This window comes from Rana temporaria, chromosome 1 (genome assembly GCF_905171775.1).
Source record: "Rana temporaria chromosome 1, aRanTem1.1, whole genome shotgun sequence".
Taxonomy (NCBI): Eukaryota; Metazoa; Chordata; class Amphibia; order Anura; family Ranidae; genus Rana; species Rana temporaria.
This window is the reverse complement of record NC_053489.1, coordinates 255,773,076-255,845,164: the sequence shown is the minus strand read 5'-3', so window position 1 is coordinate 255,845,164 and position 72,089 is coordinate 255,773,076. Positions and strand designations below refer to the sequence as shown.

The window sequence follows — 72,089 nt, the reverse complement described above, 5'->3', positions numbered from 1 at the left end:
ACGCAAACGACGTAAAATTTTCAAAATTATACGCGGGAACGACGGCCATACTTAACATTGAGTACGCCACCAGATAGCAGCTTTAACTATACGCCGGAAAAAGCCGAACGAAAACGACGTAAAAGAATGCGACGGCCGCTCAGAAAAAGCTAATTTGCATACTCAACGCGGATTACGACGTGAACGCCACCCGGCGGCCGCGGGAAAATTGCATCTTAGATCCGACGGCGAACTAAGGCGTACGCCTGTCGGATCTAACACAGATGCCGTCGTATCTTGTTTGGTGGATACCAAAACAAAGATACGACGCGCAAAATTTTAAATTACGCGGTGTATCAACAGATACGCCGGCGTAATTTCTTTGAGGATCTGCCCCGCACTGTTCACTATTCTGAGAGCCGAGGATGCTAACTGTTAGAAATTACTAGGCCCTGTACAGCCTACCTGACAAAACCCCCCCCACTATAAAAATATCAAATTATATTTTAGCTAAAATGCCACGGCCATGATGCTATGCTTCACAGCCCAGGCAGGAATTATACCCTCGTCGATCACGACCCATTCAGTTGAATAGCGCTGCTCTTAAAGTGCCCACCAACACACAAGGTTGCGGTACACTACTGCGTGCTTTAAGAAGGCAGTGAGGAAGCAAGATGCTTCCTCACTGCCTGTCAAATGTTCTCTGAAGAGCGCAAAGAGAGTCCCTCATTTTCAAAAACGACGTTGCCTACACACCATCGTTTTTTCAAAATGCTCTAGCAAAGCGCTGTTACGTTCAGCACTCTTTTCCATTGAAGCTAGCTTCATAACTTGCTTCTGAGCATGCGCGGGTTTAAAAACGTTGTTTTAAACGTCGTTTTGCCCACACACTATCATTTTAATTGACACAAAAAACGACGTTTTGAAAAACGACACAAAAAATTGAAGCATGCTTTTTTTTGTCGTTTTTCACAAGACATAAAACAACGTTTTCCCCCACACACGGTCATTTTAATTGACATTTTTCAAAATGACGTTTTTTTCATCACATAAAGTGATGGTGTGTACGTGGCATAAGAGAAATATGGTGACAGGGGATGGATCTTTAGCTGATTGACAGCCTCTGCTCCTGTGTGAAGGGGGGCCAATTAGCTGTCAGATCTCTCCTCACTGTGCTCTGCAGAGTGTAACTTCAGCTCTCTGCCTCCTTTTTTTCTGGACTCTCTAACAAGCTTTAAAATTCAGCACTTTGAATGGATGTAGAGAAGAAAGGGCTGCAGATAGACAGATACAACGTATGTAGGAGGATTTGTTTCATCTCTGTACAGCAAAACCTTGGTTTGAGAGTAACTTGGTTTGAGAGCATTTTGCAAGACAAGCAAAATGTTTTAATACATTTTGACTTGATATACAAGTAGCGTCATATCACAACTGAGTATAAAAGAGAAGAGAGGCACCTCTAAGTGTACCAATATGGTTACATTTAATGAAGGTACAACATTTAGCAACATATTGCTACACTTAGAGGCGCCTCTCTTCTCTTTTATACTCTGTAGCTCCTGCTGGATTTTGCTTCTAATACCCTTGTGGAGGCTTCCATTTGTGGATGGACATTTTATGGTTACACAACCGATCACACTGCTATAATCTTTTTATATGGACTATAAACTGAAGGACCCCAGAATAAATGGTTTTGGAACGAATCATTTGAGTTTCCATTGTTTCTTATGGGGAAATTTGCTTTGATACACAAGTGCTTTGGATTACAAGCATGTTTCTGGAAGAAATTATGCTTGCAATCCAAGGTTTTACTGTATATCACCTGAGGCCAGTCACTTCACTGGGTAAATGTAAAGGTTTACAACCACTTTAAGGGGGTGGTAACACCAGGGCTCAGCCACTAGTTTTTACACTCCCCAACCACAAATGTAAATGAGCCCTAACAAAAAAATCTATACTGTTGACGCTTGGAAGTTTGGCTAAAAGAAAAGTTTGAAACAGCCATACTAAAATGGCTACAATGATAGAGGACAGTATGAAGCTCAGTTGTGGTGGCCATTTTGAGTAGGGTGACCAGACATCTCCGGTTTCAGGGACAGTGTCCCAGGACCAAGTCTGTCCCCAGTCTTGTCCCCGGATTGGATTTGAACAGGGGCTGGGGCAATTTTAAAGACAGTCAGTGCAGAATTAAAAAAAAATCTAAATTACACCCCCCTGCTCCGCCGCTAGCTTAGGGGGTGTATTTTTTTCCATTATCTGTCCCCCTTTCTGATGATCATTAGTGTTGAGCAGAATATGCCATATTCGATTTCGCGATATATCTCGAATATATATTCGAATATTCGAGATATATTCGCTAAATTCGAATATTCGTGATATTTTATCGAAATTAATTGAATGCGATTTTTCGCTATTGCGAATGCGAAAATAATTGCGATTTTTTTAATAACTGCGGTAGGAGCGCTCTGATTGGCTTAGAATATTCGTGATATTTTATCGAAATATCGCAACATGCGAATGCGATATTTATTGCGCAATTTCGAGATATGCTGGAGGAGCGCTCTGATTGGCTCAGAATATTCGTGATATTTTATCGAAATATCGCAACATGCGAATGCGATATTTATTGCGCAATTTCGAGATATGCTGGAGGAGCGCTCTGATTGGCTCAGAATATTCGTGATATTTTATCGAAATATCGCAACATGCGAATGCGATATTTATTGCGCAATTTCGAGATATGCTGGAGGAGCGCTCTGATTGGCTCAGAATATTCCTGATATTTTATCGAAATATCGCAACATGCGAATGCGATATTTATTGCGCAATTTCGAGATATGCTGGAGGAGCGCTCTGATTGGCTCAGAATATTCCTGATATTTTATCGAAATATCGCAACATGCGAATGCGAAATTTATTGCAGATATTTCGAAAACTGCTGTAGCAGCACTCTGAAATCGAATATGTATGATATTTTAACCAAAATACATATTGCGATTGCGATTTTTCGATCGCGCATGCGCAATTGCGCGAACAACACGCGACCATTTCCTGGAGCCTTGCCAGTTTCCCAATATTACAGCAACATGGTGGGAAGCAATTTCTCAAAGTCTGAGGAAAAGTTGCTGATTTGTGTAAGTATTTTGACCACTGTTATTTCATCATCTTCAACTGCATTTAAGTCTAGTTTAAAAGTTAGTATATATGATCAGATATTAGTATTTAACCAAAAATGTGTCTCCTGCTTTTACAAAACTACAAGTCCCAGCATGCCTGGACAGCTGCAGACACCCTGGTTGGCAAATGTGTATTTAGGCACTTTTCCTTGTTATTTAGCATAATGAATTTAAAAATTTTTTGGACATAGGACGTATGCGAACGTCCTGACTTCAGTGTCCTCAAGGCCCAAGGACGTTCGAATACATATTGCCCTTTAGATGTTGCAGAACTACAACTTCCAGCATGCCTGGGAATGCTGGCACTTCTAGTATTGTAAGTTCTGCAGGCCCACATTTTTCAGGCCTTTATGCACGGGTCTCTAAACTGTGGCACCCTAGATGCAGCAAAAGTAAAATTCTTAGCATGCACTGACAGACCGTGGCTGATGGGAGTAGTAGTTTTGCAACAGCTGGAGGTGGACTGGTCTTGAAACCCAGAGTTAGGTAACAAACCCGTAGTGTTTTGCAACCATTCTGCCTCCAGCTGGTTATTTTCTGTTGAAAAGCCTGTGGCGTGCAAAACACAACCCAAAAACTCCACCCGGTGCAAGGAAAAATTTGCACACACCTAAAGAGTGACATCACAAAAAACTGCGACGGTTGCATACGTCAGTGGTCCTCCGAAAAGGTCCCGTCTCTGACCCCCCGGGGCGTTAGGCTCCTAGGCTCCTGACAGGGAAAAGAGTTACTGTGGTCCATACAGCCGAAGCCATATGGACCCATCTCGGTCCAAGCAGCGCAATCAACACGCGAACAACACGCGACCATTTCCTGGAGCCTTGCCAGTTTCCAACTTATGATCGCAGCGCAATCACACAGCAACATGGTTGGAAGCAATTTCACTAAGTCTGAGGAAAAGTTGCTGATTTGTGTAAGTATTTTGACCACTGTTATTTCATCATCTTCAACTGCATTTAAGTCTAGTTTAAAAGTTAGTATATATGATCAGATATTAGTATTTAACCAAAAATGTGTCTCCTGCTTTTACAAAACTACAAGTCCCAGCCCAGCCCAGCATTTAAGTCTAGTTTAAAAGTTAGTATATATGATCATATATTAGTATTTCACAAAAAATGTGTCTCCTGCTTTTACAAAACTACAAGTCCCAGCATGCCTGGACAGCTGCAGACACCCTGGTTGGCAAATGTGTATTTAGGCACTTTTCCTTGTTATTTAGCATAATGAATTTAAAATTTTTTTGGACATAGGACGTATGCGAACGTCCTGACTTCAGTGTCCTCAAGGCCCAAGGACGTTCGAATACATATTGCCCTTTAGATGTTGCAGAACTACAACTTCCAGCATGCCTGGGAATGCTGGCACTTCTAGTATTGTAAGTTCTGCAGGCCCCCATTTTTCAGGCCTTTATGCACGGGTCTCTAAACTGTGGCACCCTAAATGCAGCAAAAGTAAAATTCTTAGCATGCACTGACAGACCGTGGCTGATGGGAGTAGTAGTTTTGCAACAGCTGGAGGTGGACTGGTCTTGAAACCCAGAGTTAAGTAACAAACACGTAGTGTTTTGCAACCATTCTGCCTCCAGCTGTTTTTTTCCTGTTGAAAAGCCTGTGGCGTGCAAAACACAACCCAAAAACTCCACCCGGATGCAGTGAAAAATGTGCACACACCTAAAGAGTGACATCACAAAAAACTGCGACTGGTACATACGTCAGTGGTCCTCCGAAAAAGGTCCCGTCTCTGACCCCCCGGGGCGTTAGGCTCCTGACAGGGAAAAGAGTTAGCAACGCATATCTCCCCTATACGTGTATCCTGTGTTGTTAATAATATATTCATAATTATGCAAATGATAATGGCTGCTATATTTATGCAAAAAAGGTGGCGACCGAAATGGCAGGATATAAAATCTTTCATGTTACCCCTGTCATTGATTAATAAGGCGAGAATGCTTCCAATTGTTGAATAGCATACATTTACGTCATATATCCATAAGGCTGTCAACAGAAGTATTACAATATACTTTGTTCTTCATCTTGCAGAAGTTCCTGGAAACAGGATACGATGACCTGCGGCGGCAGCCACAGAAAAGGGCTGTGGTCAGCGCCCTAATCGCTGACTTTGGCGGCCATCATGACCACAAGGCCATTGTTAAGAAGTGGTCTGATCTAAAGAGGCGCCAAATGGGTAATGTCAGACGTCTTCGGGCTAAATATCATCCAGGTAAGTTATTGTTGACAGTTATGTTTTTTTTTAAAAAAGTGTATTTTGTGCGTGAACTCGAAAGAGAGAGGAGCCGGCCTGCAGGAGTTGGGAGGCCTCCCCCAGAGGCAATCTGCCACCTTTCTCCATGCCCCGGTTGGCAATGGCGGGTGTGAGGGGGTCCTCCCAACCCAACCTCGCATAGCACACCCACCAGTGGCGGGGCTGAGACCACCAAACTCAATTCACAGGTAGCCGAGAGCGGGATCCGAACCCCTAGCTGCAGAGGTGAATCAGTTGTCAGTGCAGTGGCAATCGCGTGGAGCCACCGCAGCTCCTTTGGTGACAGTTATGTAAGGTCATATGTAATTCATGTAAGGTCAGATGTTGTTAACCAAGATGCCATGTTGTGCTAACATATATCACCACCGGCCAAGGTATTCATAGTACTGTTGAAAAAAGACATGGGGCAGCAGACAGGAACACAGAAGTTATGTGGGAACATAATTTTCCCATTGCTTTGCATGGGACTTTAAAGAAAAACCCCGACCATGGCAAGTGGGGGTGGGTAAGGTTTAAACCACCTATCCTATGTTTGTGGCTGACATATAAGTAACCTGTGTGCCAAGTTTCATATAAATATCTTTAGCCGTTTGTACGTGATGCTGGAACATACATACATACATACATACATACATACATACATTTATGCACACACACACGTTGAGTTTTATATATATAGATTACCACTAAATTCCTGTGTTAGGAGTGGGGTTGTTATAGTAATCCCGTGTGCTCCATCAGGCCCTTTTTTTAACATGAGATGGTCTGAACAAAACAAAGTAGACAAAAACAGCTCATTTTAACATGGTTGCATCCCAGCTCACGCTCAGTCCCCTGTAGTGCCCACAAGACCCTTTAATATAACATTGTCCCATTGGTTAACTGTCTATATAAATCAATTTGTATTCATATACAATACAGCAGAGTACACAGAATTTGCATACGTCATTAGAAAACATTTTTATAATATATGAACATTGTGTTATTATAGAAGCTCCAATGCCAGTTATCCGCGCCAAGCGCAGAAGGCGCCAGGCCGATGAGGAGGAGGAGGAGGATGCGGCAGAGGAGGATGCGGCAGAGGAGGAGATGGATGAAGAGGAGCAGCCAGGGCCCTCCCACTCCCCAACCCCAGCTCCTGCTGAGGAGCAAGCTGAGGAGATTCCCCCCCCCACCACCCCAACTTCTCAAGCGGAAGAGCAGGAGGAAGAGAGCGGTCCTGTGAGCCTCGCTCAGGAAGGTAAATATGTGCACAATGATTAATAACATTTCAACAACAAAATGTAGATATAAAAATGGACAACATATAAAGCGCACCTGTCAGATTGTAGAACCATAATATGGTATTGATGCTAGAAGTATACAGGTAGTGCATAATTATTAGGCAAGTTGTATTTTTTGAGGATTCATTTTATTATTGAACAACAACCATGTTCTCAATGAACCCCAAAAACTCATTAATATCAAAGCTGAATTTTTTTGGAAGTAGTTTTTAGTTTGTTTTTAGTGTTAGTTATTTTCGGGGGATATCTGTGTGTGCAGGTGACTACTATTACTGTGCAGAATTATTAGGCAACTTAACCAAAAAATAAATAGATACCCTTTTCAATGATTTATTTTTAACAGTGAAACCAATATAACATCTCAACATTCACAAATACACATTTCTGACATTTAAAAACAAAACAAAAACAAATCAGTCACCAATATAGCCACCTTTATTTGCAAGGACACTCGAAAGCCTGACATCCATGGATTCTGTCAGTGTTTTGATCTGTTCACCATCAACATTGCGTGCAGCAGCAACCACAGCCTCCCAGACACTGTTCAGAGAGGTGTACTGTTTTCCCTCCTTGTAAATCCCACATTTGATGATGGACCACAGGTTCTCAATGGGGTTCAGATCAGGTGAACAAGGAGGCCATGTCATTACTTTTTTTTATTTAATACCCTTTCTTGCCAGCCACGCTGTGGAGTACTTTGACACGTGTGATGGAGCATTGTCCTGCATGAAAATCATGTTTTTCTTGAAGGATGGTGACTTTTTCCTGTACCACTGCTTGAAGAAGGTCTCTTCCATAATCTGGCAGTAGGACTGGGAGTTCAGCTTGACTCCATCCTCAATCCGAAAAGGCCCCACAAGCTCATCTTTGATGATACCACCCCAAACCAGTACTCCACCACCACCTTGCTGGCGTCTGAGTCGGACTGGAGCTCCCTGCACTTTACCAATCCAGCCACGGGCTCTTCCATCTGGCCCATCAAGACTCACTCTCATTTCAGCAGTCCATAAAACCTTAGAAAAATCTTTCTTGAGATATTTATTGGCACAGTCTTGACGTTGCAGCTTGTGTGTCTTGTTCAGTGGTCATCGTCTTTCAGCCTTTCTTACCTTGGCCATGTCTCTGGGTATTGCACACCTTGTGCTTTTGGGCACCCCAGTGATGTTGCAGCTCTGAAATATGGCCAATCTTGTGGCAAGTGGCATCTTGGCAGCTGCACGCTTAACTTTTCACAGTTCATGGGCAGTTATTTTGCACCTTTGTTTTTCCACACGCTTCTTTTGTTTGATGATCACGCTTCAGAAGCTTTGCAACTTTAAGAGTGCTGCATCCCTCTGCTAGATATCTCTCTATTTTGGACTTTTCAGAGTCTGTCAAATCCTTCTTTTGGCCCATTTTGACAAAGAAAAGGAAATTGACTAATAATTATGCACACCTGATATAGAGTGTTGATGTCATTAGACCACACACCTTCTCATTACAGAGTTGTACATTACCTAATATGCCTAATCTGTAGTAGGCTTTCGAGCCTATACAACTTGGAGTAAGACAACATGCATAAAGAGGATGATGTGGTCCAAATACTCATTTGCCTAATAATTCTGCACTCCCGGGATGTGTTAGACACATAACAAGTGTATACACATGATAATGATTGATTAATAAGCAAAAAAAAAATTTTATTTATTTGGTAACGTTATTTTAAATCCAATTTTTTTTTTTATTATATCCTAACAGTATCAGGAAAGATGAGGAGGCAGACCGCGCTGATAAAGACAACCCACCAGAGGATCCAGGCAAATCAGCGCCAGATCCGCTATCTTATTCAGCAAAATGTGCTGCTGGAGCAGCAGCAATTAAAAAATATTGAGAAGCTGGAGCGCCTTCAGAAGCTCAATCAGAGTTATATCTGAAATTATGTTTTTATTAATAAATATTATTTTTTGGAAATGTTTCATTTCTTTTTGAGATAGATTTGTAGGTTTTTCAACACATCTAACTTAACATCAAACAAATCAACATCAACACATTTAACTTCATAATAAGCAAAAACATTTTATACTATTATTTTATTTAACAGTAACCTAGGACAAACTAAAGCACACGACACAGACACGACGAACACAAAATAAACAGTTGAAAAATGAACATAACAAAAGCAACAATATATATATATATACAAAGAGAGAGAGAGGGAGAGCAAGAAAGAGAGAGAATGCAGGTGAGCTCTTGCAGACAGCCCAATGGTTGCAGTATAAATGCCGCAAAACAGTGTTTAACATAAGGTTCATTGTTATAGTTACACTTGCTGTTTAGATCCGGTCTGGTAGCTTGTAGCGGAGGCTGTTGGTGGATCCGCTGTGCCAGAGAGGTCATGAAGCTTTACTCAGCATGGAGGCAGCAGCAGGAGTATTAAAATATAATATAACTAGACAATGCATTTCCTGAGGAAAATGCGAGTGGGAATGCTGAATAGCTTAATTGGTGAGCCCCTTGCCAAAGACATTCACCATAACCACTACACTATCTTTAGGACACACAGCTTCTTTCTCTATCTGCAAAGTATAGCGTATGCTGACTTCCTGGTCGCCCCTCCCCCCTCAATAGGTTTCCCCTCCTCCCCAGGTCAGTGAGGAGGAATATTGCACTGAGGTCAGGAAAGTGATTTATAGAAAGAAATAACATTACAAACGCTTTTAATTCACAGATCTAATACATGATTTAAGCCTCCAAACAAAGCTTAATAAATCCTCAAACGTACATGCAATTGATACAACGACTACACCGTTTGAAATACACGGCCCTTGTAAACGCATCGATATGAAATTTATGTAGATAAACTTAAAAATGTGACCATGTCTGCGATTTAGAAAAGAGCGTCTTTGTGAGTTCTGCAGCAACATTTTTTAGATAATTTAACATGAGAGTCTATGAGACATAATTTCTGGCTGTTGCTCCAATAACTAAAACTAAAATACGTATCGCAGACTTGATCACATTGCCATAAACCAGACAAGCATAGCTACGTTTTGATCTAAAAATTGTGTATGAAAAGTAGATCTTGTGGGCGTGAGACCAATTTGTTTCCCCTTTTTGTAAAGATATTTTTAATTACAAAGATCTAGAATGTTAAGGTCACATGACAGACTCTAAATCCCCTCCATAGGATTACATTATAACCTATCGCATTTTTGTGAAAAATTCGCAAAACGTAAATTGCGTTTTCACCAAAAAATTGTAAACGCTAACTATCTGAAAAGTCATAGCCGGATAGCTAAATATTTTGTGACCGCTTTACAGTTTTTTCAGTGTCTGTAAGTGAAAGTATGAAGTAGCTGAAACTTTTGGCAGGGCATGTGAATTCAAAGGGGAAAAGGATGTTCTCATTGACTTCAATGTTAAAAAAAGGGTCTTAAAAGCTAAAAATTTATAAAAGTGTAAAAAGTAGGAAAAAACTTGAACAAGTCCCATCATTTGCTGAAAGAGACGAACATTTTTACAGTTGAATGGTCTCAATAGCTGAAAGTATGCCGAAGTTACGCTGAACCAAAAAACGTAAGGAATAATAAGATTACTAAATTTACGGATATCAATACTGGAAATGTTTATTAAAGCATTCACACTAATTAAGATTAATACATTTACGGGTATCCATACTAGGAATGCTTATTAAAGCATTCCCACTAAGTATCACACAGGCACGATTTACAAGCAGTAGTGGTAATAGTAATACATAGCATAAAAACACTTGGGGAATACTTTACAGCATTAGTAGTGGTCATAATAGTCAATAGTGTACCAAAAAATTGGGACACAGGTGTCTTGACTGAGCTGTAATAGTAGTAGTAGACATTGACAATACAGTGTCAAATCACTCGGGCAAGAGGTGCCATGATGAACAGCAGTCTTAATAAGAGTATATAGGGTGTGAAATAACTGCTGACATAGGTGTCTTGACTGGGCAGCAGAAGCAGCAGTAGTAGTATTAACAGTAGTAGTTGATACAGAGTCATATCACATGGGCAGGAGGTGCCATGATGTACAGCAGTCTTAATAAGAGTATATAGGGTGTGAAATAACTGCTGACATAGGTGTCTTGACTGGGCAGCAGAAGCAGCAGTAGTAGTATTAACAGTAGTAGTTGATACAGAGTCATATCACATGGGCAGGAGGTGCCATGATGTACAGCAGTCTTAATAAGAGTATATAGGGTGTGAAATAACTGCTGACATAGGTGTCTTGACTGGGCAGCAGAAGCAGCAGTAGCAGTATTAACAGTAGTAGTTGATACAGAGTCATATCACATGGGCAGGAGGTGCCATGATGAACAGCAGTAGGAATAGGAGTATATAGAGTGTCAAATAACTGCTGACATAGGTGTCTTGACTGGGCAGCAGCAGCAGAAGCAGCAGTAGTATTAACAGTAGTAGTTGATACAGAGTCATATCACATGGGCAGGAGGTGCCATCATGAACAGCAGTAGGAATAGGAGTATATAGAGTGTCAAATAACTGCTGACATAGGTGTATTGACTGGGCAGCAGCAGCAGAAGCAGCAGTAGTATTAACAGTAGTAGTTGATACAGAGTCATATCACATGGGCAGGAGGTGCCATCATGAACAGCAGTAGGAATAGGAGTATATAGAGTGTCAAATAACTGCTGACATAGGTGTATTGACTGGGCAGCAGCAGCAGAAGCAGCAGTAGTATTAACAGTAGTAGTTGATACAGAGTCATATCACATGGGCAGGAGGTGCCATCATGAACAGCAGTAGGAATAGGAGTATATAGAGTGTCAAATAACTGCTGACATAGGTGTATTGACTGGGCAGCAGCAGCAGAAGCAGCAGTAGTATTAACAGTAGTAGTTGATACAGAGTCATATCACATGGGCAGGAGGTGCCATCATGAACAGCAGTAGGAATAGGAGTATATAGAGTGTCAAATAACTGCTGACATAGGTGTATTGACTGGGCAGCAGCAGAAGCAGCAGTAGTATTAACAGTAGTAGTTGATACAGAGTCATATCACATGGGCAGGAGGTGCCATCATGAACAGCAGTAGGAATAGGAGTATATAGAGTGTCAAATAACTGCTGACATAGGTGTATTGACTGGGCAGCAGCAGCAGAAGCAGCAGTAGTATTAACAGTAGTAGTTGATACAGAGTCATATCACATGGGCAGGAGGTGCCATGATGAACAGCAGTAGGAATAGGAGTATATAGAGTGTCAAATAACTGCTGACATAGGTGTCTTGACTGGGCAGCAGCAGCAGAAGCAGCAGTAGTATTAACAGTAGTAGTTGATACAGAGTCATATCACATGGGCAGGAGGTGCCATCATGAACAGCAGTAGGAATAGGAGTATATAGAGTGTCAAATAACTGCTGACATAGGTGTCTTGACTGGGCAGCAGCAGCAGAAGCAGCAGTAGTATTAACAGTAGTAGTTGATACAGAGTCATATCACATGGGCAGGAGGTGCCATCATGAACAGCAGTAGGAATAGGAGTATATAGAGTGTCAAATAACTGCTGACATAGGTGTCTTGACTGGGCAGCAGCAGCAGCAGAAGCAGCAGCAGTAGTATTAACAGTAGTAGTTGATACAGAGTCATATCACATGGGCAGGAGGTGCCATGATGAACAGCAGTAGGAATAGGAGTATATAGAGTGTCAAATAACTGCTGACATAGGTGTCTTGACTGGGCAGCAGCAGCAGCAGAAGCAGCAGCAGTAGTATTAACAGTAGTAGTTGATACAGAGTCATATCACATGGGCAGGAGGTGCCATGATGAACAGCAGTAGGAATAGGAGTATATAGAGTGTCAAATAACTGCTGACATAGGTGTCTTGACTGGGCAGCAGCAGCAGAAGCAGCAGTAGTATTAACAGTAGTAGTTGATACAGAGTCATATCACATGGGTAGGAGGTGCCATCATGAACAGCAGTAGGAATAGGAGTATATAGAGTGTCAAATAACTGCTGACATAGGTGTCTTGACTGGGCAGCAGCAGCAGAAGCAGCAGTAGTATTAACAGTAGTAGTTGATACAGAGTCATATCACATGGGCAGGAGGTGCCATCATGAACAGCAGTAGGAATAGGAGTATATAGAGTGTCAAATAACTGCTGACATAGGTGTCTTGACTGGGCAGCAGCAGCAGCAGAAGCAGCAGCAGTAGTATTAACAGTAGTAGTTGATACAGAGTCATATCACATGGGCAGGAGGTGCCATGATGAACAGCAGTAGGAATAGGAGTATATAGAGTGTCAAATAACTGCTGACATAGGTGTCTTGACTGGGCAGCAGCAGCAGAAGCAGCAGTAGTATTAACAGTAGTAGTTGATACAGAGTCATATCACATGGGCAGGAGGTGCCATCATGAACAGCAGTAGGAATAGGAGTATATAGAGTGTCAAATAACTGCTGACATAGGTGTCTTGACTGGGCAGCAGCAGCAGAAGCAGCAGTAGTATTAACAGTAGTAGTTGATACAGAGTCATATCACATGGGCAGGAGGTGCCATCATGAACAGCAGTAGGAATAGGAGTATATAGAGTGTCAAATAACTGCTGACATAGGTGTATTGACTGGGCAGCAGCAGCAGAAGCAGCAGTAGTATTAACAGTAGTAGTTGATACAGAGTCATATCACATGGGCAGGAGGTGCCATGATGAACAGCAGTAGGAATAGGAGTATATAGAGTGTCAAATAACTGCTGACATAGGTGTCTTGACTGGGCAGCAGCAGCAGCAGAAGCAGCAGTAGTAGTATTAACAGTAGTAGTTGATACAGAGTCATATCACATGGGCAGGAGTTGCCATGATGTACAGCAGTCTTAATAAGAGTATATAGGGTGTGAAATAACTGCTGACATAATTGTCTTGACTGATCCAAAGGAGTCATGGGAGAAAATCATGTGGTCAGATGAGACTATAATATAATTTTTTGATCATAATTTCACTAACCGTGTTCGGAGGAAGAATAATGATGAGTACCATGCCAAGAACGCCATCCCTAATGTGAAGCATGGGGGTGGTAGCATCATGCTTTGGTGGTGTTTTTCTGCACATGGGACAGGGTGACTGCACTGTATTAAGGAGAGGATGACCGGGGCCATGTATTGCAAGATTTTGGGCAACAACCTCCTTCCCTGAGTTAGAGCTTTGAAGATGGGTCGAGGCTGGGTCTTCCAACATGAGAATGACCCAAAGCACACAGCCAGGATAACCAAGGATTGGCTCTGTAAGGAGCATATCAAGGTTCTGGCGTGGCCTAGCCAGTCTCCAGACCTAAACCCAATAGAGAATCTTTGGAGGGAGCTCAAACTCCGTGTTTCTCAGCGATAGCCCAGAAACATGACTGATGTAGAGAAGATCTGTGTGGAGGAGTGGGCCAAAATCCCTCCTCCAGTGTGTGCAAAGCTGGTGTAAAACTACAAGAAATTTTTGACCGCTGTAATTGCAAAGAAAGCCTACTGTACCAAATATTAACATTGATTTTCTCTGATGTTGAAATAGTTATATTCAGCACTGTAAATACATCAGGTCCGGGGCTTCATCAGGGAATGCATGGCAAGGGACCCTTCAGCGCCCTGAACCGACGACGGGTGCCAGAAAGTCACCGCCGATCCAGGACTCATTCATCTTTATGAATGTGAGTCTGTCCACGGACTCTGTGGACAGACGGGTCCTCTTGTCCGTGACCACCCCACCTGCCGCGCTGAATGTCCGCTCAGATAGTACGCTGGAGGGGGGGCAAGACAATAACTCCAGCGCATACTGAGCGAGCTCGCGGCAGGTGTCCAATCTGGCAACCCAGTACTCCATGGGGTCGTCGGTGCTCATACTGTCAGAAGCACCGACGGACGCCATGTAGTCTGCCACCATGTGGGCCAGCCGCTGGTGGTGACTGCTGCTGCTGCTGCTGGTGGTGGTACTGGGTCGCTCGGTTTGGAAGAACATCCTCATCTCTTCCATTAGGTCCCCTGCTCGGCTGCAGCTGGGTGCAGCCACCTGCTGGGTGAGATGAGGGGGGACAACTGGAGGCCGGGGAGTTGCCTGCTCCAACCGTCTGACAATGGCTGCCTGCAGTTCCTCCATCCGGTGCTGCCTCCGGCTGGCTGGGATGAACTGCTCCAGTTTCCCCTTGCACCTGGGATCCAAAAGGGTGGCCATCCAGAAATCATCCCTCGTCTTGATGGTCTTAACCCGGGGGTCCCTCCTGAGGCATCTGAGCATGTGGGCAGCCATGGGGAAGAGCACAGCCCGCTGTGACTCCTCAATGCTGGCCAGGTGAATGAGGTGCGACTCTTCTTCCCTGAGGCGCTGCTGGTCAAACTCAGACATGCCCAACCCCCGGACTATCGGTGCCCCCAACACCGGCTCTCCCTCCTGACCAGGCCCTGACTCCGGGACGACACCAGCAACCACCTCCTCCTCCTCTTCATCATCATCCTCCTCCTCCTCCTCCTCCTCCTGGTCCTGGCCCTGGTCTCGGTGGAGCATTGCTGACTCCTCCTGCTCCACCAAGGCACTCTCCCCAGCCTCGAGCAGGCGATCTAGTGTCCTCTCCAGCATGAACAGTATTGGCAGCACGCTATTGAGGCCAATTTGCTCACTGCTGACCATCTTGGTCGCCTGCTCGAAGGAGGACAACACTTGGCAGACCTGGTTTATCTGCCCCCACTGCGCACAGGCGATGAAAGGGAGTTGTGGTGAAGCCCTCTGAGTGCCTAGTTCCATCAGGTACTCCCTCACCGCCCTTTGCTGCTCCCACAACCTCTTCAGCATGTGGAGGGTGGAGTTCCACCGCGTCACACTGTCCACAATCAGCCTGTGAAGGGGCAGATTGTACTTCCGCTGCAATTTGGACAGGGACGCGGTAGCGGTTGGGGAGCGCCTGAAGTGGCTGGCAATCCTACGCGCCTTTGCCACAATGTCACTCAACCCTGGATAAGTGCGCAGGAACTTCTGCACCACCAGGTTGAGGACATGTGCCAGACAGGGCACGTGCGTCAGACTGCCAGCATGGAGGGCGGCGAGTAGGTTGCTGCCGTTATCGCAGACAACCATACCTGGCTGGAGCCTTCGGGGTGTCAGCCACTTCTGGACCTGAGCTTGAAGTGCTTTCAGCACTTCTTCTGCAGTGTGTCTCCGGTCCCCTAAACTAACAAGCTGGAGCACGGCCTGACAGCGCACGTGCCCCACACTTGAGTAGCTACGGGGGCGCTTGCTGGGAGGCTCAGCAGCTGCGGAGACAGTGGCTTGAGGGAGACCAGCAGTTCTCCCCTGGACACCCCGGGGCGGCACCACAAGATCGGTTGCCGACGATCCCTCACCGACGCCTCGGAGGGAAACCCAATGGGCCGTGAAGCTGATGTAGCGTCCCTGCCCATGCCTGCTGGTCCAGCCATCCATTGTCAGATGAACCCTGTCGCTGACAGCGTGATCCAGCGACAGGGTTACATTCTGAACAATGTGCTGGTGTAGGGCAGGGACACCAGTCCTGGCAAAGAAATGGCGGCTGGGGACACGCCATTGGGGTTGGGCCTGCTCCAACATCTGCCTGAAGGGGTTGCTGTCAACTATGTTGAAGGGCAGCAGATGTTGGGCAATAACCCTTGCCAGGAGCCCATTGAGGGAACGCACACGTCGGTCTCCAGGGGGGAAGGGAGTGGTGCGGTCAAAGGCGTCTGAAATCGACGCCTGGCGCCGGACGGCAGTGCGGGACACAGACGTGGAGGGTGCTGTGGAAGTAGAGGTCTGGCTGCCGGTACCAGTACCTCTACTAGAGGGAGCGGGGGGGCATGACCTGCTGGAAACAGATGAAGATGTGGCAGGGGCTGCTGTACCCTGCTCACTTGTGGTGGTGGCGCTGCTACCACCACCACGCTTCATCTCCTCATACAACGCCCAGTGGTTTATCCTGAGGTGCTGGTTCAGGGCTGTGGTACCCACCCGAGCCAAACACTTCCCTCTCTTCACCCTCACTTTACAAATCCGGCAGATGGCCACGGTAGGGTTGTCTGCCACCAGGGTAAAGAAATTCCAGACAGGTGACTTCAGCACCGCCCTCCTGTCAGATGGGGTGACGCTTACTTGCACCTGCTGGGATTCGGTGCGCACAGGTGGAGCTGCCTGCTGCTGCTGCTGCTGCTGCTGCTCCTCCTCCTGACACCTCCTGCTGCCATCACCAGTGGAGACCCTGACGATGGTCTCCCTGGTGGTGACCTGGCGCACCGTTTCACCAGGGTGCCTACCTTCCCCGTCGTCACTGACGTAGTGAGCCGACGCGTCAGATGGCAACCATGATGGGTCACCCTCTTCGCCCCCAGAGATGTCAGACCAAGGGCTGAGATGTGTTGGTCTGAGGGAACCACGTGACATGGAGCCTCTAGCCTGGCTCCGCTGTCCCCTCACCCACGCCTGGGTCTGACTAGGTGCTGCTGTTTCCTGCACCAAAACAGCAGCACCAGTTTGAAGGGATGTCTCTGGGATACTGCCAGCAGGTATCCCATCCTCCTCATCCATCCCTTCAAAAAGGTCCTGACCATCAGGACAGAGCTGGAGGTCTGCCTGATGCATGGCCTCCCCCAAGAGATCCCTATCACTGTCGCTGTCGAACAGTAAGATGCTGGACTCTTGGGGGCTGGGGGGGGGTAGTACAGGCAACGGTGTAATGGTGGTACTACTGTGAGTCGGGACCGACGACTCAGTGGCACTGCTGTGCCCCATGTAGTCCACCACTACTTGAGCCTGAGATGGCAATATCGGGCGGCTGCCCGATGGGAAGAACTCCCGGATCAGGCGTACTCCCCTTGCACCCGATCCTCTACCACTAGTAGGGGCACGAGAGGTACCCCGTGCTGGCAGCGATCCAGCACTGGGAGTAACTCCCCTACCCCTACTGCCACGGCCACGGATGCCGCTCATAATTGCTGATATGTGTGTGGGGGGGTTAAACTTTATTGGGGGGGAAAATGTGAACAAAATGTGTTTTTGTGTTTTTTTTACAAGACAGGCACGCAGACAAAGACGTACACAGACAGCTACTAAACTATAAGAAAAGTAGTACACCAGACAAGGACTACAAAATTAAAGAAAAAAAAAAAAAAGCACTAAACAAACACTAACTTTTTTTTTTTTTTTTTTTTTTAAACACAAAACACAGACACTAAACACACACTAAGCTAAGCTAGATGAAATAAATGTACACTAACAGTGTGTACACTTACTACACAAAATTTAACTAAACTCAACACAAAACTTAGCTTTTATAAAAGCTCTTTAGGGAAAACTAAACAAAATTTGAACTGAGATGCCTATCAAATATCACTGAACAGTGAACCTGCAAGATCTGACAGTAACACAAGATGAACAAAACTTAGCTTTTAGAAAAGCTCTTTTATAAAGCTCAGATCAATATGTGTTCTGAAATCTCTTGCAAATATAACTGAACAGGGAGGATTGCAGGATCAAACAGTAACACAAATGAAAAAAACAGCACAAAACAGCACAAAACGTAGCTTTGAAAAAAGCTCTTGGGTCTATTGCTTTGAAAAAAGCAGTTGATATACTGGAAAAGATCCACTGGAATCACTAAATAGCAATGCTGGTGATGATCTAAATCAATCAAGAACAAAGACACAGGAAACCAGGAAACCAGGAACACAGAAACAGCCTCCACACTCTATAGCAAGCTTCTGAATCTGCAATGAAATGGTGCTGGGAGTGAGCTTATATAATGTCCATGCAGGCAGGTTCCTATTGGTTGCTAACCTGTGACGAGTGTGGAAGGAGAACTCTGATTGGCTCTGATGCAAAAGGGCGGAGCAAATAATCGCGCAATATTCCTATTGCCGAATATTCGCATTGCGAATATTCGGCAATATAAAATGATCGCTTCAGCTACTCGGCCCAATGGCTCTAATCATACCAGCAATGCTTTCAGACGTCTATGGAGATCACTAGGATGTGATCTGTTTTAAAAATGAAACTGTAAAAATCGCTCTGATGCGGAAGATCGGGGCGAGGAAAATAATCGCGCGATATTGCGTTTGCCGAATAATCGCAATGCGATCTTTCTGGAAAATTCAATGAACGCTTCAGCTACTCGGCCCAGGGTCTCTAATGATACCAGCAATGCTTTTAGACGTCGATGGAGATATCTAGGATGTGATCTGATTCAAAAAAAAAATTGTAAAAAATCGAATATTCGGAATTGCGAATATTCACCGCGAATTTCGAAATATAGCGCGATTTCTCGAATATGCTATATTCGAGTCGAATATTCGCAATGCGAATATTCGTGAGCAACACTAATGATCATGTGCTGGTCGGAGCGGAGGGAATATTTCTTCAGTTTTGGGTGCATACCCATTCAGCTCAATTTGCATGTTCTTCTGCCTTGGCTCAAGTCCCGGCCAGTCTGCCCGCGAGAGCTATTTTTTGTATTTAAGCAAGCAATATGGGGGTGCATCTTTATGCCCCTGTTGAAGGCTTATGTGGCCGAAACGCGTCGGGTTTTGCTATTGTGCACCCCATATTGCTTCTATGTGATCACTTTTATCCTTGTCATAATTTTATATGTATGACTTTTAAAAATAAACCTTTTTTTGGTTTAATTGACCTGCGCTATTGGAGCCCCTTTTTTTCATTCCATGGTCCAACTGGAGGTCCAGCTACATGCATTCCTGTACTCCTGGATACACAGCCTGAGGGTCACACTCACAAATCTGTGGTGGCCACGCAACACGCTATTCGAGCAACGTTGGTTTCAGGTGTCCACGCCAGTTGGAGTTCTAGCTACAACAACGGTTCCATTCCGGTTTCAGTGGTCCCGGTCCCCAAAGACCACAACGTCTGATTGACTCTTTGCTGTACAGTAGTAGAGTCCAACCTATCTGGTAAGCGTGTTTATACTTACCTTACACCTGAGGTGATTGTAATTTCCAAAGATTTCTGCAGACAACTTGATTACCTTCCATTCCAATCATTGGACATCAGTCCACTCCATGCACTGCATCAACCTTGCCATTGAAGTTCACTCAATTCTTTGGCTAGAGACTGTTTATTCAATGCTGTGATTTTAGACCCTGCAAACTTTTAATCACATTGTAACTTTGTCCTCTAGGTTACCCAATTTCTACCTTATTTTGGGTACCTCCTCTTTTATGTGCACATATACCACTAAGTTGTTGCCTCACATGGTAACATCTACTGTATTTTTTTAACTCATTAGCACTACATTTTTTATTTACTATTTTCATTGGCTTTGTTTGTTTGTATGTAGCTGCTTATTTTCACTTATTTAGAGTTAGCGAAGATTTTTTCAGTTTTCCAGGCTGTGTTACAAAAAAAAATGTCCCCGGATTTCATTTTAAAAATCTAGTCATCTTAATTTTGAGGAGTCACTGAAGCGGACTTCTAGAAGAGGAGATGTGAGGCTTCCTGCCATGTACAGGGAGATCAAAGGGGGGAAATCTGATCAATGCATGCATGTGGATGAAATTTAGTCAGACTATATCTGCAAAGGGATGGGATCGAGTATTGGACTTCCCCCCTGCTCAGATAGTCAACTGAGTGCTGTAGGACATTCGTTTAGAGCAGTGGTCATTAACCCTGTCCTCAGGGCCCACTAACAGGCCAGGTTTGCAAGATGGCCTGTTAGTGGGCCCTGAGGACAGGGTTGATGACCACTGGTTTAGAGTCCTTGTTAATTGTTCAATTTACAAGCTCCAGGAGGTACCTTGGAAGACATAACTATGTTTAAATGAACGTGTAACAATTCCCCTCTTCATTTCAGATATATTACCCTACAGGCATGACATGGACATCTTCCAAGGACAGGGATATACTCTTTCATGACTGCTACATTGTCACAGCCTGTAAGATGCTGCAGGCATCATTCCATCTAGTTTGCAGAAGACCAAACGCTTTGCTTGCATGCGTGTCTTGAGTCGTTGTAAAAATATATGAATAAAACATAATGGTGGAACAAAATGACTTAAGCCCTGTACACACGATCGGTTTGTCCGATGAAAACAGACCGATGGACTGTTTTCATCGGACAAACCGATCGTGTGTGGGCCCCATCGGTTTGTTTTCCATCGGTGAAAAAAAATAGAACATGTTTTAAATTTTTCCTATGGATAAAAAACCGATAAAAAAAACGATCGTCTGTGTGGAACTCCATCGGAGAAAAATCCACACATGCTCAGAATCAAGTCGACGCATGTTCGGAAGCATTGAACTTAATTTTTCTCAGCTCGTCGTAGTGTTTTATGGTACCGCATTTCGGCACGGTCGGAATTTAGTCTGAATGGCCCGGATTCTCGTACCTCGGCGCATAGTTATGCCGGCGTAGCGTATCGAATATACGCTACGCCGACGTAGCGCAGAGTGGCGAGCACAGTATTCACAAAGCACTTGCTCCCAACGTTGTGCCAGCGTAACGTAACTTCTTCGGCGTAAGCCGGCCTAATTCAAAGTAGGTGGAAGTGGGCGTGATCCATTTAAATGAAGCGTGGCCCCATGCAAATGATGGGCCGAACGAACAGCGCATGCGCCGTCCCGTGGACGCATCCCAGTGCGCATACTCAGAATCACATCAGAAATACTCCCTAAGATACGTTGAATCACTGCCTACGACGTGAACGTAACCTACGCCCAGCCCTATTCACGTACTACTACGTAAACGACGTAAAATACGACGGCTGTTCCCTGGTCCATACCTTAACATGACTTACACCTTCTTTATGAGGCTTAACTTTACGCCGGACGTAAGCCTTACGTAAACCGCATATATTAATGCGCCGGGCGCAAGTATGTTCGTGAATCGGCGTATCTCACTCATTTGCATATTTGCAATGAGGCGGCCAGCGTAAATATGCGCCCAATATACGCCGACGTAGGAAAGTTACGTCGGTCGGAGGAAGCCTATTTTCAGGCGTATCTAGTTCTACGGGTACGGCGCATAGATACGACGGCGCACATTTACACTTACGCGGCCTATCTGTAGATACATCGGCGTAAGTGCTACGTGAATCCGGGCCTTGGTGTGTAGGCAAGACTGATGAAAGTCAGCTTCATCGGATATCCGACAAAAAAAATCCATCGGATTAGATTCCATCGGATATCCGATCATGTGTACAGGGATTAAGATATCCACTGGCTTGAATCAACCTCATTTGCTGTAATTTTCAAAACCAGCAGATCAGTTTTCTCATCCGTTTTGTATACTATATAGATGCTATCTGTAGCTCCTGTTGCTTTCCTTTGGATTTTTTTTTGAATGTCACGTGCATTAGGTATGCATACTTTTTTTGTTTCTTAAAGTCATATACTCTACAGTACCAAATTTTGTGTTTGGTTCTGTAGAATCATTTTACCTTGCATGTGCTGCAGGCATGTGACAATACAATCTCTGTCAACTTTTATTAGCTTTTCATTTTCACCAAATTCTTTAGTTGTTTGAGCGTCTCTCCTTCTCTTTTCCTCCCCTAGTCCCTTTCCCTCCCCCTCTTCCTGTAACACAAATCTGGATCAGTTGCATTTTCAGACACAGCTCATCCTCGTCACCCTGCTCACACATCAGGAGATTCTCTGGAAGAAACTCACCCTGCTTCCTCTACCTCAATCTTACTAATCTTTAACACCTCACAACAATTTTCATTGAATAACTTCCTCTCTTTTCATAGCCCTCAACTGGCTGAAAACTTTCTCCGTTCTTTTGGGTGTACAGAAATGTTTTATTGTGTTTTCTTCCTTTCTGCTTTGGGCACCACAAACTAAACACATATTCCAACAGTTCCTCTACTAATAGGAAACTAATAAACTGTTCTATCCCGAGCACACTACCGGTACATTACTGTTCTCAATATTCTATCCTATTCCCTGTTTTACTTTTTCTCCGTTATCTGTCAATCTGTCGGCGTAGCCCCTGCCTGGGGATGAGTGAACGAGAGGGAGACGAGAGCTCCAATGGCTTTTCTCTGGATAAAGAATTCCTTCGTTCATTGAAAGGGAAGCTTTTGCTAGCAGAGCTGGTAAGTGAATGACATTTAAACTCTCAGGACCAGGACCAAAATTAGATATGGACCAGTAGGGCTGGGCCAAGGGGTAGACAGAAGAGGTGGTCGCCTTGGGTGCTTCAGCAGGAAGGGGGAGCAAAAAAAAGGGCAGGACCTTCAACCTTTGCTGCGAAAGTAGTTCGCAACTCATAAGGGGGGGGGGGGGCTACTCTATTCTTCTATCTTTAGGTGCTAAGGACCTTGTCCTGGCACTGCTGACCAGAGTAGGGTATTGTAAGTTTAATGGGTGGGCAGCGTTACCATGGAAGTAAAAAACAGGAAGTGCTATGGACCTTATTCGTTTTGGGCAAGAATTGCAGACTAAGCTCTGTAGTAGGGTTGCCACCTCATCCCTTTAAAAACATATGAATTACACAGGTTCTGAGGCTAATTTAATGCAGATAAGGCACCAAGTGAGTTTAATTACCACCTTAATCAGCCATGAGGTGGCAACCCTACTCTGTAGGGAACTTAGTTACTATTTTCCTTAGGCTAGCCACCAACTGGTTGATGTCTCATCATCAGGTGATGAAGATAGATGAGGTCATCCTCATTGTGATCATCATTGTGCCAAACCCCCAGAAAGCTTGTAGTGTGCCTATAGATAACGGATGTATTACGGAAACCATTGGGAATGACTTGATGATGAACCAATGGAATTGATGCAATAAAGTGTCACACTTTCTTATTTTTAAAGGGATTTGCAATAGTTGTGTAGAAGTGTTTTAGAATGTTAGAAAAAACTTTGCAATAACAAGTATTTCTGATAGTCTAAAGTGCTTATTGCAACATAATTGTTGACCTTTACTTGGTATATTGTCTAATCAGCTCAAATAGGCCCAGATTCTCAAAGGAGATACGTCGTCGTATCTCTGAGTCTGGGCGGTCGTATCTATGCGCCTGATTCTTATGCCGCGTACACACCATCACTTTATGTGATGGAAAAAAACGACATTTTCTGTGAAGTAAAAAATGAAGTTTTTGAAACTTAAATTTTCAAAAACGACGTTGCCTACACACCATCGTTTTTTCACAATGCTCTAGCAAAGCAAGGGCTTTTAAACGTCGTTTTAAACGTCGTTTTTTGCTACACACGGTCCATTTTTGTGAAACAAAAAACAACGTTTTGAAAAACGACACAAAAAATTGAAGCATGCTTCAATTTTTTTTTTGTCGTTTTTCACAAGACATAAAACGTCATTTTCCCCCACACACGGTCATTTAAATTGACGTTTTTAAAAACTTCGTTTTTTTTCATCACATAAAGTGATGGTGTGTACGCGGCATTTGAATCAGTTATGCATAGATTTGTATTAGATCCGACCAGCGTAAGTCTGTTACGACGTCGGATCTTAACTGCATATTTACGCTGGCCGCTAGGGGCGTGTACGTGGATTTATGGCTAGAAATATGTAAATCAGCTAGATACGCAAATTCACAAACGTACGCCTGGCCGACGCAGTACAGGTACGCCGTTTACGTTAGGCTTTTTCCGGCGTAAAGTTACCCCTGCAATATGAGGCGTACATGTGGCGTACCAATGTTAAGTATGGACGTCGTTCCCGTGTCGAATTTTGAATATTTTACGTCGTTTGCGTAAGTCTTCCGTGAATGGGGCTGGACGTCATTTACGTTCACGTTGAAATCAATACGTCCTTGCGGCGTACTTTGGAGCAATGCACACTGGGATATTCCACGGACGGCGCATGCGCCGTTCGTAAAAAACGTCAATCACGTCGGGTCACAAGTTATTTACATAAAACACGCCCCCCTGTTCCAAATTTGAATTAGGCTGGCTTATGCCGGCCTATTTACGCTACGCCGCCGCAACTTACGGAGCAAGTGCTTTGAGAATACAGCACTTGCCCGTCTAAGTTGCAGAGGGGTAACGTAAATAGGATACGTTACGCCCGCACAAAAATACGCCAAACTATGATAATCTGGCCCATAATGTTCAAAATGCTTACTATCATTTTTATTTACAAATCAGGAGTGCTTTATTGAACAAACAAGATAGCACAACACAGCAAAAGGCCCCTTTCACACGTGCGGACCGTATGTCCGCTTTTTCATCCATCCGTTTGCGGATGAAAAAGGGACATACATTGGTCCCTATGAGCATCCGCTGACACCCGATCTCATCGGCCTCCGCAATGATCCGATTCTACAGACGGAAGAAAACCCTATTTTTCATTCCGTCTGCGGATCGGATGAACACGGACATACGGTCCGTGTTCATCCGATCCCCCCCATAGGGGAGAGCGGAGAAAAGACAGGGCGGTCCCTGCACAGTGTGCGGGCACCGCCCTGTCATCCGCCGGCTCAGCGGAGCGATCCCCGCTGAGCATACAGAGGCGGATCATTACTGATCCGCCCCGTGTGAAAGGGGCCTAAATAGTCTCATAAACAAAGTACAATACCATAACTGAGTAGCAGTTCAATGCAAGTCCACAAGGCCCAACCATACATTGCCATAATGCATATACCTCTTAAGGCCCGTACACACGATTGGATATTCCAACAACAATTGTCCGATGGACGTGTTTTGTCGGATAATCCGACCGTCTGTATGCTCTATTGGGCAATTGTTGTCAGAATTTCAGACAACAAATGTTGGATGGTCATGCTCTCAAATTGTCCGACAACAAATGTGTTGCGTCGGATTATCCAATTGTGTGTACACAAGTCCGTCGGACTAAAATCCAAAGTGCAAACACGCACGCTCTGAACCAATGCTAACCATCAGACAACATTGGCAGAAGTTTCCCAAAGGGTGGCGCTAAAGAGCTGAAAAAGTGTTCTGTCGTCTGTATGCAGAACAAGTTCACGGACAACGCCCTTCAGACAAAAATCCACGCATATGTCTGATTGGGTGTATGAGGCTTAACACTGACAGAAACATGCTTACTATTATTGGATTGTGCATGGGCATTAACTAAAGTTTGCTTTTCTTTTTCAGTACATGCATAGTAGGGCCAGTCCTTTCTCTATGGAGAGCGCAAGGAACAGTTCTTAAATAGTTACAGAGATTGTCCATTATACTGAAAGATCTATATGACTATTGTTCAGGACTTTTTTTCAGCTGGAACTTGGTGAAACTCAGTTCCACCACCTCTGGCTCAGGCCCTCTGCTCCCTGCTCACCACTGCCACTTGTAAACACAGAAGTCTGGCTTCTGTATTTACAAGTGACAGCTTGTCTCCCAACTGCTCCCACAGATCTGATTTCCTGACCGGCACCCACTGAGTGCAGGATGGGAAACAATGGAGATGCAGGTGCCAGGGTGCAGTGCAGATCCTGACACCACCACTGGATGATATCCCTGCAAGTGAGAGAGGCAGAGCCACCTACAGTGTGCAGAGAGGTACTAAAGCTGGCTGGGTGCTTTAGCTTAAAGGGGAGTTCCAGGCTTTTTTTATGTTTGTTAAAAGTCAGCAGCTACAAAAAGTGTAGCTGCTGGCTTTTAATAAACATACACTCACCTGTTCCACGGTCCAGCGAAACGTCGGCCGGAGCACCGCTCCTCTCCCCCCCCTCTCCGGCCGCCGTCTTCATTCCTAGTGTGGGCACCCGGCCGGGACAGATTTCGGCTTCACGGCCAGACACTCACTGTGCAGTCCCTTTCCTACTGAAGCCCCCACTTCCCCCCCAGGAAAATTACATGCCAAATGTGGCATGTAAGGGGGCAAGGAGTGGTTTAAGTGGAAGTTCCACTTTTGGGTGGTACTCCGCTTTAATACAGCAACACAAGTAAGACATGTAGAAGATGGGGGAGCTTTAATCACTTAAAGCGGAACTTCAGTCATTTCTTCACCTTTCCAGCTATTAAATCTACTGCCCTTGTTGTTTTAACTTTGGATAGTAAAACATTGTTTTCTGCCAGTAAATACCTTGTATAGCGCACTTCCTGTTTCTAGTCTTGTAAAAAGCCTAGGGTTATGACAACATGCACAGCTCTCTCTCTCTCACTCTCGTGAGAGTTTGCCAGAAAGGAAGGGGGGGACGAGTCATAAGAGGGCCAATGAGAGCTGCAGAGCTGGAGGTGTGTGTCTGTGTAAGTCCAGGAAGTGAACAGTCAGCAGCTTCAGCTGCCCACAGTTAAAATTATTGCAGCCAGACTCAATGGGAGGAGATTTCTGCAGCATATTTGGGGCAAGTACAGAATCACAATATATATAAAATAATATGCAAAGTGGTTGGAGGGAAGCTTAAGAATGGCAAATATGTTTTTATTACTTATTATGTGAGCAGACTGCGGTTTCTTTTTAACCTCTGAAAGATTTACCCTACTTCATAACAAGCCATTTTTTTGTGATACGGCACCAATAAGAAAAATGAAAACATTGAATTTCTTAAAAAATGTAGGCCAATATGTATTCTGCTACATATTTCTGATTAAAAAATCTCAATAAGCGTATATATTAATAGGTTTGTCCAAAAGTTCTAGCGTCTAAAAACTATGGGATATTTTTTTTTTTTTACTAGTAATGGTGGTGATTAGCGACTTATAGCAGGACTTCGATATTGCGGCGGACAGTCGGACACTGAGGCCTCATACACACGACCGAACATGTCCGCTGAAACTGGTCCGCGTCGAAGTGATTCGATGCATGCGTGGAAGCATTGAACTTCCGGGTTTGCGGACGTGGCGGCGTCAACGTCACCGCCACATCACCGCGCTGTCTGTCCGTGGGGATTTTGGTTTGATTGTGTGTACAACCATCAGATCAAAATCTCCGAGCGGACATGTCCGATGAAAACGGTCCGCGGACCGTTTTCATCGGACATGTTCGCTCGTCTGTACAAGGCCTGACTGATAATTTTTTGGGGACCAGTGACACTAATACAGTGATCAGTGCTAAAAATATGCACTGTCACTGTACCAATGACACTGGTTGGAAAGGGGTTAACATCAGGGATGATTAAAGGATTAACTGTGTGCCTTGCCTGTGCTTTCTGTGTATTATGGAAGGTGCTTACCCTAGGGGAAGACATGGATCCTTGTCCCTGCTTTGCAGAAAAACAGGATCCATGCCTTCCCTACTGACAGAACAGCGATCTGCCTTGTTTACATTGGCAGACTGCCATTTTGCCTCTGTACCGAAGGATCGGTGGGTGCCAGCGCACATCAAGTCTGTGGTACCCGCCGCTCAGCTCCCACTGTGTATGATCGAGCCTGAATGTTTATAGAATTTGTAGTTGTGTGTGGGAACCTCTTGTTACTCAGTAGATCTGGATGATTTGAATTGGTAAGGGGATTTTTTTAGGGTATCTGAAAGTATTACTAGTGGCCCAGATTCAGTAAGAATTGCGCATAAATTACGGAGGCACAGGGCAACGATTTTGCCCTGCGCCCCCGCAAATTTGCGCCGCTGCCCTCGATTCACGGAGCAGTAACTCCGTAAATTGCGAGGGCGCGCTGGCAAAATTGCCCGGCGTAAGTGCGAGCAATTTAAATGATCCCGCAGGGGGCGGGAATCATTTAAATTAGGCGCGTTCCCGCGCCGATGGGAAACTTTCCCGACGTGCATTGTGGCAAATGACGTCGCAAGGACGTCATTTGCTTCAAAGTGAAAGTGAATGGTGTCCAGCGCCATTCACGAATCACTTACGCAAACGACGTGAAATTCAAATTTCACGACGCGGGAACGGCGGGTATACTTTAGCATTGGCTGCCCCTACTATTAGAAGGGGCAGCCTTACGCTAAAGACGCCGTACGGAAACTCCGTAACTTGCGTACGCGGGGCTCGCGCAACATTGTGAATCGGTGTTAGTATGCAATTTGCATACTATACACTGAGCACAATGGGAGCGCCCCCTAGCAGTCATCGCAAGAATGCAGCCTAAAATCTGCGTGGCATAAGAGCCTTATGCCACGCAGATTTTAGGCTGCAGTCGGCGTTACGATGTTCCTGAATCAGGAGCATTCGTAACGCCGGCGCAAGCAAGCAATTGCGCTGCGTAACTATGGTTACGCAGGCGCAATTGCTCTCTGAATCCGGGCCAGTGCTTTTAAACCTTCTGTGTAAGGGCTTGTATAGATGGGCAACAACAGCTTGCTTTTTGCAGTGTTCAGCCTGCATTTGAGATCAGTTTGAGATGATTTCGAGATCATGTCCTGGCTTTGTAATGGTTGTCACTACCTATCTGTTTCAGTAGTACATTTGTCCATTTATGGTTGGAGCCCTACGGGCGACACGGACATGGACACAGACTGACTAGGACTCACAACATACAATGGACCTGAAGTGTGCGCTGGCCCTAATGGACGGTACGCCAGAATAAGGGGGCATACCCTGTTAAATGATAGATGTTGTGGAGAGGAATGAACCTGGGAATTCCTGTGAAATGGGATGGGGGGGTGGGTGAAGTGCGCCGGAAGTCTCGTGCTGAGACAGGAAGCCGACGGAGCCTGGAGGGAGGCGAGGAGATTATATAGGCTCCCCGGGCTCCTCCCATAAACACAGGCCGCTGCTCGGCCTTATTACTTATGGTTGGAGCCCTACGGCCGACACGGACATGGACACAGACTGACTAGGACTCACAACATACAATGGACCTGAAGTGTGCGCTGGCCCTAATGGACGGTACGCCAGAATAAGGGGGCAAAACATTCAGGTAGGGTTATAGTTTTATTGAGTCAGAAGATTAGTGAGCAAGTTTGGCGAAGGCTTGTGCCATCTCCGCCTGAGGGTCAGGAATGTACCTAGTGAAGCAGGCAGACTTCCACCTGCCTAGTTTCTTAATGATATGGTCGGGGACCCCGTGTCGCGAGGCAGCTGAGGCTGCTCCGATACGAAAGGAGTGGCCCGAATACTGGGTAGGATTGAGGTGCAGAGTCCGAAGGAGGATCCTTACGTGTTTAATGAACTGACTGGTGTTGAGAGGTTTGTCCGGGAAAGGGAGTAGAGGAGCGGAGTCTGATTGGGCTGGCAAAAGTAAGAGTAGGCGGTCCAACACGGTCACTGGACACCAGGCGTTACCTGTCTTGAAAATGGCGATGTCTAAGCCAGGGCCTGACTGCTGTGTTTTGGTGGTAGTGAGGTGAAGCGTGAAGTGGTCTTGATGGCGGACCAAGTGTCGTCTGCGCAGGACTTGGCCAGCAGGGCTGTTGAAGGCAAACTCGCTGGGCCGGAGGAAACCATAATACGCTAGGTAGATGGCCGCTTGTATGACCAAGCTAGGGAGGAGGCCAAACGGGGACGTGGCGAGGATGGCAGACAGGTCTCTAAATATGGTGCTGGTAATGGGCAGGCGTTTGGTGTTGACGACTGGTTGTCGCTTCTGGACTGCGCGTAGGGCAGCTTTGACTGCGTGGGACGTAAACAGCGAAGGCTTCGCCGGGTCTTGTAAGGCCAGAAAGTGCTGGACCCCAGCCAGGTAGAGACGGATGGTGTTGTATGAAAGGGACTGGCAAGTGTGGCAGTAGGAGATGAAGGCCAGTACGTGCTTGACACTCGGGATGGTGTTAGCGGAGTGGCGCGTCAAAAACTTGGTAAAGGTGTCCCAAGCCGTATGATAGGCTTTGAGGGTATTGCGGGCGAGAGACTGATTGATGAGCTGGGTAGCTTGCTGTAGGTGCTGTGTCAGTCCAGGGTCAGTTGAGACCAAGGAGGGATAGGGGCTGAAGATGGATCGGCTGCGGGTTTCTGCTGAAAAAAAGAGGCATAATTAAAGCGGGACAAGGCATCTGCGGCGAGATTACACTTGCCGGGGAGGAAGGAACAATGCACATTGAATTGGTGTAGTAAGGACAGTTGCACTAGCCGACGTAGGAAGGACATTATAACAAGAGACCTGGACCTGCCCTTGTTGATAATGTCGGCTGTGGCCTGGTTGTCGGTGGTGAAGGTAACAGTTTGTCCAGCCCAGCTGTGGCCCCAGAGTTGGGCGGCTGCTACGATTGGGTACAACTCGAACAAGGAGGACGTCTGGGTGAAGCTTGGGATCGCTAGTATTTCTGGCGGCCACGGTCCAGCGAACCAGTGGTGGCCAAAAATAGCTGCAAAACCTGTGGAGGCTGCGGCGTCGGTCACTACTTGTGGGGAAAGGGGTGACACTGACGGTATAAACATTGATATACCGTTCCAGTTGGTGAGAAATTCTTCCCACATCGAGAGGTCCGCTAAGGCTGCGGTATCCAACCTGAGAATCTGATCAGGGTCCTGTGCATGGGAAAGGAAGACCAGAAGGCGTGACACGAAGGATCGGCCCTGAGGGATGATCCTTACTGCAAAGTTTAGCATTCCCAGGAGGGACTGCAGCTGCTTCCTGGTGCAGCCCTGCGTTTGGGTGAAACTATGGAGGACTGCCCTGATGCGGGTCAGTTTGTCGGGGGGGAGGCTGGCTTGCATGGAGGTGGTATCCAGATTAACTCCGAGGAAGGTAATGGAGTGTGCTGGGCCTTCTACTTTGTGTTCTGCGAGGGGGACGTTGAGATTTCTGAAGACGAGTCTCAACTTTTGGAGGTCTCCTGGAGGCGTGTCGGGTTGTTCAATTAGCAAAAAGTCATCCAAGTAGTGGATGACTTCTTGACACTGGGCTTGGTGCACGAGAATCCAGGTGAGAGTCTGTGCGAAGGTGTCGAAGAGCCAGGGACTAGACTTGGAGCCAAACGTCAGCTTGGTGGCAAAGTAGTATGACTCTCTCCATTTCATGCCATGCCAACACCAGAGGGACGGGTGGATAGGCAGGAGTTTAAAGGCGTCTGAGATGTCGGCCTTGGAGAGCCAGGTGCCCGTGCCGGTTTTAATTATGGCTTGGATTGCCATGTCTACAGACGCGTATTTTAGGGAGAACTCCTCCGAGGGGATCAAGGAGTTCAGGCTGGGGGTGGGGGAAGAATGAGGCGCAGACAGATCGTAAACTAAACGTGTTTTATTTGAAAACTTGCCCTTGACAAGCCCAATAGGGCTGACTCTCCAGGTGCTGAAGGGGGGTGTGGTGAAGGGGCCTATGATGAAGCCTCGCTCTAGCTCTGTCTGTAAGAGCTGGTCTATGGCCTGCTCGTCTGTGGCGGCTGAGCGCAGGTTTCTACATTCGTGCGTTGTGTGGGGCAGTGAAATGAGGCCTGCGTGGAACCCTTCTGTGAAGCCTTGGACGAGGAAGGTGGTGAGGGAGGGGGTGGGGTGGGAGGTGAGGTAGAGCTCCAGCCAGGGGATGTTTATGCGGCCTAGTCAGGTCTTCTTTTGTTGTTTGACTAGGCATAGGGTCCTGGGGTGCGCTCTATGGCATGTAAGGCAGACATGGAGCAGACGGCATTGGCTGAAGTTGCAGGAGCCATGGTTAAAATTATTGCAGATGGCCGCGCCGCCTAGCGTCTGTACTGGGCGCCCAAACTTGTCGGCCTGGGACGTCTGCTGGGTGGCCGGCAGGCCCGGAGCTGCCCTCGAGGTCGAGGGGAGTTCGAACGGGCGAGTGTTGGTGTTGGTGGTGTTGGCGCACCAGGTGGCGGTGTGAGTGGAGGACTGGCAAACAGCGCATAATGGTGAGCGCAGGCCAGCAAAGTGACGGCAGAACAGCTCAGTGTCCATGAGACTCCAATCTGTAGCTGTCTGGAACTGCAGCAGCCTGGCCGCTGCTTTGGCTGAGAAGGAGCGGTGGTAGTCATAGAATGAAAACCCTCCGTACTTGTAGCCCAGATCCACTATGGTGTGGAGATAAAGGTCCAGCTCTTCCCTCCTACTGGGGGAGGCGGAGCATAGGACGTCTCTGAGCATGCCAAAGGCCAAGGCGAATTCCGGGACCGATAGTTTACGGTTAAGCCTTGGGTCTTTGGCCTTGAGGACCACTGAGACGTCTCCCCAGGCGTAGGCCTTGTTCTCGGCTAGGTCGTGTACTGAGATGAGGAGGGAGGCTAGGTTGATGTCCTTGCCGTCCAGGATGTCCTTCCTGATGTTGGCAGGTACCAAGTGGGCTGGGAGGACTACGGAGCACTTGCCTGCGGGTGTAAGCGGGGGAGGAATTAGCGGTTGCACTGTAGACGGGGTGAGCGTGGGTGGATCGGGGGAAGCTGTAGGAGGGCGAGCCTCCAGAAGAACCATTCTCGCCTGTACGTCTGTGATTGTGGTGGATAGTGTTGCGACCATGTTGTGGAGTTGGGACACGGCGGTGGATATGGAGTGTAATGAGGTTCGCTGGGTGCTCGGTCCGGGTGAGGCTGGCGGGGAGTTGTTTGAAGCAGGAGGTGGGAAGAGGAGCCTGAAGAGTTCTGCCTTCCTGGCTGTGGACGGAAAGGGCACATGCTTGCGCCTCAACTCCGCTGTTAACTTGGGGATGGTCCATCCCCTGAAGGAGCGTGCGCTGCCGCTCTCTGAAGCGGGGGGCGGTGAGGAAGGGGCAAAAAGATCTTCGCTGCCGTCCTGAGACATGACTCAGGGTAAATCGTGCCCTGGGTATGGAGTCTTGTCTAGGAGGTCGAGGTGGGACGAGCAGGAACCTGCAGGGGTGAGATAAAACGGGTTGTTTCCGTGTCGTGCCGGGGATGGGGGATCCACCCTTTTTTTTTTTTTTTACCTGTAGAATTACTGAACCTGGTGTGCAGGGGAAGCTGGCGAGCTTGATTGACCTGTGGAGAAATGATAATACATAAGGACGGGAGCTAGCCAAGCTCGAATGTTATAAGCGACCGACGAAGGGGGTGAGGCGGCGATGGCTTGGTGGCCGAAATGTCCCATGACAGAGGCCTGAAGCGGTGCGTTGCGGGTGTGGCTGACAACGCGGGGCTCTGGAGCATGTGCCGAAATGAGGGTGACACTGTTGGGGAACGTTCGAGGCAAGCCTGCCAGCTGGAACGTGCAGGGGTTGAGAACTGGACTTGTGTCAAGTAAATGAGTGACAGAAATTCCCATGGCAGAGATGCGAAACTCTGGAGCATGTGCTGAAATGGGGCTAAGAAGAGAGGGGCCTGTTTGGGTCCGGAATGTGTGTGAGGATGTGTGTGGTCTTGCTGGGGCATGTTTGTGGTAGGGCGAGTGGCTGAAATGACCCATGACAGAGGCATGAACCGGTGCACTGTGATTGTGACTGACAACCGGGCTCTGGACCATGTACTGAAAAGGGGGCCACGGTGGATCTGGCCATGTATGGAATGGGGTGAAGCTGCAGCTGAGAAGGTGCTTGTGTACACCCAAGATGTAGTGCTGGTGGGTAAGTGAGGGAACGTGCCATGAGAGAGGCGTGACAGTGCGTTGTCGTGTGGTCGGCGACTGGCGGGCTGTGGAGCGTGAGCTGGGAGTGAGGGCGCTACTGAGCGAGGGTGGTGTGCATGCCGGTGTGACGTGAGAGGAGCGCAGGCTGTGTGGAGGTATGCCTTGAAGGCAAGTGGGGTGTGTCTGGAATAGCTCTGAAGTAAAGTGGGAAAGAATAAGTCTATGTTAAGCATGACGCACGGCACAACAAATGACGGCATGCGTGCCTCATGCATTGCCGTGCCACGAGAGGGGTGCAGTAAGCTGTAAACCAAGCGGAGGAATGAGTCACGTGGGTTTCCTATGTGGGATAGAGACATGCGTCCCTGCGCAGGTAGGGTTTGGGGATGAGTGATTCAGCTGTAACTGCGGGGAATCAGAAAAGCTACAAGTTTGGTTTGCTGTGCTGAAGTGCGTGTGTGAAGTGGACAAGAGAACAACAACAAAACACAAAAACAAAACCATGACATAACAGCTTGATAAAATAAAAAATAAAAAATAAGAAAAGGGAGAAGGAAATTTTTCAGATAAACAACGTGAATACATGTGGTATGGAAGCTAGTGTTGCGTGTCCGTGAACCATGTGTGCATATTTGGCATGTGGTGATTGTTTAAACTCGACCACCTGAGAGACATGATTGTGAAAAACAATAAATAATGTGTGCCGTGGAGGGCCCTGCTGTAGTTATAACATGGAGCCATACAAGTGTAGCAAGGCTGACATATAACTGGACAATGAAAAATACCTATGTGCTTACTCTCAATATGTATGCCTGATGAAACCTGTCATGGTTGGATGCATGCATTGATCAGTAAGCTAGTTGGATCACAATTGTACATGTTTCAAATGTGGGTAACATGAAGAAAGTGGAATGTGCATGGTGTTGTTACTGTACTTGGCAAGGCAAACATACATTTGTGACAAGCTGACAGAGTGACAGAAATGAGGGTCAAAGGAGAGTCAGTAGTAACACAAGGAGGGGTGAGCAGGACGTGGGGCGACATGTTGAAATGTCTGGCTGCAGCCGTGCGGGCTGTAGATGCGGTGGGGCTGAAATGGCTGGCGAGCCCCCGGTGCTGGAGGGGTTCGGGTGCTGGGGGAGCAGGCCTACCTTGTCGCGGTCGGGCGGGGGCGAACCGAGGGATGCCTCGGTGTCTGTGGCTGGCTCGGATGATGCTGATGGCGCGGATGGCGCGGATGGCGCAGGTGGCTCGGATGGTGCAGGTATCTCGGATGGCCCAGGTGGCTCGGATGGCCCAGGTGGCTCGGATGGAGCGGATGCGACGAATGACGCGAATGAAGTGCGCCGGAAGTCTCGTGCTGAGACAGGAAGCCGACGGAGCCTGGAGGGAGGCGAGGAGATTATATAGGCTCCCCGGGCTCCTCCCATAAACACAGGCCGCTGCTCGGCCTTATTACATACAGTACCTGTTGTGGACAGTGGATCAACAATCACTCTTATGCATGCAGAGATACATGATCTATTGGGCCATAGACAAAACTAGTTAGTCTCATCTATCCAAGGTAGGGAGAAATATTCTGGCAGAAAACCTATTCCCCCTTGTGGAAAGCACCAGCTCCCTCCTCAGACTTCCCCCTCTATTCACATAAGCCTGTATTCTTGGCCCAGCCATGTGAACAAGTCTTTGGCACTTTGGCCTTTGGTCAGATATCCAGACAGGACCCAACTTCCCTGAGGGTAGACTATTTGCTACATATTTTTGGTAAAAAAATCCCAGTACGCGTATATTGATTGGTATGTGCAAAAGTTATAGCGTCTACAAACTATGGGATATTTTTTTTTTTACTAATAATGGCGGTGGTCAGTGACTTATAGTGGGACTGCGATATTGAAAATCTGACACTAACTGACACTTTTTGTGGACCAGTGACACTAATACTGTAATCAGTGCTAAAAATATGCACTGTCACTGTACCAATAACACTGGCTGGGAAGGGGTTAACATCAGGGGCAATTTAAAGAGTTAACTGTGTGCCTAGCCAGTGTTTTACTATACTGTGTGGGGTGTTTTTACTAGGGGAAGAGATGGAATTTATTTTCTGCTTTACAGGGACACAAACTCCACCTCTTCCCCCTGTCAGAACGACGATCTGCCTTGTTTACATAGGCAGATGGTGGTTCTGTCTCTCTGTGTGATGATTTGTGGGTGCTGGAGGACATCGAGCACCTGCTGATCAGCTTCCACTGTGTGTAATCACAGCAGAAGCGAGCCGCCGGTGGCACGCATGCATGCCCCCAACCCAGAAGTGTCAGATCGCGTATATATACGTTATCCAGCGCACAGTTGCCGCCCTGTAGCAGACCTAAAGTGGTTAAATTATAACTATAGGGAAAACTTTTTTATTTTTTTATTTTTAGGGGATAGAGCAAGGAAGGGTTATAATGCCTGTCAGATTTTTTTTCGCCACCTGTGTCCCATTGCGAGGGTTTCTCTTCACTTCCTGTCCTATAGCCAAACAGGAAGTTAGAGGAAATCCCTACAAATTAAGAGAATTCCTTGGGTAACCTCCAGGTCACCTGAACTAGTGTCTCTATTGGAAGATTATACTTCTATCACTTTTGTGGGGACAACCCAAAATTTGGGATTTTCTTTTACTTTCACTTTTAATAATAATAGTAAAGAGGGCAAATATAGAGGGTGAATCTAAACGAGGGCACAGACTTAAAGCGGGAGTTCACCCGAAATGTTTTTTTTAAGATTAGATTGATGCTCATTTTGTCAAGGGGAATCGGGTAGTTTTTTTAAAATCCGAGCAGTACTTACCGTTTTAGAGAGCAATCTTCTCCGCCGCTTCCGGGTATGGTCTTCGGGACTGGGCTTTCCTACTTGATTGACAGGCTTCCGACAGGCTTCCGACAGTTGCATACATCGCGTCACGAGTAGCCGAAAGAAGCCGAACGTCGGTGCGGCTCTATACGGCGCCTGCGCACCGACGTTCATCTACTTTTGGAAAATCGTGACGCGATGTATGCGACTGTCGGAAGCCTGTCCGAAGCTTGTCAATCAAGTAGGAACGCCTAGTCCCGCAGCCCATACCCGGAAGCGGTGGAGAAGATGCATCTCTAAAACGGTAAGTACTGCTTCGATTGAAAAAAAAAACACCCGATTCCCCTTGACAAAACGAGCCCTAATCTAATGTTAAAAAAAAGGTTTTTGGGTGAACCTCCACTTTAACTCACAACTGTCCCTGGTTTCGAGGGACAGTCCCTGATTTGGACTATGTCCCTCTGTCCCTCTTTCCCTCATTTCAGTCTGATCTATATAGTTGTATATAAAATTGACTATTTTTCTTTCAACCAGTGTTTCCCAGTGCTAAACCTTTCATCCAATTTCTAAATTGCTGCATTTGTAAATGTCAAAAGCCAATATAAAGGAATAGTAGTGGTAAAAAGCACTTGTGGGTTTAACTAATATTCTTTTTGCATAATTCTTCCTTAACTGCTTGCCGACCAGCACACAACTATATACGTCGACAGCATGGCATTGACAGGCAGAAGGACGTATATATACGTTCCCTTTAAGAAGCCGGCATTGTGGGCACACCCGCCGGGGGCTCCGTGACCGCGGGTCCAGCGGACTCGATGTCTGCAGGCATACCCGCGATCGTGTCAAGGTGAGGAAGAAGGGGGAAATGCTGGTGTAAACAAGCATTTCCCCAGTCTTCCTAGTGACAGGACAGTGTATCCTGTAATCGAAAGCTGTGATCACTGTAGTGTCACAGTAAGCCCACCCCCCTTACAGTTAGAACACATCCCTAGGCACACTTAACCCCTTCAGCGCCACCTAGTGGTTAACCCCTTCACTGCCAGTGTCATTTTCACAGTAATCAGTGCATTTTTATAGCACTGATTGCTGTAAAAATGACAATGGTCCCAAAAATGTGTCAAAAGTGTCCGATGAGTTCGCCATAATGTCGCAGTCACGATAAAAATCGCTGATCGCCGCCATTACTAGTAAAAAAAAAAAAATATTAATAAAAATGCCATAAAACTATCCCCTATTTTGTAGACGCTATAACTTTTAGCGCAAACAGATCAATAAACGTTTTTTTTGCGATTTTTTTTACCAAAAATATGGGGAAGAATACGTATCGGCATAAAATGTGGAAAAAAAGTATTTTTATATATTTTTTGGGGATATTTATTACAGCAAAAAGTAAAAAATATTGCATTTTTTAAAAAATTGTCACTCTATTTTTCTTTATAGCGTAAAAAAAAAAAAAAAAAAAACGCAGAGGTGATCAAATACCACCAAAAGAAAGCTCTATTTGTGGGGAAAATGGTATATCTAAATAATTAGGGCCTTTTACACAAAATAGGTCACCTAATAGGGATTTCTCACAATGGCCTAGATTCGCAGACAGATGAGGTTGAGCCAAATGGCTGAAGACTCATTAGCACTTGGCAAAGTCATTTTGCTATAAAACACTGTATGGCTCAAGTTTCGTCAGATTTTTGCTAAATCAGCTAAAATTTGAGCTGTGGGTGGCCCTACAAACACTACCTGGATTGATGAATTTAAAAAATTGACTGGGTCGGGTGGTATATTATCAGCCGAACCGTGACTGCATCATATCAGATACAGTCACTGTTCAGCAGCGTCAGCTTACGATGGAGATTCCTACATTCATGCCATTAACATGGATGGGAGAATTAACAGATTTTTCTCCCTCTCTCTGAAATTTAAACCATCTATGCCTGACTTAACTCAAGATGAATGTGGACTCCAGTATTTAACCCTGACACTGCTCTCGCTTCCAAATGTGTATTGAAGCAAAGCCTCATTAGCCTCTACTACTGCCATTTTCCCAGTTAGATTTTTGCTCTGTGGGCCTTTACAGGAGGATGATAACAGAAACACCCTAAAGTGATACTAAACAATATCCTTATTCTCCAAAAATATTCCATGCACATTCATGTGTTTGTTACCTTAACATTTAAATTGATCCGTCTCTTTACATCCTTAAAAAAATATTTTTTTCATAAAATGTTGTCCATTTTTTGGTGAATTTGGCATCTGGTTAATCCTGCCAATTCCCAGTTGTAAACTGACCACGATATGCACAGAAACTCAAGGTGTAAACAGGACTGTAAGCTAACCATTTTATTTAGTGATAGATGCTTTTACTGGCATTCAAAAAGATTTAAAAAAGCCTGTCCGAAGCCATGTTTTGAAGAAAATGTAAACTAGCCCTTAGGCTGCATACACACGATCAGTTAAACCGTTGAGAGCGGTCTGATGTTTTCATCGGTCCAAACCGATCGTGTGTGGGCCCCATCGGTTATTTATCCATAGGTTAAAAAAAAGCAATCTTGTTTTAAATTTAACCGATGGATACCTAACCGATAGGAAAAAAAACGATCGTTTGTAGGCACGTCCAGTTAAAAATCCACGCATGCTCAGAATCAAATCGACGCATGCTTGGAAGCATTGAACTTCATTTTTTTCAGCACGTCGTTGTGTTTTACGTCACCGCGTTCTGACACAATTGTTTTTTTAACCGATGGTGTGTAGGCACGACTGACCATCAGTCAGCTTCATCGGTTAACCGATGAAAACGGTCCATCAGACCGTTTTCATCGGATGGACCGATCGTGTGTACAGGGCTTTACTGTTATTTTTCTGCCTCTTTGTTGCTTCCTCCTGAACCTCACCCCCCCCCCCCCCCAATTCTGTTGGTATGAAACAAGCAGTGCACTTTAGATTTGATGGACTACGGACTCTGGGATGTGTAGTGTGCATAGAGCAGTGCACACTACACGTCCCAGAGTCCCTACTCCCTAGTCTATCTCAGGAGAGAGCAATGGAGGGCGACTACATTCCTATACTATATACAGTGGGACCATGGAGAGCTAACGTAGCCATCCTCTAACAGAAAGTTAGATCACAGCAAAGAAAAATAGAATTTGGAGATTTGGAAGACACCAGTGTTAATTTTGTTGACTAAAATATTTTCGTTGACTAAATTAATACTATTATACGATTAAAACTAAAACAATTTAGGTGACTGAAATACGACTAAAACAATAATGGCATTTTAGTCAAAAGACTATGGCAAAAAATTAATTGAAATTTGACGTCAAAATTAACATCACATAAGAATATGTAGGGGGCATCTACTAAGCTGCTAAAAGAAAAAAGTAAGAAAAAGGGCTTTTCTTATTTTTTTTTCTTGATTTTGAATGTGGATAATATATTCAGGTAATATGTGTAATGTCATTAAAGCTGAGGTTCACCCAAATAACATCTATATAAAACCAAATTCTTTATACTTCTAACATGTACAGTAGGCAGTAGCCGACTAGCAACGCTCGACAGTAGCCGACTCGCAGCTCTACATGTTCGGCTCCTTTTGGAAACTCTGTGACTCTCGTGACGCGCCTACGCAATACGGGGGGGGGGGCCTTATCCGCCAGGGGGAACTCTTTCTCATAGACATCAATCATCTGGGCGAACTCCCAGATTACATTGCGGCTCAGCTTGGAAACGCCTACTCCCATGGAGTGAGTACCCGGAAGCCGGATTGCAAATATAGATTATAAGGTATGTACAGCCTAAAAAATTAAATAAAAAATGCCTACTGTACACGTTAGAAGTATAAAGAATTTGGTCTTATATAGATGTTATTTGGGTGAATCTCCGCTTTAAAATCAAGTTTAGAGTTTTTGATTTTTCTTTTTATATTTTCAAGTGTTATTTCTGCTTGTCAAAAAGCAATATACTTTTTTTATGAATCTTGTTTTTATGCATGAAGACGTTATATACGACGGCTAAATCTGTGTCTGTAATGCATGTTCAAATCTTAATACCATGAATAATAACGTTATTAGATTTTTACTCCTGGAGTATATAATGAGTTTAGCAATTATAAAGAAATGCTTAAAAAATGCAATTTAAATATAACTAAACCCATTTGATTTTAGTAGGCTAAAATGTACTAGAGATTTTAGTTTAATAATATACAACTAAAACTAAAACAATTCAGATGACTAAAACACGACTAAAAATAAAATGGCATTTTAGTCAAAAGACTATGACTAAAACTAGATTGAAATTTGAGTTAAGCGTTACTTTAAAGCGGAGGTTCACCCTCAGAGAGCACATTTTCCCCTTAGATTAATGCTCGTTTTGTCTAGGGGAATCGGCTAGTTGTTTTAAAATATGATCCGTACTTACCCGTTTACGAGATGCATCCTCTCCGTCGCTTCCGGGTATGGGCTACGGGAATGGGCGTTCCTTCTTGATTGACAGTTTTCCGAGAGGCTTCCGACGGTCGCATCCATCGCGTCACGATTTTCCGAAAGAAGCCGAACGCCGGTGCGCAGGCGCAGTATAGAGCCGCACCGACGTTCGGCTTCGAGTGACGCGATGGATGCGACCGTCTGAAGCCTCTCGGAAGACTGTCAATCAAAAAGGAACGCCCGCTCCCGAAGACCCATACCCGGAAGCGACGGAGAAGATGCATCTCGAAAACGGGTAAGTACTGCTCATATTTTAAAACAAATAGCCGATTCCCCTAGACCAAACGAGCAGGAATCTAAGGGGAAAAGGGCAAAAATTTAATAAATGGGTGAACTCCCGCTTTAAGATCCAGTAAAGTTAAAAATACACTGCTATAGCCAGACTAAATATTCAAGCTCAGTACGAACTTATGCTTGCTCATAGAAACTACTCCACTAACACATTCAAAAGGAATTGGAGTACATGGATATCTCATCCTAGAGCATCAAACTACTTAAAAGAGTGCAATTTATAAATTATCCCTAAGTTTGAAATACCCCCAAGTCATATATGTGCATTTTTCCGATGTAGTCTACCATCTTGGACCCACTTTATTAATCTAATTAGTTCTGTTTTTGTTTTCATTTTTTGTAATGACATTTCTAGTTTACTTGGAGGCCTGTCCATGCCCACAGCTTGAACCCATTAGGGGTAGACTGGTACAAAGATCTTTATGAACCAATGTAACTATGTTGGTTATAAATGACTAAACGTGAATGGCAATCTGTATTGTTATTTAAAAAATTGCAATAAAAATTTATTGTTGAAAAAAAAAATACACGAAAGATTGTTCACTGTTTATAATACAATCCTATGAAACTTCACAATAAAAATGATGTCACAACATGATTTGAAAGTACAACTATATAACAGTATGTAGCTAAAGTGTATATCTTGTTTTGTTACAGTGGTTCTAAAGTCAGAAGGTTTTTTTATGTTTACGCATTCTATGCATAAAAAAAATGGGTTCGGATCCAATTTTACTTTTAAAAGAGGTTGTAAACCTTCAAGCCCCCCCCCCCCCCCCAAAAAAAAAAAACTGCAATACAAAGGCGTAATGAGCATACCAGCTCATTATGAAATACTCACCTTATTTATTACATTCTCAATTAAGCTTCTCACCCCTGACTGTATGATATTGTATTTACTTTATGCAATTTGTACACTACTTCTGTACTATTCAATAAAATATTTTGACAAGGAAATACTCACCTTAGAATGATTACCTGGATCGGTGCTGGAACACCGCTCACACGACCGACATGTTTACTGTAGTTACTTCCGGGTTTGCTGGCTCAGGTGGTGTGATTGGCCGAAGTTGTGATTGCATCACTCCCATGCACGGGGGAGCCGCCGGTCACGGGACGGGCCCTGAAGAAATGTCACGAGTGAGCCGTTCCTTCAGTGCGCATGCGCTGAAGACGTCGACGGCAGCGTATATAGTAAATATCTCCTAAACGGTGCAAGTTTAGGAGATATTTACAGTACCTATAGGTAAGCCTTATTATAGGCTTACCTATGGGTACAACTTACCCATGGAGGTTTACAACCTCTTTAATGCAATACAATGTAATGTTCAAAACACTACACATTAACGTGTACAATAATGTATTGGTTTGCACTGCTGGCCATGTTTTGTGTGGGCTATGAGGACTAATGCCTGGTACAAGTTTTTTTTCCCTTTAACTTAGCAGGCTGAACAAAAAAAACTGACAGATCTCTGTTCTAACACTAAGCGATGTTAGTACAGCGATCTCCCCCGCTGTGCTATTGTGTTCTAGCAGGGGCTTCCCTCCCCCGCCTAAACACAAATCAGCACTGGCTGTCAGCGGCTATCAGATGGCAATCAGATGCTGGTTTTCCCACATGCCCATTTGAAAGAAGCCAGTTGTGAGCCCTGTTTCTGTCAGACATGGAGCTATACACACAAGCCAAATGTTGACTGGTTTCTACTTTACCGGCTGATTTTGGACAATATTCGTCCCATGCGTACCCGGCACTGGTAGGGGCTTAACTGAGTGTAAGCTTTTATTGTGATTATTTAAGAACTGCACCCCTTAAGTAAATTGGCCACACTTTATCTACAGTACTTGGAACGCTGTACTGTATCACCCTGATAAACTTTTCCCTTGGTTGACATCTTTGACATGCTCATAGCAAATAAATCATCTAAAAAACCAAAAACATAGCATGTCCATAATAGTGGATCTTTTATGAGACTTCACAGAAATAATTAATTTACAATATGTGTCTCTCTCTTTACAGGTCCTCTGCTTTGTGATATTTATTTGTTTTGCTGCATCCATATCCTCCTATTTGGCGGCACCACTGATTGAGCTCATCATCACCCTAATTTTCCTCATCCTATACTCAAGTCATTACAATGAACGCCTCGCCGCACTCAACTGGCCTTGCACGGTGTGTTACAAGAACAAATGTCATAGATGTTATCAGAGAATACTTCCTGTCATGTATTGTACAGTAAGAGGATAATTTACTAAAGAAAATGAAAATGTTTACTTTGCTAAGTGAATGGTCACAAGTTAGTAAATGAGATAAAACTGTGTTTATGTCACCTAATTGTGTGCAAGCAAACATTCCGTATTTTCCTTGCAAATGTAGTGCTTACCCCCCAGGAGCCGCTGGATATGATGGGTTGTCCTTTCTGCCATGACTCTTTAAAGTGGTTGTAAAGGCACAAGGCTTTTTACCTTCATGCATGCTAATAAACAGTGTGCTACCATTCTACAATAATGCACAGAAAGTAGGCCACAAGAAACTGGTTGGTAGATTAAATGGATGTATTATGGCAAGGCAGTTGAACAATGCTTGAATCAATAAATAAGCAATTAAACATGTTTAAAGATGCTACACTAGATAATGTGAACAATGACCCATAAGATGGTAATCATCTGGACTATAGTAATACAAAACCCAACTATAACTGATGCAAACAGGTTAAAGTATCAGCCTTAACTAACCCAAAAATAAAGGTCCACATGTGCACACTGCGTATATGGCCCCAATAGTGGGTATTTGTAAAAGTTCCTGACAAAGGGGTACCCCAGGAGGTGATTGCAAAGTATGTGGCACCTAATTGTCAGTATTAGCCAGCTATCATTGGGGCCCTTCTGTAACGTGGTGCACATAAAACTATCCCTTTAAGAATGTGCAATGAATCGCTAATGGGCTGCTAAATAAGGATCAGTCTCTATTGCATTAACTGTGTTCAGGAAGGGATTCTCACCAGCGGTAGGCATACATGGCAATGAGTCTCCCTAGATCTGGTCCCAAGTCACAGTGACTCTTTGTTGCTCGCTCTCTCAGCTCCCTGCATGCTCGGAACACATATCGACAATAGTAATTGGTGAATTCTGCTGATATAAACAGTTAAATCTAGATGAGAGATTTAAGACTTATGCCGCATACAGACGGTCATTTTTTATGATGAAAAAAAATGACGTTTTTGAAAACGTCATTTAAAATGATAGTGTGTGGGGAAAATGTCGTTTTATGTCTTCAGAAAAACGACCAAAAAAAAATTCGAACATGCTCGATTTTTTTGTGTCGTTTTTCAAAATGTCATTTTTTGTGTCAATGAAAATGATAGTGTGTGGGCAAAACGACGTTTTTAAACCCGCACATGCCCAGAAGCAAGTTTTGGGACGGGAGGTAAAACTACCATTCATAATGGAGTAAGCACATTCATCACGCTGTAACAGACAAAAAAGCACGAATCGTCTTTTACTAACAAGTAACCAGCTAAAAGCAGCCTCAAGGCGAATAGAACTTCCCCTTCAGAGTGCCGTCACTTTGTTCATCATTTTTCAAAATGATGGTGTGTATGCTACATCGTTTTTGAAAATGAAGTTTCAAAAATGTCATTTTTTTTCATCACTTCAAACGTCATTTTTTTTTCATCACAAAAAATGACCGTCTGTATGCGGCATTAGGCCCCGTACACACGAGAGAATCCATCCGCTGGAATTGATCCGCGGACCGGCTCCAGCGGATAGATCCCCTGGTGTGTACAATCCAGCGGATCTGTTTCCGCTGATTTTTATCCCCTGGGATGGATTTCAAGCGGATAAAAATTTGAAGACATGCTTTAAAATCTATCCGCTTGAATCCATCCCAACGGATTGATCCGCTGGTCTGTACAGACTCACCGGATCAATCCGTCCGAATGGATCTCCCGCATGCGTCGTAATGATTCGACGCATGCGTGGAATTCCTTATATGACAGCGTCGCGCACGTCACCGCGTCATCATCGCGGCGACGGCGCGACACGTCATCGCGATGGGATTTCGGCGCGGATTTCGATCCGATGGTGAGTACACTCCATCGGATCAAAATCCGCGGAAATCCTCGAGAGGATTTATCCGCGGATAAATCCTCTCGTGTGTACTAGGCCTTAGGCAGGCCATAGATGGACCAGTTTTTTTTGTTCACCACTTGATGTAGATGAGGGAAACCTCCCCGCTTGAGCTATTGTATTCTGATCAAGCAGGGAAAATACCTCAGGGTGGTTGTACGAAAGTTGGTTGGTAGAACGACTTCTGTACAAGCACAGGGGCCATATATGGATAGAAATTCAGTTGGTTGTTCCCTGATGAACCAGACAAATTTTTATTCATATATGGTCACTTTGGCATTTGGCTCTGGATTAATCTCAGTTTGGGCAGAAGTTTAGTAAAAAGCAAAACAAAACATAACTTTAAGTAAAGACAGGGACTAATGCCACGTACACACGACCATTTTTCATGATGGGAAAAATGCAATTTTTTAAATTGGTCATTAAAAAACGACCATGTGTAGGCTCCAGAGCATTTTTCTCGATGTGAAAAATGGGCATTAAAAATAATTTTTCTCATCGTTTTTCACGCATGTAGGCTTTAACGACGGGGAGAAAAACGCTCATGCTCAGAAGCAGGTTATGAGAAGGGAAATTTGCATAATCAGCCCAAAGGGTGTCGCCAATCGAATGGAACTTCCCCTTTAAAGTGTCGTCGTACGTGTTGTACGTCACCGCACTTTGCTCAAGCATTTTTTTTTCATGATCGTGTATATGCAAGGCAAGCTTGACAAGAATCACGTTGAGAAAAACGTTTTTTCCATGATATTTTAAACGGTCGTGTGTACGCGCCATTAGAGGTGCAACATTCCTAAATTCCACCAATGTGCCTAAACTTCATGGCTGTTACAAATATATTAGCTACACAGTTGTCTATTCATATGGAACCTTAATCCTAAGGCAGATCAAATGCTAAACTGCTCCACCTGGAACAATAAAAAGTATGGGTTAGTGTTTTGCATAAGACATCACAATGAGATTTTGACTGTGGCATGATTGTTGGTACCAGATGGGCTGCTTCGAGTATTTCTGTAACTGCTAACCTCGTTATTTTCACGTACAACAGTCTCAAAATGGTACAAAAAAAAAAAACATCCAGTGAGCAGTAGTTCTGTGGATGGCAACACCTTGTACTTCAAAGAGGTCAGAGGAGAAGGTCCAAACTGGTTCAAGCTGACAGCAAGGCTACAGTAACTCCGATACCCACTATTTAAAAGTGCTGTTAGTGGACAAAATCTCAGAATGTACATGTCAAACCTTGCTGGGGATGGACTACAACAGCAGAAGACTACGTCAGGGTCCACTCCTTTTATGTCAACATGAACCTAAAAGAAAAGTTTGTGGATTGTAGAATCCATGCCACAAAAAAACTAATGCCGCGTACACACGATCATTTTTCGGCATTAAAAAAAGGTTGTTTTAAAAAAATGTCATTTAAAATGGTCGTGTGTGGGCTTCACATAATTTTTCGGGTTCTGAAAAAAAAAATTTTTCCCCGAACATGCTGCATTTTTTAACGACGTTTTAAATGATGTCGTTTTTCGGGTTGTAAAAAAATATCGTGTGTGGGCTAAAACGATGTTAAAAACCTGCGCATGCTCAGAAGCAAGTTATGAGACGGGAGTGCACGTTCTGGTAAAACTACCATTCATAATGGAGTAAGCACATTCATCACGCTGTAACAGACAGAAAAGCGCAAATCGTCTTTTACTAACACGGAATCAGCTAAAGCAGTCCCAAGGGTGGCGCCATCCGAATGGAACTTCCCCTTTATAGTGCCGTTGTATGTGTTGTACGTCACCGCGCTTTTCTAGAGCATTTTTTAAAAACGATGGTGTGTGGGCAATGTCGTTTTAATGATGAAGTTGGAAAAACTTTGTTTTTTCTACATGCCTAATGCCCACGTGTGTACGCGGCATTAGCCTCTGCTAAAGGGAGGCTCTGCTGATTATTAGTTTATTAATAATAGCATTCGTAATAAACTGCTACTAAATTGTTCCTGCAGCTGTGGGGTAGTTTTTTTTAGTCAATAAAAATAAGGCGCCATTACTTTTGCAAAAGTGGTATTGTTTTTACAGGAATAAATTTCTTCTCAACTATTCCTATTAAATCTCATCTACTGCATGCTTCCTTTTCTGGGTTTCTTTTCTGCTCTTCTGTTTTCTTCTTTTGTTTTTGTATCTCATTTGCAGGGGAAATGTACCTTTACTTGATTATAGAAACACTTAGGAAATGAATACAGAAGCTCTTTAACTAAATTAAATATGATATTACATAGCTTCCCTAACTGACCTTTACCAAATGTATTTACTCAGAAAGTAGCACTTAAAGCTTTCTATTCTAATGGAAAAGCAGTACAATTTTCGTAAAAGAGCAGCTGTCATAATTACTTAATAAAACCCATTAATATCTTTATCTACTTCACTTGCAATAGTCATGCCATTATTAAAGGGTTCAGTGCCAGACGCCCTATTTTATTTTCGTCTGTACCCACTGCATCCACTACATCATGCTAGGTGACAGCACATACAAAATGTGTAAGATCCTCTTGCATTAGATTAAAGTTCTTCCCTTACTTAGATATACTCAGATTTGGCTAGGGAGGAGGGATGATTACAGAGAAATACTATTTTTGAAACTTTTTTGGAGTGTACTTGGAGAGTTTAGATGCAATTTTTTTAATAGAGTTTTAATTACCGTCTGTATATATTCTAGATGGTTGTGTTTATATGTAACACAAATTCGTCTTTATTTTACATGAGCTTGTAAGTTAAAGGGTCACTAAAGGATTTTTTTTTTTAGCTAAATAGCTTCCTTTACCTTACTGCAGTCCTGATTTCATGTCCTCATTGTTAATTTTTGCTTTGATGTTGCTGTAATTCCTCCATTTCTCACTGTGGTGACTAATCAAGGAGGTGTGATTACTGTGTGTCAGCACCAATCCAGTTTCATTTTACAAAGCATCACTGCCCTCTATTGGTTCTTTGCCTCTATACATCAGAGAACCAGGAAACAACAGCAAAAACGAAACTAAACTGCAGGTACATTATATGATTGTTTTTTATATATTTTTAATCATTTTTAAAAGGAATCAGTTAACTATTATGTCTCTATACCCTGTCAACAGTCATTTCAGCAAAAAAAAAAAATTCCTTTAGTGACCCTTTAATATTTATTTACCGACAACAGCTTTCACACCTTTACATAGCCTATGGAGATTTTTTTGCATTTCTGCTGACACAACGAAAACATGACGCTGGAGGACTATTTAAGCTAAACATCACTGATGGAAATTTCATAAAAGTTCATAAAAGTCCACCTATGGGGCTTGTCAAGAGTAAAGTGTATGTTACTCCAACATTTCATATTTCTGCTGTATAATTGTAATTATAGTGTTCTCTTTGGATCGCTTCCTTTGTAAGAATACTTGGTGATTAGAGTTGGGTGAACAGTTAAAGCCGAGCAAATGTTGGGCCCGAACATCACTTGTTCGCCCGTTCCCCTTGTTCCGAGCGCCCCACAATGCACTGCGTGCTGCATAGTGCATAGCTGGTGGTTAACGAGTGGGCCGGTAAGCCGGCCGCTGCGTCCTTAGCAATGGCTATGGTCAAAGGCTTCCCCGCTGACAGCTGAATGGAAAAAAAAACATTGGTTTTGTGTTGTTTTTTGGGGGGTCTTTTTACTGCCGCCTGTCTTTCTTTTTGACACTTTTTTGGTCAATTGAGTAGTGGTGAAATGTGCCCCATACTCATTTATATTGGGGGGGGGCTGGGATCTGGGGGCCCCTTTGTTGAAGGGGACTTCCAGATTCCTGAAAACCCCGCTGCCCGTAGACCCCTACAACCACCGCCATGAGTTGTCGGGGCACTTTTGGGCCCATTTTGAAGGATGATATGTAAGTTTTTGGCCAAAAACAAATTTGGGGGCCCAGGGACTATGTATCAATACCAAAATACTTTTTTTTGCGTAAAGTGGCACATCATCTGTACTGTGTTTAGAACCTGCTGCAGCAAAACTGACATTTATAAAGAAAACTGTCACTCTTGATTTTTCAAGTATGGGCCCCATAGACTTTTATAGGGTTAGTATATTTGCGAGTTCTGAACTGAACGGGGGGGGGGGGGGGGGTGTTCGGACCAACTCTACTGGTGAATCTGCCAGTCCCCCTGCTTTTCTATTACAAACCCAACAAATCAGGCATGAAAGCACATCCCAGCGTGGTCAGTTTTCTTCTTTGCACTCTATTTGGGAGCACAGCCTGCCTGTACTCCATTGGTCAGACTTGTGCTGACATGCCCCCCCCACCATGCACAGCTAATTACTGGAAAGCTCAGTGTACTGCTGTTTCTCTGCCTTCTGCTGACATGCCCCCCTGCAGTTTTTACCCCCACCTCTCTTAGCCCCTTATGCAGCTAAGCACAGGGGTCATGTGATCACTTAAAAAAAAAGAGGCATTTATAGATTTTTTTCACTTATACTCTAATAACACAATGCAATGGTAATCTGCAACTTCTGTTTTTCACTATCTGCAGCCTTTGGTTGTAAGGCTCCTAGACTCTGTATAGGAGATCACAACTGATATAAGCTATCTGAAGGTGCAGAGTTAGCTGTTCACTTTGCATTTGGCTCAATGGTTTTCAACACAGAGTTTGGTTAAATTACTTTTATAGTTATTTGTACAGTAGATTGCAAAAAATGTAACTGTCTCACTGATATATATTTATCTTGCTTTCAGGATTTCCTGCGCTGTGTGTCTGCTGCTGTCATTTTTCTGGTAGTCTCCATTGTGGCTGCAGCCCGGAGTTCAGGAGATGGGGGGGCTATTACTGCAGCTGTGAGTACTTCTACGTGCGTCTTTTCCTTTGCTTTACCTTCATTTTCTACTCCAAAGCCATTGTTTCCATCTGCAGTGAAATGTACTAATTCAGTTCCTAATTCAGTTATTTTTTCTTTTTTTTAGATTTTTCATTGCTTTGTACCACTGCTATAATGAGCTGAAATATAAAATAGTGCTAATATAATGTTGTCATATGGGAACAAATGGCTTCCTTTTTGCTAATGGTGTTATTAACGGTATTTCAGCTCACAAAGGCTATCTGTGTGTTACAGCAGATTGGTTCTCAGCATGTGGCATATGTTTCTCAAGGTGCAGCTCTGATCAATATATAAGGGACCCTCATTTTTCCATATAGTTCTCAGCTATCCTAATGCCACGTACACACGATTGGAAATTCAGACAACAAAACCGTGGATTTTTTTATTTTTTTTCGACGAAATGTTGACTCAAACATGTGTTGCATACACACAGTCACACAAATGTTGTCTGAAATTCCGCACGTCAAGAACGCAGTGACGTACAACACTACGACGAGCTGAAAAAAAATTAAGTTCAATGATTCCGAGCATGCGTCAAATTCCGAGCATGCGTAGGATTATTGTGCAGCAGAATTGGCTACAGATGAACGGAATTTCCGACAAGAACTTTTGTTGTCGTAAAATTTGAGAACCAGCTCTCAAATGTCCGATGTCCGATGGAGCCTACACGCGGTCGGAATTTCCGACAAAAAGCTCACATTGAACATTTGTTGTCGGAATTTCAGATCGTGTGTACGCGGCATTCGTTTTTCCTGTAGCAGTCTCTCGACAAGTGTGCAAAAGGTGTGTGAGGGAGCTCTGAAAAGGCTGTCTCCTTCGGCCCATTAAATGGGGAGTAGAGTTACTTACAGCAGGTTTTCTAAACTGCCTTATAGCCAATTCCCTTAGGAGCAACAGTAGGTTATAGTCATTCCAGACAGAAATATCAGCACAATCTTGAGGTGGCCATACATGCAAACAGGTTGCTTATTTCTAATGATTATACATATACAGTTGTACATTGTACTGTACATATTATAATAATCAATAGCGCCTCACAGGAAGTGCAAGGAGCATGCACAAAATAGTGGGTAAGCATGTGGGTTAATGGGTAGCAATCAGGGCTCAAGTCCTGCGGGAACGCGTGGGAACGGAGTTCCTGCACTTTTTTTTACAGCAGGAACGCAGTTCCCTTTGCAGGACTAGAGCAGCCGAGCCGCCCGAGCCAATCCTTCACTGAGCGGCGATGCCCAGCTCGAGTCACTGTCAGGGGCAGTCGAACCTTGGTAATCTTTTATGTTACTGGCCGCTTCCTGTATATGGATTCATCGGGTAGTGTGCGGGTATTCCGTCACTTCCTCGATGCAGAAATGTCTCCTGGGAGCTTTTGTCATTGTTCCCAGGAGACATTGCGGAGGTCTGCTGCGAGTTATCGCGGGATTTAGAAAGGACTTGCTTAAAAAAAAAAAACATACGCTTTAGTATGTTTAGTATTAGTATTTAGTATTTTTAGTATTTTTTTTTGGTGGGGGAGTGGAAGTTCCCACACTTTTTTCCCCAGGACTTGACCCCTGGTAGCAATGTAAGGGTTTTTTTTAACAAAAAAGATTTTTATTGATGTATAAACAGAGCAAATATACAGTTGCCAGACATTGGTTATACATAGATCAGCAGTAAATGCAGTTTAGATACCTGAAAGCAAGTTAAAACAACACATAAGGTGAACGTCCATGTAGGAGCACGCACTCCCTGTACCAAAATTGACAAGAAAAGAAAAGGGTACACAGACAGAGATAAAAATTGAGAAAGAGGGAGACGGAGTGCATAGCCTAGATTCAATAAATACGTCAGCACTTGTATACCCCAAGTAACCCCCGAGACCCCCCCCCCCATACAGAAACACACATGTTGGGAACAATAGCAATACCACACATTCTACACTTGAGACGGATATAGTTTCCCCTAACAGGGCAAAAGGGAAGACCTCCACCACTGTACCATGAGTCGTGTATTCAGGGGAAAAGGGGGATGGGGTGGGGTGGAGGGAACGGGGGGGAGAGAGGCCTCCATTACCGGATCTAAGGAGCTTCCTGGCTCTTGCCACCGCCCCCATGTGACCCCATGTGGCTCCCAGTGCAACCAACCCCAAGACCCAAAAACATAGGGGAAAAGAAGGGGAAAGAAAGGGGTAACCAGGCCATCCCGGGATGCCATCCACCTAGTCTAGCTGCAACTTTTCTGCCTTTACCCAGGCCGCCCATACCTTTTCGAACTTCCCGGGGCAGTTGCGACCCATATATGTGGAGTTTATACAGAGGAAGGGCCGCATTGATCAATGCCCTCCATTGCTGCACCGAAGGGGGAGGGGCCTCCCTCCATTTTAAGAGAATTGCTTTCCTGGCATAGAAAGCAGCGAAGAAGATGAACAATTTCTTTGACTGAGTGCCCGGCAGTGTAGCAATGTAAGGGTTTGGTGGTTCAGTTATAATCTAGTGTTGCATGAATCGGAAGCATATATCAACACAGTGAAAGTATTGTAAAATTAAATATCTACTCCCCAAAATGATAGCAGTCAAAAATGTAATAGTTTACAGTTTCTAGTACACTTACCCCTCAAGTTTATCATATTTAATCTCCTTCACAAACATAAAAATAATGTACAGATTCCCATAGTTCCCGGCATGAATATGCACCCTGGAAAGAATGCTGTGAATATGCACCCTGGAAAAAACGCAGTGACGTCATCGCGTATGAAGAGCATGCGCTCGTCACATTCGATGCCGTCGCCGCCATCTTTCTTCACCCTACCTATGCCGTGGAAGCTACCGTGCATGCGTCAAAGTCATTTAGAGCATGCACGGGTTTCCACGGCGACAGGTATACACACTCTCGGGTTTCTCGTCTGGAAACAGGCAAACGAGAATCTCAACGAGAAAAAAGAGAGCAGGTTCTCTTTTTTTCTCGTCGAGATTCTTGCCTGATTTCCAGATGAGAAACCTGAATGCCTCGTACACACGAAAGGGAATCTCGGCAAGAAGCAGTTTTCTTGCTGTTTTTTGCAGAGAAACCCGGTCGTGTGTACAAGCCGAAGGCAGCCACTACATTAATGAGTTGAACTAAAAGAAAATTAATATATTTCCCCATACACACCCTCAATGTGGCTGGGGGAATCTTCCCTGCTGTGTCTTTGTAGCCTGACAGCAGGGAGACTTCCCTTCCACCGTAATACCCAAAGATCAGCGATGAAGGCCGATCTACAGGGCGGATGAACAGAAGTCAGTCGGTAGATTTCTGCTGAATCGGCCAAACTTCAATTCCATGTATAGGCAGCTTTAGAGTTTTACTCATCTAACTTCTAGTGGATTATTGTGACAATTACACACAGTGCCTTGAAAAAGTATTTATACCTCTTGAAATGTTCCACCTTTTGTCATGTTACAACCAAAAACGTAAATGTATTTTATTGGGATTTTATGTGATAGGCCAGCACAAAGTGGCACATAATGGTGAAGTGGAAGGAAAATGATAAATGATTTTCACATAAATATCTGAAAAGTGTGGTGTGCATTTGTATTCAGTGCCCCTTTACTTTGATATCCCTAACTAGTGGAACCAATTGCCTTCAGACATCACCTAATTAGTAATTCAGGTCCACCTGTGTGTACCGTATTTATCGGCGTATATGGCACACTTTTTTGCCCTGAAAATCAGGGCAAAATCGTGGGTGCGCAATATACGTCGATACCCGCTTTCCCGCGCCGAGTTTTGAATACTGCGCCGACATATACCGAGCGCAGTACACTCGGGTATAGTCGGGCAGTCTCGGCTTCTTCCGCGGTCACGTCCTGGACGTACAGGACGTGAGCGCGACAGTTGCCGAGCCTGCCCGAGTGTACTGCGCTCGGTATATGCTGGCGCAGTATTCGAAACTCTGCGTGGGAAACGAGCGGGGAGGACGCCGCAGAAGGACGCCGCAGAAGGACGCCGGACCGGCCGAAGAGGACACCGGACCCGCGGAAGAGGACACCGGACCCGCCACAGAAGGACACCCGAAGCCGCAGAAGGACATCCGAACCAGCAGAAGGATGCTGGACCCGCCGAAGAGGACACCCGAAGCCGCAGAAGGACGCCAGACCCGACGAGGCCGCCGATGGACCAATGGACGCCGCGCAAGACACCAAAACTGTAAGTACAAAAATAACTGTTTTTCCACAGGATTGGGGGTCACTTTGGGGGTGCGCGGTATACGCAGGAGCGCGTTATACCGCGATAAATATGGTAATTTAACTGTACTTTAAATACAGCTGTTCTGTATAGCCCTCAGAGGTTTGTTAAAGAACCCTAGTGAATAAACAGCACCATAAAGGCCAAGGAATACACCAGACAGGTCAGGCATAACGTTGTGGAGAAGTTTTAAGCAGGGTTAGGTTATACAAAAATACCTCAAGCTTTGAACATCTCATGGAGCACTGTTCAATCCATCATCCGAAAATGGAAAGAGTATGGCACAACTGCAAGTCTTGGCCATCCACCTAAACTTACTGGCTGGGGAAGGAGAACCCCATGGTTTGCACGGAAAAAAACTGACAGCTCTGGTCGGGAGCCACTGTACTAACCATGCAAGGTTAGTCCAGAGATCTCTTCCACTGAGCTGTTGTGTTCTGACAGGGGGATGGCCACACTGCCAAAACACTCCGATCAGCGCTCTCTGCCATTGGGGAGTTGATTAGGAGTTGATCGGTTGCTGGTTTTCTGGCTTCTGTTGGCATACACAAGTGCAGAATGTCAGCCAATATTTTTTGTACTAGCAAATGTCTTCCAACCTTCTGCCTTTGTGTACGGGGCTTTAGAAAAAAACTGTTAGAGTCTGCATTAAACTTGAGACTGGGGCGGAGGTTCACCTTCCAGCAGGACAACGACCCTAAAATTACAGCCAGAGCTACAAAGGAATGGTTTAGATCAAAGCATATTCATGTGTTAAAATGGCCCAGTCAAAGTCCAGACTTAAATCTAATTGAGAATCTGTGGCAAGACTTGAAAACTGCTGTTCACAGATGCTCTCCATCCAATCTGACAGAGCTTGAGCTATTTTGCAAAGAAGAATGGTCAAAAATTCCACTCTTTAGATGTGCAAAGCTGGTAGAGACATCCCCAAAAAGACTTGCAGCTGTAATTGCAGCAAAAGTTGGTTCTACAAAGTATAGACTCAGGCCCCATACACACGAGAGGATTTATCCGCAGATACGGTCCAGCGGACCGTATCCGCGGATAAATCCTCTCGAGGATTTCAGAGGATTTCTATGCGATGGCGTGTACACACCATCGCATTGAAATCCGCGCTGAAATCCTCTGCCGATGACGTGTCGCGCCGTCGCCGCTATTATGACGCGGCGACGGGCGCGACGCTGTCATATAAGGAATTCCACGCATGCGTCAAATCATTACGACGCGTGCGGGGAATCCCTTTAGACGGATGGATCCGGTAAGTCTGTACAGACGAGCGGATCCATCCGTTGGAATGGATTCCAGCAGATGGATTTGTTGTGCATGTCAGCAAATATCCATCTGCTGGAAATCCATCCCAGGGGAGATTTCTCTGCGGATAAATATCCCTTGGCGTGTACACACCATAGGATCTATCCGCAGAAACCCATTTGATGGGATTTATCTGCGGATAGATTCTATGGTGTGTATGGGGCCTCAGGGGGGAATACAAATGTACGCCACACTTTTTAGAAAATTGTTTGTAAAAAAAATTGAAAACCATTTATTATTTTCCTTCCACGTCACTTTGTGTTGGTCTATCGCATAAAATACCAATAAAATACAATTACCTTTTTGGTTGTAACGTAACAAAATGTGGAAAATTTCAAGTGATATGAATACTTTTTCGAGGCACTGTATACTGTAAACTTTGGGGGTCTTTAAGCTCCGCGAGACAAGTGCGTAAAACCGTGTCAGTAAAGCAAAGGGTCTTTATTGGTGACCAAACAAAACAAAATAAAGCTTTACTTCAGCATCCAAAACGTCACAACAAAAGTCCTGCTTGTTTCCAGCATAATTTAGGAAAAAGTCTTTCTTCAGAAAAAACAACCAAAAGAAAGGCACATACTTTTTTAGTAAGAAGTCCTCCAGACCTTCCCTGCAGACACAGCTTCACTTCCAAACTACTCAAAAGTCCTCTCTGAGCAGCTAGCAGACTTCCATCTTGTCCTCACAGGTGCACTCTCCCAACTCACTCACTCCCTCCAGCATCACTTCCTGCTTTAATGGGTGGTTGTCTGAGATTTTAACCCCTTGTGCGCTGGCTTCCAGGGTTTAGGAGTGGAGGCTCCATCCCACCCAAATAACACTTTGGAGCCTCCAAAATTCCAGGCCCCAAACTACTTTATTAAGATAGAGAATTAGAGAAGACTGCGAGCCAGTCCTCTCTGAATTAGCGCCTGCCTGGAACTTTTCACCCACTTTTGGGTGACCCCCTGAACCTTCTACCTCTATTTAAATGGACCATAGTCCAAACAGTGGTGCCGTATAGCACCCGTCCAGGACCCACCCCCGGTGTCCTGTACATATCCCCCCCCTCTGCCTCAACGCGGAGGTGTTGGAGGCAACAGTAGACACCATACAATGGACTCGGGAGAGGGCATCGGCATTCTGATGCTGTCTCCCGGGTCTGTGCTACCATGAAATTGAACTCCTGGAGAGAAAGGAACCACCTTGTTACCCTGGCATTGGTGTGTTTATTCTGTCTCATCCAGGTAAGCGGAGCATGGTCTGACACCAAGCGGAACTTTCTGCCCAGGAGGAAATATCGCAGGGAGTCTAGAGCCCACTTGATGGCCAGACACTCCCGCTCCACCACCACATAGTTTCTTTCAGCTGCCGTCAGCTTCCTACTAAGAAAGACCACAGGGTGCTCCTCCCCATTGATTTCCTGAGACAGGACCGCTCCCAACCCTTCGCTTGAAGCATCTGTCTGTACTACAAAATCTTTTGTAAAATCTGGAGCTACAAGCACCGGATCTTGGCACAAAGCTGTCTTAAGCTTTTGAAAAGCCGTCTCGGCGTTCCACTTTATCATCACTGACTTTCTGCCTCTGGTCAGGTCGGTCAGTGGTGCAGCAACAGTGGCAAAGTTGGGGACAAACCTCCTATAATAGCCAACTATGCCCAAAAACGCTCTGACCTGCTTCTTGGTTAGGGGACGGGGCCAGTCCTGTATGGCCTCCACCTTACTCATTTGGGGCTTCACCAGCCCTCTACCCACAATATACCCTAGGTATTTTACTTCCTCCATCCCAATGGCACACTTCTCGGGGTTGATGGTGAACCCTGCTCTTCTTAAGGAGTCTACGACTGCCTGAACCCGGGGAAGGTGGGACTCCCAATCAGTGCTGAAGATGACTATGTCATCTAGGTAGACAGAAGCGTACCGTTGGTGTGGACGCAGAGTTTTGTCCATGGCCCTTTGGAACGTGGCCGTGCTGAGTGTAGACCAAATGGCATCCTCTTATATTGGAAGTGGCCTTCTGGGGTAGAGAAGGCTGTCTTCTCCCTGGCTTCCTTAGTCAGGGGAATCTGCCAGTACCCTTTTGTGAGGTCTAGCGTGGTAATGTACCTGGCAGGCCCCAACCTTTCAATTAGCTCATCTACTCGTGGCAAGGGATATGCGTCGAACTTGGAGACTTCATTAAGCTTTCTGAAGTCGTTGCAGAAGCGGAGGGTGCCGTTGGGCTTGGGTACCAACACAATTGGACTTGACCATTCGCTCTGCGACTCTTCAATGACTCCAAGCTCGAACATTCTTTTAACCTCTTCGGACACTGCCACCCTATGAGCTTCTGGGATACGGTAAGGCTTTAACCTGACTTTTACATTGGGCTCGGTCACAATGTCATGCTCGATGACGTTGGTGCGACCGGGCAACTCTGAAAACATATCTCTATTTTTTTGTAGAAACTCTTTTGTTTGCTGGGTTTGAGGTCTAGTCAGGGTAGAAGCAACCTGCACCAAGTCGATCCCTGCATGGTCCCCTGACTGTACCCCTACTACCGCTGACACTTGTTCTCTGTCTCTCCAGGGTTTCAACAAATTGATGTGATAGATCTGGTATGGTTTTCTTTTCCCTGGCTGGTGTACCTTGTAGTCCACCTCACCGACTTTCTCTACTACCTCAAATGGGCCCTGCCATTTGGCCAATAATTTGCTCTCTACCGTGGGTATTAGAACAGCCACCCGGTCTCCTACTTGGAACTGTCTAATTTTAGCCGACCTGTTATACACTCTTCTTTGGGCATCCTGGGCCTTCTGCATGTGCTCCTTCACCAGTGGCATCACCTTAGCCACCCTCTCTCGCATTTGAGAGATATGCTCTACCACCGTTTTGTGTGGTGAGGACTCACTTTCCCATGTCTCTTTTACCAGATCGAGTAACCCCCGGGGCCTTCGTCCATACACTAATTCAAATGGCGAAAAACCTGTGGATGCTTGCGGGACCTCCCGGATAGCAAATAACAGGGCAGGGAGTAACATATCCCAATCCTTCCCATCTTTCTGGACTACTCTTCTCAACATGGATTTTAGGGTTTTATTGAATCTTTTGACTAGGCCATCGGTCTGTGGGTGGTAGACAGACGTCCGCAACTGCTTAATTTGAAACAATTTGCACAAGTCCGCCATTACCTTTGACATAAAAGGGGTACCCTGGTCTGTCAGGATCTCTTTGGGGAACCCAGTTCGTGAGAACATTTGAAACAACTCCCTGGCGATGGCCTTAGAGGAGGCTTTCCTCAAAGGGACAGCTTCTGGATACCTAGTTGCGTAATCTAGGATGACCAATATGTATTGGTGGCCCCGTGCCGACTTTACCAGGGGTCCCACCAGATCCATAGCGATCCGTTCAAACGGGACTTCGATAATCGGCAAGGGCACCAGAGGGTTTCTATAGTGTGGCACTGGGGCGGTTAACTGGCAAATGGGACAAGACGCCCAGTATCTTTTAACCTCGGCCTTCAACCCTGGCCAATAAAACCGGTCGTTTATCCTGGCCTCTGTTTTCTCCGCCCCCAGGTGTCCTCCCAGTGCATCGTTGTGGGCTAGATCGAGGAGCATCCGCCTATACGGTTGGGGAACCAGCAACTGCTCTATAGTTTCCCCTCGGCTCTCAGCCACTCGATACAGTAAGTCCCCCTTCAACGCAAAGTGAGGGAACCTCTGGTCTGCATCTGGCATTTGTGGGACCCCATCAACAACAGAAACCTGCTCTCGAGCATTGACCAAGGCAGGGTCCCGTAATTGGGCGGTACCAAATGCACCTCTGGACACGTCTAGATCTGGATGTACTGGCCTTGAGGATGTTTTCCTTTTATCCTCCTCAACCGGGGAGAGCTCCTCGTCATCCTCCCCCAGCATGACTTGTAATGGGAAGACCTCCCCCACCTCAGAGATCAACCCGGGTTTAAGACCTGGGTCAGGGGCATTATCCTCCACATTAGCATTCCCTGCGACTTCATTATCAATGGTAGGTATTTCTATATCAGAGGGGTGTATTTCAGCTCCGGACCCCTCGGACCCTGTCCCTTCCAGGCCCAGTGCCCCCAGTTCCCCTGGTGGTGCCATTTGCACTTCGTTCCATAGTTCCAGAAATAGTGGACACTCCCGCCCCACTATGATGTCATGAATTAAACTGTTTACCACCCCGACCTACTGTGTAACTGAGGCATGGCCATAAGAGACAGTCACCGGAACCAAGGGGTACTCCTTGGTATCCCCATGAATGCATACCACCCGAAGAGTTTTAGTCACTGGTCTAAGCCTCCCAAGTACCCTGGCATGTACTAATGTTACCATGCTACCGGAGTCCAGTAGGGCCCTGGCAGGAAGGTGGTTCACCCACACTTCACACTCAAACCGTCCTGCAGCCAGGTCAAGATGAGTGGTACACACACTTCGCACATAGAAGGAGCTTCTCCGACCAGTTCCGCACTCCATAGGCTCCTCCTGCAGTGGGCATTGTGCCCGGGTATGCCCCCAGGACTGACATCGCCAACATTGTATGTCTCCCATCTTTGGTACAGGAACCGACCTCCGTGGTTCTAGGGCAGATGGTGTAAACCTGCGGACGCCAACATCTGGCAAGGCTTCTCTCCTCAGGTTGGTGGCTGGTCTGGGTGTCCTTGGCGTGGGTTCTCGACGCTTGGCAGGCCCAAGCAGGTCCTCCACCACGGTATACCGTTCAACCAGCTCGATCAGCTGGTCAGCATTAGTAGGGTTTCCATGGCTTACCCAGCGCTGTAGGTCATCTTGTAGGGACCGTAGGTACCGGTCCATCACCACTCGTTCCACCATTTGTGGACCTGACAACTTTTCTGGCTGCAGCCATTTTTTAACTAACTGAATTAGTTCATGCATCTGGGACCTGGGTGGTTGGTCCGATTTGTACCGCCAGCGATGCACCCTCTGAGCCCGGACAGCTGTGGTCACTCCCAGGCGGGCCAGGATTTCAGCTTTTAGACGTTCATAGTCTTTGATGTGCTCAGCTGGGAGGTCAAAATAGGCCTTTTGCGGGTCACAAGTGAGAAAAGGCGATATAATGCCGGCCCATTGGTCCCGGGGCCACGCTTCTCTCTCTGCTATCCTTTCAAAGGTGGTAAGAAAGGCTTCCACGTCATCGCTGGGTGTTAGTTTCTGCAAAAAATGGCTGGCTCTAACAGACACTGGGTTGCTAACGGCAACGACCGCTTGCGCTTGTCCCTGAGCCAGCTGCTATACGGCCTCCTGCAAGGCAGCCACCTGTGCTTGAGTGGACTCCTGCTGGGCCGTAAACTGGGCACATAGCAGCCGTGTATTTTCCTGCTGCGCAGCTATAGCCTGTGCCAGGGCCTGCTGCTGCTGAGCCATCGCTTCCTCATGGCGACGGTTTGACTCTGCTGACGCTTGCTGCTGGGCCACAGTGGCTTGCTGCTGGGTCACAGTGGCTTGCTGCTGGGTCACAGTGGCTTGTGCCAAAGCCTTAACGACCTCCTCCATTCCTTTGTCTGCTGTTTGTAACGCCTGGGCTGACTTCACCCAAGACATGCCATAAGTATACTGTCTCTTTAAATGTCAGTTTTAAACTGTTTTTGCGCCTGCAAATGCACTTTGCCCGCATTCGCCACCAATTGTAAACTTTGGGGGTCTTTAAGCTCCGCGAGACAAGTGCGTAAAACCGTGTCAGTAAAGCAAAGGGTCTTTATTGGTGACCAAACAAAACAAAATAAAGCTTTACTTCAGCATCCAAAACATCACAACAAAAGTCCTGCTTGTTTCCAGCATGATTTAGGAAAAAGTCTTTCTTCAGAAAAAACAACCAAAAGAAAGGCACATACGTTTTTAGTAAGAAGTCCTCCAGACCTTCCCTGCAGACACAGCTTCACTTCCAAACTACTCAAAAGTCCTCTCTGAGCAGCTAGCAGACTTCCATCTTGTCCTCACAGGTGCACTCTCCCAACTCACTCACTCCCTCCAGCATCACTTCCTGCTTTAATGGGTGGTTGTCTGTGAGATTTTAACCTCTTGTGCGCTGGCTTCCAGGGTTTAGGAGTGGAGGCTCCATCCCACCCAAATAACACTTTGGAGCCTCCAAAATTCCAGGCCCCAAACTACTTTATTAAGATAGAGAAGACTGCGAGCCAGTCCTCTCTGAATTAGCGCCTGCCTGGAACTTTTCACCCACTTTTGGGTGACCCCCTGAACCTTCTACCTCTATTTAAATGGACCATAGTCCAAACAGTGGTGCCGTATAGCACCCGTCCAGGACCCACCCCCGGTGTCCTGTACAATACATAAGGGGCCAAATCCTCAAAAGGGATACGCAGGCGGAACTGCTGTTCAGCCTGCGTATCCCTGTGCCTATCTTTGGAACTGATCCTCAGAAGCAGTTTTCCAAAGATAGGCAGAAGATCCGACATCTGTAAGAGACTTACACTGTCGGATCTTAGGATGCAGTACCGCATCCGCCGCTGGGGGCATTTCGAGTCGAAAATGCCGCTTTGCGTATGCAAATGAGGACTTACGGAGATCCACAAAGCTTTTCAGCTTTGTATTTTCTGCGTAAGTTTACGTTTGCATACGTAAAATTAGTTCTGCTTTTACAAAGTGTAAACTAGTCACACCTTGTAAAAACAGACCTTTTTTTCGATCGCCGCGATTTTTTTTAAATTTTTAATTTTTTTTTTCGCCGCGTAACTTTTTTTTTACCCGACGCAACTTTATTGTCCCGTCGCAATCCACAAAGCCCGACGTAACGTAATTTCGCGCGCTGCCCGTCGGGAAAATGACGTCACGAGCATGCGCAGTACGGCCGGCGCGGGAGCGCGCCTCATTTAAATTGTCATTGCCCCCTGCAGAAGAGGACCGCCTTGCGCCGGAGACATTTAAGTTACACGGCCTGAAATTTCTAGGTAAGTGCTTTGTGGATCGGGCACTTAGGTAGAAATTTTAAGGCAGTGTAACTTAAATGGGAAAAGATAAGTTAGGCATAATTTTTGAGGATTTGGCCCATTGTTTGTGTCAACACTTTACCCGATTCCCTTTTAGACTAGGTTCACACCTGTGTGGTTGTGCTGGTCACGGCTTGTGCGGGTACAAAAGCCCATTCACGGACGACTTACGCAAACAACGTAAAAAAATTTAAATTAGACGCGGGAACGACGGCCATACTTAACATTGAGTACGCCACCATATAGCAGCTTTAATTATACGCTGGAAAAAGCCGAACGGAAACGACGTAAAAAAATGCGACGGCCGGTTGTACGTTCGTGGATCATCGGAAATAGCTAATTTGCATACTCGACAAGAGATACGCCGCGTAATTTCTTTGAGGATCTGCCCCTATGTGTTTTCCTATCACCCAACCATGTATACATGTTCACTGTGCAGACACCTCTGGCACCCATCTTATCCTATTAGAACAGTAGCAAATAAAATCAAACCCAGATGGTCGATGCCGCCCCAAGATTTGCTGGCCAGGGTGCGTCTACAGAACTTGCAGAATGCCCATAGATATTCATTTCCCAGTTCATTTCTGTCGAGGCAGATAATTAGCTCATGTCTGCATATGTCTTTAAACTGGAGGAAAAATGGCAAATAGCATTTATTAACAGTGGTAAGATAGGCAGCAGTGAGATAAGCATGCTGATGAGATGAATGGATTATAAGACAAAAGGTGACCATTTGGTGCTATGCATTATAACGAGCCATGCAGACCACCTGTGGATGCTAAGATGTTTTTAAGACTTGCTTACATTTAACACCTAACTCTGAATTTGAATTATTGTCTGAGAATCTGTAGTTACACCACTAATGTGTGGTTTCATGTCTGAGTGAATAAACAAAAAACAAAATAAGTGCACCAGAGTGCAGGGTACATACAGCAGCTTTCTTTACCTGCCAAACCTTAAAGAAGAACTGCAGTCTGCTCACATAATTTGTAATAAAAACATATTTGCCATTCTGAAGCTTCCCTTCAACCACTTTGCATATTATTTTATATATACTGTGATTCTGTATTTGCCCCAAATATGCTGCAGAAATCTCCCTCCACTGAGTCTGGCTGTAACCATTTTAACTGTGGGCAGGTGAAGCTGCTGCCTGTTCACTTCCTGGATTTATACAGACACACAGAGGTACACTTTCAGCTCTGCAGCCGTCATTGACCCTCTTATGACCCCCCCCTTCCTGGCAAACTCTCACGAGAGTGAGAATGAGAGCTGTGCAAGATGTCATAAGCCTAAGCTAATGACCAGACAAGAAACAGGAACTGGGCTGTATAAGGTATTTACTGGCAGAATTTATTTTTTTACTATCCAAAGTTAAAACAAGAAGGGCAGAGAATTGAATAGATGAAAAGATGAAAAAATGACTGAAGTTCCACTTTAAGATGGCCAAGCACTATCACTTTCCTGATGAAAATGATGGTTAAAATTCGCTTCATGGATGGCCCTGTTGGCTCCCTTCAGTCCGGCATCCTTCAACGGAAAAATCTTAGGAGCCAGGTGGAAATTGTCAGATGATGCAGCCACAGTTTGGGTATTCTGACACTGGCCCTGACCTTCAGAATACAATATCCGCAGCATAAGATTTGTCCATTCGATCTGTACAGTGTGGATGAAGGAATCTGTTCATTTTTTTTTTAACCCCAAAAAATCTATGTTTCTATGGCTAGCCTTAGTGCATTGGGATTGGAAGACAGCAGCTGCTACGTCTAAAATATCCAAACCAGCAACAAGGAATATACGCCACTTTAATACTCTGATATACATGGCAGACAGACTTATAGGGCCAGATTCACAGAAGAGATACGACGGCGTATCTCCTGATACGCCGTCGTATCTCTGTGATCCGCCCGTCCTAACTATGCGACTGATTCATAGAATCCATAAGATCCGACAGGTGTAATTGACTTACACCGTAGGATCTTAGGATGCAATTCTAGGCTGGCCGCTAGGTGGCGATTCCATAGCGGCCGGCGTAGAATATGTAAATGACTAGTTACGGCGATCCACGAAGATCCGCGCGTTCGTCGCAATCCCGTACGTCGCCGCTAGTCGTTTTTACCCGTCGCAAAGTTACACCTGCTTTAACATGGCTTATCTTTAACATGGCCGTCGTTCCCGCGTCGAATTTTGAATTTTTTTTTGCGTAAGACGTCCGGGAATACGAAACGCCGTAACGCACGTCGCATTTAAAAAAAACGTCAGGACGCCGTAATTTCGCGCAATGCACGTCGGGAAGTTTCCTAACGGAGCATGCGCAGAACGTTCGGCGCGGGAACGCGCCTAATTTAAATGGTGCCCGCCCCATTTGAATTAGGCGGGCTTGCGCATTTACGTTACACCGCCGCAAGTTTACAGGTAAGAGCTTTGTGATTCAGGCACTTACGCTGTAAACCTGCGGCGGTGTAACGTAAATGGGATACCTTACGCCGCCGCGGAGTAACGTAAGTGTCTGTGAATCTGGCCCATAGTTCTCAATGGACTACGAGTGTGCTGATTAGCGCACTTGTAGTCCATTCACTCTTCCTGCAACTTTCTACCTGAAAGCCCATACAGAGGAAAAGGAAAAAAGCTCTAGGGAGAGTGTACAGAAGCCTGAAATTGCACCCACAATCCACATATTGTGGGTACAATGCTTTGCAGGCTCCTATAGGAAAAAATAATACATTTATAAATACAAATGCATTTTTTTTCCTGCAAAAATATGCGCATTCATTATTTTTCCACTAAAAATGTATGTATTGTTTAACTTTTCAAAGAAGGGGAAAACCTCATGTTACAAATATCCGAGTTTGGCAGCAAAGATGTAAATATACTTCTTTCATAAGTTGTGTTTATCTGTGAAATACTGCAAGAAGTGTTTATCATTTTACTGCAATTGATTTAGCACCGTGTGCAGTAACTGGCTGATTTAGTATCTTGTGCACTTTTTTTTTAATTAAATATTAGGGCTCGATTTGTACTACACAGTTGGGTTGATGTGCATTCTGTTGATGGGCTTGTTTTTCCACAGCAGACGCCAAAATGTTATAATTTATTGCAGCATTTTGTGTTTAAAATGCATTGTAGAGTGTTTTCTTTCACCCAGGACACTTCAATGCAGTACGTTGACTGGGCCTATTGCAAACAATCAATTTAATTGGTCATTGGGTTGGGTCTGCGTAAAGCAATGCAACCCAATGGACGTGGTGTGGATGGGCCCTACTGGTTGCTCTTTTTTGTGCTGAGATAACCTCCTGGTAATATGAAGTATAGAGGTACTACAGATTGAGGTTGGTGGTTAATCACCAGGTAACTGGATAATACCTTTTATACTTGTCCACGTCTTTGCAACAGAATTCAAAACAATATGGAATACTGTACGGATTCAACGCTATTACATGTTTTGTATGTGTGCGGAGTAGACTCTAAAAACTAGTCATGGTGTACACAGCTGCCATCCAGTTTGCAAAATGCTAAAGACATTCAAAACATACTTTGAAACCATTTATACCTAGAAACCTTTTCACCTGACAGATCCCAGCTGATAATATTTCTCAATCTCCGAATAGGTTCTGTCACTTTATAATGAAATGTATTTTATGGTCTTTCAGAGACCATGACTCCTTCCTTTCTTGTTCTTTTGTTAATGCTCCCTCTAATTCCAGTCATTATTGTTTTGTGTTTACTTAGCGATGATGGCTTCTGTTCACTAAACTTGTTTTTTTTTAATCTTTATTAGATGTTTAAGTAGTGGGTGATAGGTAGACCATCCCAAATTTAACACAAGGCAACAGGCAAAAAAAGCTATTTACCCATTGTAAAATCACTGTTTATGGACAGCTTTTGAACTGTCCTTACGAATTTACCCTGAAGCAAGGTTTTGTCAGCTTAGCCTATTTTAAACTGCCATGATTCTAAAGGGATATACTTTTACCAGTAACTATATTCTATTCATTGCATCAGTTTTTTACTTGTTTGACACGTTTCCCGCTTCTAACCTTATTCCTGGTTTCCTCCAAGCTCTTTGGCTTCATATTGGTTGGTGTGTTCGCTTATGACGCATACAGCATATACAAAACGGAGATTATCGACAAATCAGCAGAGAGAGGTAAGCTTTCAATCTCATTTTGTCTGCTTAATTTATCTTCTCTGTGCCAATGTCATATCTAGCGACTTTGCCTATTGGGCCGTAAGCTATATAACCAATAAATGATATTCTTTGCCTGATAAACGTGTATATTCTATTAAAGCCCACATCTAGGTTGGGCAGCCTCCACATTGTAGAACTCCCTGCATTAATTTGTTTTGACATTTTTTCCCCCACTGTGTGTAAACTGTGTATTTTATTGCACCGTGGATTAAACCTTTTTGGGAATTACCCTTGCTGCTGAACCACCCCTGTATGTGCAAAACACAACCTGAAATAAAATAAAATAAATTGAGGGCTCTAGGTATCCTCTATAAACTACTAGGGTGTGATATCCCTCTATATTAGAAAAACAAATAATCACTCTTATAGTGCAGCCTTATATGTCCAACACCACAAATTGTTCAAACTCATAGATCATATACCAACATATAAAAGTCCACTTTGGTGCTTAGTGATATAAATCCTCATAGATCATATGACAGCTTATACAAGTCCACTGTAGTGCTCAGTGATATATTCCGATTGTGCTCCAATGATGCATAAAAAGTGCTTTGTGCCATATATCTTCTCCACCACTTAAAGGGGTTGTAAAGCTTCATGTTTTTTCACCTTAATACATCCTATGCATTAAGGTGAAAAAACATCCTACAATCACTGGCCCCCAGCCCCCCCGTTTTACTTACCTGAACCCTTTACTTACCTGAGTCCTGCGTCACAAACGCGCTCTTCCTTTGCACTGCCTTCTCGGCTCATCTCGACTCTTCAATGGATAGATTGATAGCAGTGCAGCCATTGGCTCGCGCTGCTGTCAATCAGCTCCAATGACACAAGGGGGGGGGCTGAGTCCTGTAGTCGATGGCTATGTAGTCGGGAACGCGCACACAAGGTAACCCCCTTGGGAGAGCGCTTCCCAGAGGGGGTTATCAGAAGCGGGGAGGAGCCGAGACAGCCGCGAGCGACCCCAGAAGACAAGGATTGGGGCCACTATGTGCAAAACGAGCTGCACAGTGGAGGTAAGTATGACATGTTTGTTATTTAAAAAAATATTCAAACCTTTAGTGTCACTCCACACTGACACTTAACAGACTCAAAGACCCAGTGTTTTGTGGGTCAGCTTATGCCCAGATAAACTCCCCTTAATGTGGGCTGTCAAGTCCCCTCTCCTCTCCAACTCTCCTTGGTTCCAGTATAGTACTCCAAAAAAGAGATCAAACACACCCTTCTTAGCGTGACCCTGTTTTAATAGGAAAAATATTTAAAATGACAAAGATAGGAATAAACTCACATTGTCCTGTGCTTAAGCACCCAGCGATCTCAGCAGTGTTTGTTATGGCCGCCGGCTGCCTTCTCCCGCATAGGGTATTGGCGTGAGTTCCAACCAGCTCAGTCACCGGATGTGATGTAAGAACCCTCATAACCTTGCCTCTAAGATTTTTGCAGTGATAGTATCATTTATAGAGGATACCTAGTGTCCACAATTTATTTTATTTAATTTTTTACCCACTGCCTTCTAGCCAGTCACATGATTTTCTGCGGTCTTCTTTTTTTCCTCCCTTTCGCAATGATGGGTATTTCTGTATGCTGCAGAGAACGACTTGCACATAGTGCTCGAGATAGGCATACAGACATATGAAAGCTCCCTTGTTGAATAGTGCCAACATTTTCTAATATCTGTGGGCTTCACAGGTCCTACAATTTTGTCATCATGAATTTGATGCTGGGGTGGAATTATTTGAAAACATAGTGATGCATGCATCAACCCAATGCCATCAATACTGATCTAAACTACATAGCTGATTTTTATTCACAAATTAGCACATACATGTAGCAACTCTCAGTTGTGAATTTAAAACAGTTGTACCTTTTGGCTTGAAGTATAACTAAAGGCAAAACCGTTTTTTTTGTTTTGGATTGAGTGGAGAGGGATTAGAATGCTTGTCAGTTTTTATTGCTGTATGTGCCCCTGTTAAAGAGATCATCCTCTATATTTGTCCTGTTTACCATTATAATTGTAAGCGAAAGTAAAAAAAAATCCTAAATTTTGGGTTGTGCCTAAAAAAGTAATAGAGGGGAAATCTTCCGATGGGGACACTAATTATGGTGACCTTTGGGTCCCCAAGAAATTCTCTTAATTTGTAGGGTTTTCCTCTCACTTCTTGTTTGACTGTTAATAACTAAGCCCAAGAGCAATATGTAACACATTTCTTATCTAAAGAAGTATATTCATCTTTTGTTTTTGGGTTTAGATACTTTTTTTAGCTGTTTCCTGAATGGCTTGCAATGATTGACATGACTTAAAATATACTATACAAGTCCAACATGGGTGTCCTGATCAAAACTCTAAAGCCCTGTGCACACGATCGGATAACTGATGGAATCTAACCCGATTGATTTTTGTCGTTGGATATCTGATGAAGCTGACTTTCATCAGTCTTGCCTACACACCATCGGTCAAAAATCCGACCGTGTCCAACGCGGTGATGTAAAACACTACGACGTGCTGAGAAAAATGAAGTTCAATGCTTCCGAGCATGCGTCGACTTGATTCTGAGCATGCGTGGATTTTTGACCAATGGACTTCCACACAGACGATCGTTTTTTCTATCGTTTTTTTATCCATAGGAGAATTTTAAAACATGTTCTATTTTTTTTTCACAGATAGAAAACAAACTGATGGGGCCCACACACGATCGGTTTGTCTGATGAAACCGGTCCATTGGTCTGATTTCATCAGACAAACCGATCGTGTGTACAGGACTTTAGCCTAATTGATTAAATTAATTTCCATAAATTTAAGAAGAGTATCAGAATGAATGGGTGGCCCAAGTGCACTGGTGTGCATGAAACTTACCTCTCTGCCACTGATCCGGAAATATTTAGGGGTAAAGTTGTAAAATGAACCTAGTCACTGGCTAATTCATACTAACTGAGCTTATGATAAAAATATATAAACTGATGTCATATGCAGTAAAAATCACATTAAAAAAACAGTAGTTCCACAGATGAAGCTATAAGCAAATCTCAAAATTTCTTGTAAAATTCAAGCTTTGACTTACCCCTTCTACCAATGGAGTCTACTAATTTGAAAGTGACCCATCTGCCTCAGCTGCCCATCACACCAAAGAACCAATAAGAAGGCAAATAGATTGGAAAGGGGTGGCACCAGCTTGACTTTTATAGAAGAATTTAAAATCTGTATCCCTAGATCTACTGATTATTTTGACAAGTTGGTTCGGTGGAGCATAACCTCAATGTGAATTGCCAAGGTGCATGACAGATTTACACCTTGGATTTACACCTTGGTAAAGCAATTGTAACTGAAATTGTGTTCACAGATAATACACTATATTGTCTCTTAAAATAGACCTGAAAATGGTACTGCATTCTGTATTTTCTGTTATATATTGCTTATCCTAGATACATTTTCTGTGTTGTAGGTGCTGCTGATGTGTGAGGACCATGCACCAAGACTAATATCAGACTCTGGAATATGACCTGGGCATTTTAATTTTGTGTGGTTCATTTTTAAACCATAATGAATTTAAACCTTGTCACATCTTAAACTTATTCTAGATTCCCAGTATATATGTTTTACACTCCCGTGATGAGCCAAAACAACTAAAGCAATTTGTTACAAAGAGCAATACAATGTTTAGGTTATATAAATGTGTACCTAATAAAACGTGTGATTCTTCTGTATATAAGACTCTGGTGCTGTAGTAGGTTTTATTTCAATTATGGTGACTTGCCAAATATGCAGGAAATTATCGTATTTATCGGCGTATAACACGCATAGGCGTATAACATGCACCCTAACTTTAAGAGGGAAGTTTCAGGGAAAACACTTTCCACAACCCCCTGCTTATAACACGCAGGCACAGTTTACCCTCTATTTTCAGGGTAAAAAAGGGAGTGTTATATGCCAATAAATACAGTAAGTACCGTATTTACCGGCGTATAACATGCACCCTAGCTTTAAGAGGGAAGTTTTAGGAAAAAAACTTTCCCCAGCCCCCTGCAGACACAGTTTATCCTCTATTTTCAGGGTAAAAAAGTGAGTGTTATACGCCAATAAATACAGTATTTATACAGTATTTAAGGACAGTTGATTGAGCAAAAAACACAGTAGGTTGAGTAAAATAGGTAATTAAAACTACTTGATTTTCATGAAAATAAAGAATATACTTGCTAATAAGGGGTACTTGTCCAATGTATCCAAATATGGAATCTTTTATTGTTGGAAAGAGTAATGCTGGCCATACACTATACGAAAAATCGGTCGAAATTTGGTCGTTCAGACAGTTAGTTCGTTTTTCGAACAGTTAATAGGCACAAAATCTATAATCATTGGGACGTTTTTGAGCCGAAAAAACAAAGGACAAGTTTGAAAATTTTCTGCCGAACGAACGATAAATGGGAAGGTTAATGTGTTTCCCGTCCGAACTTTCTGCACTAGGTATATGTAAAAAAAACTAACCAATTTTTTTTTATTTATGTCCACTGAACGATTTATTGGTCATTACATGATGGCACTATTGTTTGCGCTCACGACTGAACGTTCGTTTTTCGAAAGTTCGTTCGTATGATTTTTCGTAGAGTGTATGGCCAGCATTACACGTTCTTTCACAAGTTGTTTGTCATAATGTTGTGCTTTTAGTTAGCAAGCATTTCCATTTACATCCCAATCTGCACTGTTGTCATTATTTTTTAATGTCATGTGAGCACTGCATGCAGAAGACCATCGAGCGCCTATGTAATCAAGGCAAGCGGTCCAGTAGTGTCCATACTGCTCATTGTAATGAGAAGATGGTTCTATCTCCACCTTGGCCCAGGCACCACCCCACCACTGCTGAGCCATTGAGCTCATTACACTATAATTAGGAACCCTTTTGAAAGGGTCAGATCTAGCTGCCAAGTGCCTTTCTCTTGTTGTACATTTAGTCTGGG

General features: G+C 44.7%; 1 protein-coding gene across 1 annotated transcript; it reads left to right on the top strand.

Moving 5' to 3' along the window:
• Positions 1-22,182: 22,182 nt before the first annotated feature.
• CMTM5 (CKLF like MARVEL transmembrane domain containing 5) lies at positions 22,183-70,846 on the top strand. Its single transcript, XM_040354468.1, has 5 exons — positions 22,183-22,749; positions 43,534-43,686; positions 50,359-50,457; positions 67,013-67,100; positions 70,580-70,846. The coding sequence occupies exons 1-5, from the start codon at positions 22,654-22,656 to the stop codon at positions 70,594-70,596; spliced, it is 453 nt and encodes a 150-aa protein (XP_040210402.1). The 5' UTR covers positions 22,183-22,653; the 3' UTR covers positions 70,597-70,846.
• Positions 70,847-72,089: the final 1,243 nt, after the last annotated feature.

Excerpts from the sequence above, each read along its gene's own strand:
- CMTM5 (XM_040354468.1), top strand. The coding sequence starts at position 22,654 with ATGAGTGAACGAGAGGGAGACGAGAGCTCCAATGGCTTTTCTCTGGAT. Across the intron at positions 43,687-50,358 it reads CACTCAACTGGCCTTGCACG|GATTTCCTGCGCTGTGTGTC; the intron begins GTGTGTTACAAG and ends TCTTGCTTTCAG. Across the intron at positions 50,458-67,012 it reads GGGGGGCTATTACTGCAGCT|CTCTTTGGCTTCATATTGGT; the intron begins GTGAGTACTTCT and ends GTTTCCTCCAAG.